At 44.6% G+C, this 70,589-nt stretch overlaps 3 protein-coding genes and 2 long non-coding RNA genes across 10 annotated transcripts in view; 2 read left to right on the top strand and 3 right to left on the bottom strand.

Annotated features, from left to right (window-relative positions):
- SUFU (SUFU negative regulator of hedgehog signaling) overlaps nucleotides 1–9,901 on the bottom strand; it is a 78,003-nt gene extending 68,102 nt beyond the window's left edge. For both annotated transcript variants that reach the window (XM_083441569.1, XM_083441570.1), the window contains exons 1-2: nucleotides 9,526–9,901; nucleotides 2,714–2,848 (exon numbers count right to left, since the gene is read on the bottom strand). In XM_083441569.1, coding sequence (XP_083297695.1) covers nucleotides 2,714–2,848; nucleotides 9,526–9,794 — 404 coding nt within the window. In that variant the 5' untranslated portion in view covers nucleotides 9,795–9,901. The remainder of the gene's footprint in view (nucleotides 1–2,713; nucleotides 2,849–9,525) is intronic.
- Nucleotides 9,902–17,600: 7,699 nt separating this feature from the next.
- Nucleotides 17,601–32,598, top strand: ACTR1A (actin related protein 1A). The gene is made up of 11 exons (XM_083441571.1): nucleotides 17,601–17,769; nucleotides 20,381–20,445; nucleotides 20,903–20,978; nucleotides 22,111–22,236; nucleotides 22,950–23,074; nucleotides 23,867–24,083; nucleotides 24,856–24,948; nucleotides 26,141–26,315; nucleotides 27,033–27,094; nucleotides 27,697–27,737; nucleotides 28,523–32,598. The coding sequence occupies exons 1-11, from the start codon at nucleotides 17,722–17,724 to the stop codon at nucleotides 28,623–28,625; spliced, it is 1,131 nt and encodes a 376-aa protein (XP_083297697.1). The 5' UTR covers nucleotides 17,601–17,721; the 3' UTR covers nucleotides 28,626–32,598.
- A 597-nt stretch (nucleotides 32,599–33,195) lies between these two features.
- On the bottom strand, nucleotides 33,196–49,222 carry MFSD13A (major facilitator superfamily domain containing 13A). 5 transcript variants are annotated; one of them, XM_083441566.1, is made up of 10 exons: nucleotides 48,348–49,222; nucleotides 47,172–47,266; nucleotides 44,953–45,224; nucleotides 44,381–44,460; nucleotides 42,769–43,218; nucleotides 41,356–41,473; nucleotides 40,399–40,495; nucleotides 39,736–39,907; nucleotides 38,757–38,950; nucleotides 33,196–37,334 (listed from the first exon to the last, which is right to left on the bottom strand). In XM_083441566.1, the coding sequence occupies exons 3-10, from the start codon at nucleotides 45,115–45,117 to the stop codon at nucleotides 37,081–37,083; spliced, it is 1,530 nt and encodes a 509-aa protein (XP_083297692.1). In that variant the 5' UTR covers nucleotides 45,118–45,224; nucleotides 47,172–47,266; nucleotides 48,348–49,222; the 3' UTR covers nucleotides 33,196–37,080. The 5 variants fall into 5 exon arrangements, with proteins under 5 accessions (XP_083297692.1, XP_083297689.1, XP_083297690.1 ...); XM_083441563.1 differs by having other exon boundaries at nucleotides 48,755–49,222; XM_083441564.1 differs by having other exon boundaries at nucleotides 48,778–49,222.
- A 4-nt stretch (nucleotides 49,223–49,226) lies between these two features.
- LOC310678184 lies at nucleotides 49,227–55,469 on the bottom strand. The gene is made up of 3 exons (XR_014511678.1): nucleotides 54,767–55,469; nucleotides 54,242–54,577; nucleotides 49,227–49,323 (listed from the first exon to the last, which is right to left on the bottom strand). It is a non-coding gene; the product is annotated as an uncharacterized lncRNA (long non-coding RNA).
- A 7,135-nt stretch (nucleotides 55,470–62,604) lies between these two features.
- On the top strand, nucleotides 62,605–65,701 carry LOC310678179. The gene is made up of 2 exons (XR_014511670.1): nucleotides 62,605–62,738; nucleotides 64,231–65,701. It is a non-coding gene; the product is annotated as an uncharacterized lncRNA (long non-coding RNA).
- Nucleotides 65,702–70,589: the final 4,888 nt, after the last annotated feature.

Below are 70,589 nucleotides of genomic sequence, written 5' to 3'. Positions count from 1 at the left end.
ATGCTGTGAATGAGGGAGGAAGGATACTATTTGAGGTGTGTGGCTGAATGTTTCAAGATTTATAAAATTGCCCTAAGCAAATGTGTATGAAATGGGGACATTCATTTTCTTCCTTTTCAAAGAAAAGTAAATTACTATGGGTAAAATAGTTTGGATAACAAGTAGAGTTGTAATATTTTCTTGATTTTATTGTTTTATCTTTTTGTAAACCACAAGGGGTGGGTCTTTTTTTTTTTTTTTACAATCAAGCAGCGTATAAAATTTATGAAATAAAAGAATAAAATAAGATAAAGGGGTATTCCGGGTATCCTACATGAAAAAGGGAAGGTTGTTGTCCTTAGTCCCAAACTGAATCAGGACTAAAGATATTGCCTCTTTCATACTTAAGAATCCAATTTCAACAATATTAATTCCACAGTTGCAAACTCCATCCTGACAAATGTACTGACTGAAGATGTTGACGTTTAAAGCTGGTGTCATGTTTGCCATTACAACATAAAGTTCTTTTGCCTAGTATTTTTGAATGCAAATGACATCTAAAAATCAGGAATAATTCATGTCACTACAGTGCTTTTAAATAAATTTATTTATTTAGATTTAAACAACCAGTATTTAAGCAGAATATGAAAACCACACCCTTCTAACTAGAAGTAAGTCTGTCAACAAGGAGGCATGGGTGGGCTACATTTCAGCCTTTGCAGGATCATTAAAATATAAAATTAAAGTGAACATTCACACCTCACTTGCTACATCTGTTTGCAATTCCATTATTAATAGTGGCCTCAATTCAAGCTAGACATTCTTATTTCAAAATACAGTACTGGGAGCCTGTGTTGCCCTGATTAGTGGGCATGGCCCTTTCCTTTCCACAGAAACTGAGCATCAAGGAGCTGATTCTAATGGCATTATGCTGCTAGCAACAGGGTAACGAATTAAATTAGAGTTGATTAACTGAAAATATTACTAACCCAAACCAGCGGCTTCAAGTTACAAAAAAGGAGATTTAGACTAAACACCAGGAAGAACTTTCTAATGGTAAGAGCTATTCAACAGTGGAACAGACTCCCTTGGAAAGTGATGGATTCTCCTTCACTGGAGGTTTTTAAGCAGAGGTTGGATGGCCCTCTGTCATAGGTGCTTTAGTTGAATCAGGTTCCCCTTCCAACTCTATTATTCTGTGACTACCTCGAAGCCTAGTTAAGTGCCATATGGGAAGAGGCACTACCTCAGAGCTATGGAGTCCAGCATCCTGTTCTCACAACAGCCAACCAGATTCCTGTGGGACTGTGTCCTAGAGGCTTGCAGGGTGCTGGATGGGCTGAAATGCAGTTTACTCCAGATCAAATAACTTGTGCCACCACTGCACTGATTGCTAAAACCAGGCCTCTCGGTGGCTAGTCTATCTGACACTTTTCTGTCAGTGTGGAATCTGTCAGTGTGACATAAAGTTAGCCCAGCACCCATTCATCTGAATCCCCTATTGTCACAGGGCCAAAATGAAACATAGTACACTATATCCTAACCAACTACATAGTTAAATAAAATGTTAACAGATATGAAGCTACAGTTTAAAAGGTTGTATGTAAGCAACCCATATTCAGTGCAGACCAATTTAAGTTGTATTCAAAACAGACCCACTGAAATCAATGTACTTATTTCATGTTAGGTTCACACTTCATAAAGTAGTATACAGTCCATGAGCACCACAGGCACGCTGCGTGAACTGATTTTAATGGGTCTACTTCGAGTATGACCAATAACATTGCCCTGGCAGTCTATGCTGCAGAAAATAGAGGAAGTCTTCAGGATTGGGTCTCACTAGCAACACAGGGTTCAGGGTAGCTAGTTGTAAATGTTAGTGTGTGTACGCTTTAGAAAAGTTGTCCTTAAATGGCTGTAGTTGCTGTTTTAAAAGTATTAAATAGGGGAAACACATGTTTACATTTAAAATACAAGTCATAGAATACTTTTATACAAACATAATTCACCCTGAAACAGCACAGGATCAAATTATGCTCATTCTGTAAATGGGGAAAAAGCAAGAACAGACAAGTATAGACAATTTCTTAGCAAAAACTAACGTACATCTTCACCCAGAAACTATCTGCATGTTGTTCTGCCATGTTTTAACAATTACATACGGTATGAACTTGAGAAGGGCAGCTCTGATAGTCTGTTGCAATGCAAAAAACAAAAGCATGCCTTTGGTGCTCATGGACTGTATACTACTTTATGACATGTGAACCTAACGTGATAGACACAGAGGTGTAAATGGCAGAGAATTGTAAACAGCAATGCCAAAGGCCATAAAGTGTTACAGGAACTTTAACATTTCCATGGAAAAGTAAGCAAAGTGACTATTCACAATAGCAGTAATTGGCAATCATATAATTATTCCTATCCTTGCTATGATAAATTAACACCTACAGTGGGAGTTTTTCTCTTAAACCCTGAACAAATAAAATAAAATTTGGTGATAAAATTTTAGTTTAGCAATTTCATATTGAATTCCAGTAGCTATTTTTTTAAACTTTTGCTGAAATCTGGTACTTGCAGGCCAGCAACAATGCCCTGGGAAAAGACAGTCCCATTCTATCTTTGTCACATAAACCTACTTTTTGTATGTATGTGTGCATGCATGCTGCTTCTATCACATTTCCGTCCACTACAGAAAGCCACAATCCACAGTAAATGGGAATTATTGAAAACTTACTCATGTACTCTGTTATCACCATACAAGTCACTCAATCCAAAGCTTACATAGTGCCAGTGCTCAGGAACATTCTGGGATGGACTCCCCAAATTCCTGTACATACTGACGTAGTCCAGAGGATCAGGTCCACCTAACCTATTTGAAAAAAGGACAAGAGTAAGCTGCAGGTCAGTCTTGGAGATGGGGGTGGTTTTCAGAAAAATGCATTTATCAACGCTCAATATCATTAAACCCACTTCCTTCTGAAAAAACTCATGGCACACAGGCAAGAACTTTGCCCCGCTGTTGTTGTCCTAGATCTATGTTGTTGCCATGCCTTCAAAGCATCTCATATATTTTGTTTTATTACCAAATAACATTTTAGTATTTTTGTTTACTAAATTAATGGCAAGTCTGAAAATATACTGCATGTCTCACAAGACAAAATGCTTCTTTTTCAAAAGGAGCAGTAAGAATGAAAATTCGTATACAAGAGCCAGTCCCTTCCAATACAAGATAGAAAGGTCAGAAAGTTTTTTAAAAAAACATTTACTATATATTTAAAGTGTTTCTCCAAAGTAAGTCATTTGTCTCAATTAATGTTCACAAAACAGAACCACAGAAAATATTACTTTTTAAAAAAAGAAACATCATAATGCAAGCCCTAATTGTCTTCAGAAATGAATAACATAATTTCCCACCTAAGCTTTCTGCTCTGAAGGAAATAATGTGGAATATTCAGCTCTACAAAATGTTATTAGGACCATCATCTGATTACCTATATTTACACATAGGTAAAACCAACAGTTATAAAGCAAAAGGCATTGCTACTTTGTTTCTAAGAAAATGCAGAAATAGCAATTAAAAATAAAGTTGCCTAACTGAGGACATCTTATAATAATCAATTAAGCTGTTTTAAATCAAACAATTAAACACTGAATCGCTACTATTCATGCTCATGAAAGCAGTTAGAATCAGTAGTGTTGCCAGGCATACCATCTTCTTAAAATCTGCAAGAAAATGTGTGTCAGACTATTGGTGCATCTACTGCAAGAAGGTGGGGGCAGGATGCGGGGGACCCAATCCACACAGAGTTCACCATCTTGGAAATCTAGTTGGCATCCCTGTCTGTATTCACCATTCCTCAACTAGCTAGGGCAGAAACTGGGTGGTGTAGTTATGTAGGCCTCCCCACCCAGGCCCATGCAAAGGCAGGAGGGTACCCTTGCCCCAGGGCTCAGAGGACTAAGCTGGTTGCCCCCCCCCCCCCCCCGAGACTAGCTGCTTTTTTGAGTTTATAACTTTATCTAACAAGACTCCCACCCCAGGCCTCAGACAAGCTCTGCACAGGCCTGCTGCCCCCCCCCCCCCAACTTCTGAATAACATCTTTCTTGATGAAGAGGAGTTCTGGAGAATGAGAAGGCTTGCTACCATTTTGTGAAATTTTGGTTGGTTGTAATAAAGGTATTGCCCAACTGTGGATTTTGGAGAATATTTCTGATGCACAAACACACCTACTTTTGTTTTTTATGTACTGTAAAAAATTATTTTCAGCTACATGCTGTGTCTAACCACTATTTCCCCCCCCCCCATGAATCCCAATTATAAGCAAGATAACTGTTCAGAATTCTCTTTGGAACAGTCACAAAGGTTAACACAGGATGTGAGGCTTCTAAACTCCCTCCACCAAAGGATTCATTTGGAAGAAAGAACATTAGCCTCAGGGACAAAGGCCATATTTGCAAGCAGCACAATGTAGCTTCAATGTGTTAAAAACATTGGGAAAGTGCTTAATCAGCATTGTTTTTGAGAGTGTGAAACTAAAGCAGAGTATGCTGATCAGACCATTCTCACTAATGAAAAATAACCCTTGCACACACTTTAGGAGACTATTCCATAAAAGCACTGAAGTTTAAGTCATGAATTGCTGTGTTCCACTTTGAGAAACAAAAAGCTGAGAAGAGAGCCCTTTAAAAAAGAAAACCTGTCCTCAGTTTGTTCAATCAACCCAAACCTGAGTGCAATCTCCTTAGTGCTTAAGTATTAGATTATATGCTATAAAATATTCAGATGGCATCTCCATTTGAAAGGGAACAGATGAGGGGAAACTAGCATCTATTACTGGTAATAGATTGAAGTAATTTTAATTTGCTTTAGTATTTTAATTCTTCTATGTTTTTAAGTATGGTTGTACATTTTTCTTGATTATATTGTTTTATCTTTTTGTAAACCACTGTGAGGCTTTTTAAAATCAAGTGGTATATAAATGTTATAAATTAAAGAAATAATAAAGCTATGCTTGATTCCACTGGTAACAGCAAAAACTGGTAGGAACATAATTATTATTTTGTTGATAATTCTACTCTACTGTCTAAAGTAATGGGAATGTTATTTGAGCATTCACCAGCTCCTGTTCCTGAAAATATTTTCATTTTGCTTTTGCTTTCTAAGAAAAATGCTATAATACAATGTTTAGTATACTCTCTACAGTCTTTCCCAGCTTCTGCTGGTTCACCAGCTCAGACTAGACCCCTCCTCCTTCACAAAGACCATTAGAACAGACTGCCTTGCATGCAGAAGAAGGGGCAGCATGTGAGGTAGACTGTCCTCACCACCTTCTCTACCAGCAAGGGCTGCAGGCTCTCAATATCACAGCATGCTATGTTTTGCTGCGACACCTATTTATACATGCATATTATATCCCACCCTACTTCCCCAAAGAGCCCAGAGGTACTTAAACTAGAAATGTGGGAAGTGCTACACATGGATCAGGTAAGACTTGCAAGTTTGGCTGGAAGGAACTGAGGTAACTGTTGCCAGATGGACCAGCCAAACGAAAAATGCATAGAGGCAGCAGTTACCTTGCCTGGCTTATCATTTGGCTGCCTCAATTGTCACAGAGGAAGGAAAAATAGGCAAACTATAGTCCATGAAAACTGGTGCCATAAAAAAATGTGTTAGGCTGCAATCCTAACCCCACTTACCCGTGATAAGTCCCTCTGAATACAACAGGACTTGCTTCTGAGTAGGTATTGTCAGGATTGAAATCTTAGCTTTTAAGGTGCCACATATTCTTTTAGTTCTTTCTCCCTTTAAGTAACTGATAACCTTAGGAGTCCACAGGCAGCATGTTTATAGTATGTGTGAGTGGACATAGATGCACGGTTCTTCATGACCACCAACTGAGTCATTCAAATTTCTTCTCCAGTTCTTTTTTAAAAGGTTTCTCAATATTTGACAAATTCAGGCATGGACTATGGCTCAAATGATGACTTGTTTCATGAGCTTCTTTGTAAAAGATAAATGAGCCTAACACAGAGATCGCCTAAACATTATCCCTGTGTTCTGGGCGTTAGCATCCCATCTGAACATCACAGAATTGTAAAGTTGGAAGGGACCATGAGCGTTATCAACCCTAAACACTGCAATGCACAAGTCTTTCACCCAATATGGGGCTCAAACCCACAACCCTGAGATTAAGAGTCTTATGCTCTACTGACAGAGCTATAAAGATGCTTCATATGCAACCTTCATCTAGAGCAGTGGTTCTCAACCTGTGGGTCCCCAGATGTTGTTGGACTACAACTCCCATCATCCCTGAGCTCTGGCCTTGCTAGCTAGTGATGGTGGGAGTTGTAGTCCAACAACATCTGGGTACCCACAAATTGGGAACCGATAATCTAGAGCAAGGTGGTACAATCTGTGGCCTGACGGCTGTATACATTTGACAACACACACACACAGCCCTTGTGCTGCCTTCCCAAAGCCGGGTAAGTGAGGCACTGTGCTTTGGGACGAGGTGTGAGGGCTCTAGGACCCTACCAGAGCCTCATGCCTCCTCCTCAACTTAGCCTTTGGAAAGGCAGCATGAGAGCTTGATGGGGGTGTCCCTTCAAATTTTGGCCTCACTTCCCTCCCCCTCCCCCACTGGTGCATGACAAGGCAGTGTGCAGCCTGCAGGCTCTGTGTCAAAGTACTCTTGTGGCTCGCTTGGCATTAAAAGTTGGGCCACCCTGATCTAGATAATTACAGTTAATGGCTGGCATACAGAGTTTCCCCATCCATCCATTTAGTTGAGATTCCTGCAATGAAGGGGGTTGAACTAGATTACCCTTGGAGTCCCTTCTAATCCCATACAATTCTATGATCTGTTCCCACCCTCTGTAGACATGATTGGGAGCAGCAAGCAAATTATGGCTTCTCAGCAGACATACATCAACTGAAAGTGCTTTCTGCATAGGAATTTTCCAACAAGTGAAGTGACACAAGAAGATACATACAACCTGCAGGCTTCATTCCTTTTTGAAACTTATTTCTTTAAAGATGCACGTTGAGAAAGAACAGCCAAAGCAACTTCAATGCCGGTACTTGCAGTGTGACACAAAGCTACAACTCCCACCCCAAACCAAAGCATAAGCTAATTTCCAACTGGAAGATAGGGGCAGAGGGCATACAGCATGCCCATGACACCAGCTGTTTCAGCATTTTCAATTTCTATATAGGCACAGAAAGTGGTTGTTATGAAGAGGAGAGACAACTTTACAGAAGAGCTTCTCAGACACACAAAATAACAAATTAGCTCTGTGCAAGCATCCAAAGAGATGTGCCATTGGGAGGCTAAAGAAGATGAGCATTCCAAATAAGTTTTGAACAGCATTGTCTGGGCCAGATGCTTGTCTCACAACTATTCTTTGGTAAACAGACATTTCAGACTACCTCCTAGTGCTTGCTATTTCTCACTGAGGAAGAGCAGTTCTGAGCTATGTAGGGTTACTGAAGGAGATAAATATACCACTCCAAATCAAAGTAGCTAAGGCAACACTACTTGAAATAGGTGGAGTTTGTTTTTTAATCTACATATGGCTCTGCTACAAGCAGAATTATCCTGACTCTCACCAACATAAGGTTATTGCAGTCCCTAGTTTGCATTTTATTTTGTGGAAACACAGTGAAATCCTATATATGCCTATGCATATTTTATTTTTTTTAGCTTATTGCAAAGTCCAACAGATTTGTCACACCCAATCTATGGAACTCATTGCCACATCAGATGCCAACAGCCTGCGGTAAAACTGCATCCAGTAAGAATTAGCCAGATTCATAGAAAGTAGTTAAAGACATCACAGCACAAAATATTCTGGTGTCACTAAACATAAATGGCCAGAAAATTTTATTGGAAAAGGTAATTCACACATTACTATATTAAACCAGTTTAAGCTAACTACTGTCTAACTAGGTTTCCTGTCCTGAATATGGGTATGATGGGTATGATATTTGCGAATATGGGTATGATGGGTATGATATTTGCGAATCGGTCCTCCCATTATAAAAAGAGTATAGCTGCATAATGTTCTCCCAATAGCATATTTTTGACTCAACAAAGCCTAGAATCGCAATAACGACAAAACGGAGAACAGACAGTTCCAGCTGGGACATTCAAACTACAACCAATAATCCCAGCAACCCTTAACTACTGTGCCCAGAATTCCATGAGAGAAATGTGCTTTGAATGTGCTTTAAAGGCATAGCATGTAAGTGTATAAGAGATGTATATAAATGTGCACAGGAGATGGACATGCAGCATTGGGCCACACTAACAAATGAACATGTACACATTAAGTATCAGCACAGGTGAAGCAATTCATGTAAATTGAACAGAGTCCTTGTGTAAACAGTTGCATGCAATCATTCAGGGAATGCACAATAGGTCTTTGCCCATCTGAAGATCAAAGAGAGCACGTGCATATATTTAACTATAGAGGCACACAAAATTAGAGAGAAGGAAAGATGAAGGAAGGTAGAGAGAAAAAAAGAGGGAAAGGAACACACTTCTGCAAAAAGTATTGCACAAGAATGTCACAAAGCAGTTTTAATAACAAGTGCAATATAGAGAGGCTTCCTTAAGTCTATGCACCCACTTTTGCAAAACTTGCAAGCAGCAAGTGGAACACCACTCAGTACTTTATTCTACCTCAATAAGAGGAAAGTACCTTCAGCTACCGTAAGTCCTCCAGCTAGTGTATTACTCATGGTGGAGAGGTATTTCACCATCCTTGATAAGGGGACTACTTATACCAAAGTTTAAGAATGGCTGCTCTCTCAACCCACCTCTCACACAGATCAAGGTTTCACTGTGGCTATGGGTCCCTACACAGCTCTGCCTGCTCTCCAGCAAAACCCACCTCTCATATCAACGCCGCCTCAACCCTCACCTCTTCACAACACTGTGCCCAGATCAATGAAGGAAGCTCTGCAAAGATCAGGGCCCCCTCTTAAAACTCCCTATTCCAACTGAGGCCTAAATCTGCACATCCTGTGAGGGTTAAGGACTCTGACCAAGAGGCTGACCCCCACCTCCTCGCTCAGAGAGATGCCGCCCTCCCTCCACCTCCGAGCTGCTGCTGCTGCTCACCTACCTACCTCCTCCCGCCTCAGCCCCTCACCTACCAACTCCCCGAACTAAAACCAGGCACCTCCGAGGCGAAAAGGCCCAGGGCACCCGGGAAACCCCAAACTCTCCCACCACAAAGCCCCTCCGGGCCTTCCCAGGGACTCTCCCCCCCAAAACCACTCGACCTCCGTCGCCAAGTCCTGCCTCAGATACCGCCCCCCCCCCGCCGTTTCAGGGAGCCTAGATACCTCCCGGGGCTTCTTCGCCCACCCGCTGCCCCTCATCCCCACAGCCAATGCCGACCCCGCAGCATACAAGCAGCTGCCTTTCCCGGAGAAACTGCCCCAGGCCCTGGACCTCCTTCAGGGACCCCCAGGGCCTCCCTCCCACCCTGGGAGCCCCTCGCCCCCCACAGCGGCTCCTTCCTTCCCCTCCACTCACCAGTACTTGATGATGGCGGTGACCTGCAGCGGGTTGGGCTGCTCCGGGTACAGGCGCCGGCACTCGCCGTAGATGCCGTGCAGCCCCGGGGGGAAGAGCGGAGGAAAGGGGGCCGCCGCCGCCGCCGTCGCGGGGCCGGGGGGAGCGGGGGCGGCGGTCTCCATGGAGGAGCCTGCAAAGCCGGGGGCAGGAAGAGAGGGCGCGCGGGAGCTGCGCACCCCGCGGGGCACCGGAAGGGCCGAGCGAAGGACGGCAGCCCTGCCCCGCATGCACAGCCCAAATGGTCGCTCCCAACTCCCTTCGCGACCCCGGCCCCGAGCGGCGGCGTCCCGCCTCCTCCCGCCTTGACGGGCAGGCGACTTCGCCAATCCCCCGCGCCGTGAAGCCAAAGGGCCGACGCCGCGTTAACCCCTTCCTGAGGCACAACCCTGACACCTAGCGACGCCCAGCTGCCATTGCAAGACGCCTTTCTGCCCAGGGGAAGAGGGAGGGCGCGGGGGGGGGGGCAGGAAGAGTCGCCCGAGCTTCAAGCTCAGTCAGGCTGTGGGAAAGCAGGGTTTTGTGGCAAAAATTGGGAGAAGGGTTTTGCGGTGTGGGCCCCTCTTGGTCTGAAGCCCCTTTGCTATCTGCTCGCTCTCTGCTATGGGGGTTGGCAGTTGCTCCCTTGCTATATGGGGGACTCCCCGCGACGCCAAAGTAGAGGCGACATGAGGTCATTTCAGGATAACAAGCATCAATGATCATGTTTTTCTTATTATTATTCCACCCTTCCTCCTTCATTACAGGATCAAAAGAACCTTCTGAGGTTGGTTAAGGCTAAAAGAGTGACAGGTCCAAATCCACCCCCAGGTATCATCCAGAATGAGTGGGATTTGAATCCAGGTGTGTTTTTTTATCATTCTAGTATGACACAGTAACTTTAGAATCAAGCCATCTGTCTCTTAAAAATGATTTAAATTAATTGATCCTTCAAATACATGCTTCTTTATTTTATTTATTTCACGTGTTTGTATACTGCTTCATTGTCAGAATTTCTAAGCAGAGTACATAAAATTAGGATGAATAAGAACAATTAAAATTCATCATAGAAACCAAAAGAAGAAAACACAACACATGCTTGGGACAGCAACACTCAATGAAACAGGACTTACAAGATATGCTCTGTGATTGGGCTGGGATATAAGGGATCTTGTGGTCTTTAAGATATCATGGACCAAAGTTGCTAAGGGACTTGTAAATACATCAACCTTGAACCTGACCCAGTAATATATGAGCAGCCAGGGCAAGCTTTTAAGCACCAGTATTATGTCCTGAAGTTAGTCTGTCCCCATCAAAAGTCTAGCCACAGAATTTTACACCAGCTGGAGCTTTTGGACCAGGCACAAGGATAATTCCACATGCAGTGTACTCCTGTAATCAAGTCCTCAATTACCAATTTCTGCAGTTAGGAATGGCTGTAGTTGACACAAAGATGGATCCAGGAGCACCCCACAAAGCTTTTTCTTTCTGCGGCACAATAACCCAATCCAGAAAAGGCAAAGGTCCAATATCCCGGACACAGAAACCACCTACCCACAGTGTCTCCCTCTTCTCAAGGTTGAAGCTCAGTTTATTAGTCTTCATCCATTCCACAACTTCATCCAGGCAACTGTTCTGGACTATATTCAGCCTCTCCCAACTCAGAGAAACAGAACAGCCATGTATCTTCAACTTCAACCAGCATCTATATAATTCTCTGTAAAATCTAGTCACATTATACATCTTTGATTGTACTCCTGCAAAAGACAGTGTAAATGAGGCCCCAGTGCTTCCAGATAGCAAGCTTTTAGCATTATTTTATAGATTCTCTTAGTCTGTGAGCTGCATGTGAAATTGCAAATGATTTTCCGTATTTCATTGAGAATAGCACTTTCTAAACATATATGTTGTGTTATGTTTCAGCCACACTGAGAAGCATAGTATAGCCATATTGGTGGAAGAGTAACAAGGTACCTAAGCATGGCATTTTAGCGTCAATTTTTAAAATATGCAACCAAATGCTTTTTTAAAAAGTTTCATTGCATGAATTTGTTTTACAAATTAGAAAAAGAGGTGAAGAAGTATTTTTGTATGCATGTAAAAACAGATTTTTACAAACCCACACTGCTAAAATGGCACTAACGGGAAACGCATGCCAAAGTGAAGAGGTATGGTGGTAGATCTCAGTCGCCTGACATATCATTGTAATGTCTCTTTTGAAAAGGAAAAGGATAACACTAAGGCAGAGGTGAAGAACTTCACATCTGGGGCCAATTGTGCTCCTTCAGGCTTCTCTATCAGACCCTTGGAACTTTCCTCTGGCAACATCCTCTCCCCAGACCACACCCCTCACAGGCTCTGTTTTGCACTGTGTTTTTGCCCGGCTGGAATGTGTTTTGAACATTGATGATGCTTCTTGCCAGCCCACTGTACAAAGGTAACATTTGCATTTGTTGCCCCCCCCCCCCTTTTGCTTCTGGCCCTGCCCCACACTGGCATGTGTAACCACTCCACCCCAGGGAATGTGGTGCGTCACTGAAAAGATTTCTCCAATGTGTCCATTGGAAAGTTCCTTAATAAAGAGCTGCAGCTGATTTGGAAGCACCCCCAATCCTGTGCATGTTTGCTCTGAATAAAGTCCTGCTGAGGCCAATGGGACTTACCTACCTATAACTGTGCACAGCATTGCAGCATGAGAGCTCAATACAATGTGTGTCTAGTGATGAGTCAGTTCAAAAGTGCTTATTCCTAGTGCTCATTGCACAGCTCTTGCAGTGCAATTCTATGCATGTCTACTCAAAATGTAAATTCAACTGAATACAATAAGGGATTTTTTAAAAAACGTGTTTTTACCCTGCTCTTCAGCCAAACAAAGCTCCAAGGGCAACATTGAGCAATAAAAAATAAGACAATCCCCACCCTCGGGCTTACAATCTAAAAGAAGTCACAGCACAAAAATGAAAGAGATTGGCAGGGAAGAGGGAAAAGGCAACACAACTACAAACTTCTCATGGGCTCTTGCTGGCAGGGAGCAGGGAAAGCAAATCTCTAGAATTGGTCTTTCTTTAGCTGATAGATGAGGTATTACTCCCTGGAAGGTATGCATAGCATTATAGTCTAAGTGTGCATAGGATTACAGCCTTAGTTACTGGGTTTCTGATCATTGTTTCCACCCCCCAGGCAATGTACACATCACCTTTCAAGCATGCAAGCAAACCCTTAGCAAATAAATAGCAGGGCAGTTAGAAACCAGTATATTTATACCTCTCAAATAGACAACAGTACTGCCCCTGTCTTTTTGGTAACACACCTAGGTTATGACACACGTGCATTCATATGAGAGAGTTTTGCACTCATTTTGTGCACAAAATGCAGTGATGAACCTCCTGGGATCAGCGACCTCCTGGGATATTTTTTGTAGTGTCCTGCATGTTTCTGTTCTGCATGTTATCTGTCTCCCACTCCCTGCACCCTACTGCTCAGTATCTGTCGTAGGGGGCAGACAAACCTGGCATGTTTGAAGCACACTAAGGACCATGTAGCTTAGCCTCACCACAGCCACAAATTAGAAAACTATGGGAAGGAGCTCTACATGTGTTTAGAGGTCCTCCACATAAGGCGATAGCCTAATTGGCTAGCTCATAGTCCCACTACCTTCATACCATGCATGTATTTAACACATGAGAGGGTTTGTGTGAACCTTTCTTATATAAGGTCAGTAGACAGAAGGATTTCAGTGACATCAGTATGCTGATAACCAGCTATTATCCTTTTTCTCTGAATCAGATTCTGCGGTCTCAGTAATTACACAGTGTGACTGCAGTTGAGGACTGAAAACAAGCAAACTAATTCAAGATATATCCATCCAAAGACATAATGATGAACATAGGAGAGGGGAGCAGTTGGGTTTCCATCACTATCAGTGGAGTTTAGCCTTTCCCACCTTCCATCATCTATAAAGGTAAAGGTAAAGGGGCCTCGACTGTTAGGTCCAGTCACGGATGACTCTGGGGTTGTGGCCCTCATCTCGCTTTACTAGCAGAGGGAGCTGACATTTGTCCGCAGACAGTTTTTCCAGGTCATGTGGCCAGCATGACTGAGCCGCTTCTGGCGAACTAGAGCAGCGCACGGAAATGCTGTTTACCTTCCCACCGGAGCGGTACCTATTTATCTACTTGCACTTTGACATGCTTTTGAACTGCTAGGTTGGTAGGAGCAGGGACCGAGCAACGGGAGCTCACCCCGTCATGGGGATTCAAACCGCCAACCTTCTGATCGACAAGCCCTAGGCTTTGTGGTTTACCCCACAGCACCACCCACGTCCCATCCCATTGTCCCCATCGTATATAGATGATGGCTTTATGACCTATTCTGAATAGGATTTCCATAATTGGTGGGGGGGCAATTTTATCAAGCAGTTTCCCTGAAATGCTTCTGGATCTATAGCTGAGCTGCAGGAACAGAAGAGGAGCAAAATCACTTCTTCCCAGAAACAAAATATTATAGTCTTGAGTGCTTGGGAAGTATAGCATTCCCACAACAAAAGTGCAACCTAGAGCAGTGGTTCCCAATTAGCTAATTACTGAGGAACCCCTATTTTTCGAAAGCCATGCCACAGACCCCCTACTTTTGAAAATTTTTATAATTCTATGGTAGTTACCTCCGCAAAGCATTTTTTTAAACAAAATGTGGGGTAGCCCCTAATAAGCAAAGGATTTTAGGAATACTAAAAAAACCAGACCATACAATTTGTGATATTACTATGCAAAAATGACAAAAAACTAGTTGAGGGTGAGGCAAGGGATGGAGCCACAAACCCCCTGGGTGCATTCCGTGGACCCCTAATTGGGAACCACTGACCCAGGGGAAAGGCACTAATATCTCAGCCAGCAAATGAGTAACAGCCATGCAATTGTAAAACATTGCTTGGAGAGGTCGCCACCATACCAATGCTGTGTAGCATTTATGGAACCATCTCTGTTTCTTAGCAGCAGCCTTATAGCCCCAGAGTAGGGACAATGTGAGTCCTGAAGGATGAGGAGCAAATTTCTAGCATTCATTGTTCCAGTGTGGAGGGATCTGAATGAGCTCCTCATCTTTCAGTAGAAATCATCAGATAATTTATCTTTCTTCTCCAATCTAGTGCCCTCCAAAAATTTTGGAATACAATTCCCATCACCCCTGACCATGTTCCAAGCTGGTTGGGGATGATGGGAGCTGTAATCCACAACATATGGAGGGCAGCAGGTTGGAGAAGGGTACTATAGTTTCAGTAGGATGAGTGGCCGCTTTGCCAGGGCTAATGAAGTCATAAGTAAGACACCAGCCAACTCACAATGAGAGCTGAAAGATCCCACGATGTCATTCTATCCATTTTCTCCAAATACAACACCAAGCCAGCAGCTGAAAAAGGCCATGGTGCCTTCCTTTGCAAAAGCTTCCATGGGTGGAGGTTTGTTTGGAGAAGGCAATAGGCTTCCCATGAGAATGGCTTTACTCCTGTTGTCGGGATAATAGCTAATAAAACTGCACATTACATGTTTATATTATTGGCTTCCTGAGGGAAAGCATTTTGCTGGGGATAGGGATGAAGTTGATCACATGCACAAATAAGAACAATTAATTTAACAGCAGGCAGGCAGCACAGCAGGAAATGGCAAGGCAATTCGACACACAAGACAGTGGTTCAAGTCCCACCCTGGGTAATTGGGGGGGGGGGGTGTCACCTGCAGGGGCGCAGGAATATTTTACTGAGCCCAGTATGCTTTGAATATAAATCCTCCTTCAGGGGTACTATACAATATATAGAATACAAAACTATACTGTATCATAATCTAGGTTTGATCTTTGCCTATGATCTGACAGGAAAAAAGACTGGGAAAAGGACAAATGTGCATACTTGGTGTTTTCTTAGGCTAAAGTCCTAAAGACACTCACCCCTAGAACTTGAACACAAAGGGACTTACATAAACATACAAAGGAAGGTATTGTAAGAGGTGGAAGACCTGGACTGAAATGTGTGTATATGATTTTTGTTGATCTTGCTGATGTACAGAGCGATACTAAGCTTTTTTTACTGTGCTGTACTGTGTTCAGTGCAATTTAATCCCAAGAAAGTGTACATATAAGCCTGCAACCTTAAAAATGTTAATTTGATATCTTCAAAATACATATTCATACATCACACTAGTTGGATTGCATATTTGGAGTATTTTAATTTCAGTGTACACTAATTATTATGGCTATTGGTCTGTTAACAAATGTTTTGTGACATTAATTTGCACAAAAATCCATCTAAATTGGAAAGTCTATTGAATCACTGATTGTCAATGTAAGTTGGCAATCTTCCAAGAGGATTTCCATGAATCCAATATGCCTGGTATAGCCAGAGAATACTTTTCTTGGTTGTGATACTATCCGCCCCACAACAGTTTGAATCCAGTACAGTGGTACCTCGGGTTACATATGCTTCAGGTTACAGACTCTTCACAAATTAAGTGCTTAACCTGAGAACTTAATTCATTCTGGATGTCCGTTTTTAACCTGAAACTGTTCTTAACCTGAGGTACTACTTTAGCTAATGGGGTCTCCTGTTGCCGCTGCGCCACCGCCGCTCAATTTCTGTTCTCATCCTGAAGCAAAGTTCTTAACCCGAGGTACTATTTCTGGGTTAGCAGAGTCTGTAACCTTAAGCGTCTGTAACCTGAAGCGTCTGTAACCCGAGGTACCACTGTATTCCAAATTGCTGGTTCTTCCTGAATGCTTTCCCCTCTATTAATTTAAAGTCACATATTTCTAATGGTTTTATTTTCCTCATATCATCCAGCTTCTCACATTTTGTAGAGAAGCAGATGGGTTTCAAAACTGGCATTCCCCCACTCACCCAACAGAAAAGTATTGCCATACATATGAGCTGTAGCGGGAGAATCCATTATGCCCCTTCCAAAATTGGGTGGGGTGATTGTGGGGAGAAAGACTACAGTACATGGTTGCTTTGGGAGGGCAGGATGTTCAAAACGTCGAGATTGTCATAATAGAATTTTATTATTCAAAATGTTACAGACCTAGAATTTGAGATTATGAAAAATATATTTGACAGCGTGTTCAGGGAGGTGAGAGATAGGCTAGAAATCAAACATATTCAATACTAGAAATTGTCACAGTCCAAGTTTATAAATGTCAGCCAAGCAACGCAGAATAAAGGAGCACGGCAACGATCCGTGCATTGGGTCGATTGCACAAAGAACTCACGCTGTAAGGCTCTCACACAATGGAACTACAGTTCCCACAATCCACCGCGAAGAAAAGCCTTCCGGTCCAGTGCAAGTACACTTTCGGAAGAGTAACAGAAACATCACGTTAGGGATATAAAATGATTAGCAAACGGATCCCTTCAACTTCCGGGTTCGAATCACACTTTGTTAAATGATGAAAACTAAGATTTTACTTTGTGACTCAGGCTACCTCCAACTTGGGATAACAATACTGGGTGTAACATGAAATGAGGTTATATGCTATCTTGCAATATTCTGAATTCGCAGTTAGACAGACAGACATATAATACAACTCTTCCCTTGTCTCCCGAGACAGACGAATGGCCAACCAACCTAACGGGGCTATAAAGAATTATCCGCTGTAGCCGGACTCTAACCTTGCCGTGTTTAGAAAGATCTTCATTGCACGGATGTTGAAAGCCAAGCTCTCCTATTCGCACCTCTGCAGTGTATCTAATGCACTACATTTTCATTGGAATTTGAATCGTCAGGACTATATTTTTAACAAGGTAGAACAATATTTAAAAGCACAACTTTTTTTTTTAAGAATGAACTCCTCTCTTGACTGCCCTGTTCTGTTTGGGAGTGGACGCGCCAAGGCACAGTCGCGTAGCTACCTTAAAGCTTTGATTTCTCACTTCCACCCCAAGGCCATATATTTGATTTCTTATCGGAAACACGAAACGACACGTTCAAGCAACGCGATCGTCTCCTCTACCCTTTCTATCTCTCACTGAAACCCCGGGCGAGCCAACTGGAGGAGGGCTTTCCTTTCCCCCGCCAAGAAACTCGGTTTCCCAGCATGCTTCGCTTCGCGTCCCGAGCATGCGCTTTGCCGCCTGCGCTGTCGCTTTGCTTTGGCATTGACTGAGGCGGCGGCGGCGGCGGCGCGCGGGCGCTCGCCATGGAGTCCTACGATGTGATCGCGAACCAGCCGGTGGTGATTGATAACGTGAGTCCGGGCCTGACTGGGCCCCTCTGTGCTGTGGCCCCCTGAGGAGGTGGGGGCGGGGGAGTTCTGCCGCGATCCCTGCGGGCTGCCGGGGCCTCGGACTCCCCCCCTAGAAGCCCTTCGGCCCCCCCTCCTCTTCCCAGGAGGCTCCCCCTTCCTTTTCACCCGGTCCTTGGTGCACCATCACCTGCTTCCCGAAGCTGGTCCTTCTTGTCTCCCTTTCGATGACCCAGCCCGGGTTCCCATTGGCTGCTTCCTCTGCCAGTCAGTCGCTGGGCGGTGCATTGCGAAGAACAACAGAGCCTTAATTAAGGAGTAGTTCACGCCCTTTGGGCTTCTTCGTCCTCTGATTGGCTCCTTATGTTGCTATTCGCTTGGGTTTATCCACTCAAGCCTTCAGGACCCCAAGCTTGTCCCGCCTTTTTGAAGTTTATTGGCTATTATTGGAGATTAGACTGTGCTAGTTGGTATTCTTGACCCTTAAATTTCGCCTGGTTTGTTATGATTGGTTAGTGGTGGAGAAATGAGTACTGTATGTGGCCTGGTGATGTTCTTAAGAGTGTAGCCTCCACTGTAGCCTGGGCTGTGGGTCCTGCTTTCCTCTGGAGGCCAGTGTCCATTCTCCCAGCAGGCATTTCTGCAGGTGGAAACCAGAGTTAGGTGCTGCCTGTAGTTCCAACATGATGTGTTCTGTATTAAGAACAGTGCTTCCCAAAATGCCTTGAAAAACCACCAGTTACATATTCCTTCCACACCTTTCTCATGGGCCTTTATTCAAACAATAAATCTAAAGGTCTGGCAGGGGTGATAAAACAGGCTGACTCTTCAGCAAAGGGTTGGGGTTTTTTTACTGTCAAGTGGTGGGTAAATTTTATGAAATAATAAAATACCAAAATGAGTAATATTCCCTTTATTCTCCTTAATCACGCTGCCTCCGCTGACCTTTACGCTTCTCATTTAGAAGCATGAGTTTGTATCACCCACCCACACACCCAGAGAGGCTTCAGTGCTTTTTCTTCATTCTGTTTGGCCTTGGGCAGTACAGTGAATTTTTCTGCACTTTCATTGCCTCTTTGCTAGTATGAGGGCTTAATCTGCCAATTTAAATATGTATATAAAGCTTCCTCTGAAATCTCTGGAAATGGAATCCTTTCTTACTAATGTTCTGCATTAATGGACTTTGTAGAGGTGCCTGCTAGGTAGCTTGTTAAAACTGACATTATTTCTCTCCTGTATCCAGTGTCTCCTGTCTCCTAAATATTTAAATAGCTAATAGATGAGAGCATCATCAGAAGGCAGATGACACAGCAACCTTGCTGAAGCTAAGCACGTGTTGTCTTAGTCAGTGCCTGGATGGAGATTTTTGGGGTACTTAACACATACCACCTCAGGGGCAGAGAGTGTGATATATTCAATAAAATATCATTTGGCTTGTAAGCTTAGTATTTTCCCCAGATCGCCCCCCCCCCCAAAAAAAACACCACCACCATGCTGAGGAATCTCTTAAGGATACTGTGCTGCTAATGCTATTGAGGGACAGAAGAGCAGTAAATTAAAACTGTTCAGAAATCAGGAAATTTAATCTATGGTTTAGGGATGGAAGAGGAATTTTGTTCACTCCACCAAAACCTTCCCACCCATTTGATGGATCATGATCATAACATAGACATGTGGATTAGTTTGCAAGGATAATTTACTCCAATTTAACTTAAAAACAACAATAGGATGGTCCAAGGGCTTCTCTGGCTCTTTTCTTTTTTAACCATTAGAGCAAGTAGAAATGGTTTTTTAAAAGTAAATAAGCAAGGGATACCTTCAGACTACCTTGTAACTGCCCCATATTTTTTTTTAAAAAAATTGAAAGGTGTGCAGATTTATTTAGGATTTTGCCTTAAAAACTGAATGGATCTATGACAGAACGGATGTACTGGTCTACTTGCATGCAAGAAACATGAACTGAATTAAGACCGTTCTGTACATTTCCATCTAGACTCTAGATTCTAGAGTGAGGAATCTCTGGTCTTCCCACTGTTCCTAGACTCCAACTCCTATCAGTCCCAGCCAGCATATCCAGTGGTTAGGGAGGATGGGAGTTGTAACTGGGCAACATCTGGAAAGCCACTGGTTCTGCATCTCTGATCTACATTTTCTGAAGTGCTTTGCATGCTGTTTTTCCAAGGGGCTTGCAAAAGCAGATGTTGCCCAGATACGTGCAATAATTGTGTATTCTGTTAAGTTACTAGGACATAGGATCTTTGGCTTCAGTGTGTAAGTCATACATCTGGTTTTATCCGCTGCATTATTTCTGTTTCTTGAATGCACTCTGCAACTTGACTGGACTGGATGAGAAGAGTGGAAGTAGGATTTGCTCCCTCTGGTGGTCACTTACAACATGGAGATTCCAAACACATTTACAGTACTGTCATGGAATTTCTGGGGTGTTTTGCCATTGTTTGCACAGATTGGGATGGTTACAGATAAATCACTTGTGCTACATTTAGGCTGATGTACTGTTCAGTTTATTTTTACCAGAAATATTACAGGAACTGAAGCACATTACAATAATGGTCTGTTTTTCCATAATTGTCTTCAATTCTTTTCTGCTCCACAGGGCTCTGGCATGATTAAAGCTGGCTTTGCAGGTGATCAGATACCCAAGTACTGCTTTCCAAACTAGTAAGTAGCTTGGTGCACAATTCTGGATTATATTATTGAGGCTCCATGAATTCCGTATCAAGTGCAGTGCCTATTGTGGAGAAGAGTAGGTCTTGGGTTCAGCACGGGCTCTGGGACTTGAAACCACAAGCTTCTCGGATCTGCCCTGACTGGCCTAATACAGGGGTGTGGTGGAGCAGAATTCCTTAATACTAAGGGCTATGAGATTCTCTGTAATAGCTGCTTGTGGTTTTTGTATCCTTGGATATTCTTTTCAACTACAAACCGACCCTAAGTCCTCAACTCATTACTATATTATTTCTGTACTGAGATTTGCATATGACACATCACCCAAGGCTGTTCATGTACTACTTATTATTGGTTCTAGGATGCTCTCTCAGCAGTAAACTGAGGAATAAATTGTACTATTCAATCTATTCCTTGTGTTGTGAGATTATTTTTCCACTATGTCTTACAGCGTGGGCAGACCAAAGCATGTTCGGGTTATGGCTGGAGCTTTGGAAGGTGACATTTTCATTGGACCAAAAGCAGAGGTAAGGCAGCTGTATTGTGCTCTTCTGTCCTTGGGTAAGGCACCTGAAAGGGAAAACCTGTCCCCTCTCTTTGGTTCAAGCCTTTGCCTTACCATCACTTGCCAGTCATATGGTTCTTCTGATAACAAGTTCAGGATTGGGACATTTTGCCCAGAATACCAGGTCACATTAGAAATATATTGGAGTCTGAAGACCTTCAGTATATCTGAATGCCTTGTTTATGCATAACAGAGCTTGCATAACATGTGCACATGTTTGTTAAGCAATAGGGCACCTCTGATGTGTATCATGCATCATTTCTGTTGCCAGTATAATTTACAATTCAGGTCCAGTAGCTGCTGTGGACTGGGGAACCTGTGCCCTCTGGATGTTGTTTGACTACAACTCCAGCCATCCCTGACCCTGACTGAATATCTCTGCTTGCCAAAGTCCAGACCTGATCAAATCAGTGAAAAGTGAATGCACTAATGGAGAAGAGCTGATTTCAGGACAAAGTTCCTGATCAATCTAACATGTGACCTATTGCCACCTGACTCTTCCATGGTCCCTGAATTTGAACCATGAACATTCAGACTGAAGGAAGGACAGTGGCTACAGTAGCCATCTTCATATTTGTCTCCTTGTTTCTAAATAGAAGAATAGAGATTCTCATTAACATTGCTTCCATACTGTCAATAACATACAGTGGTACCTCTGGATGCGAATGGGATCCGTTCCGGAGCCTGGTTCACATCCAGAAGCGAATGCAACCTGCATGTGTGCGGGTCGCGATTCACTGCTTCCGCGCATGCGTGTGACGTCATTTTGAGCGTCTGCGCATGCACAAGCGGTGAAACCTGGAAGTAACGTGCTCCGTTACTTCTGGGTCGCCGCAGCGCGCAACCCGAAAATACTTATCCCAAAGCTACTTCAACCCGAGGTATGACTGTATTCCCTCCTGCACCAGAGGAATGCAATTATTATTATTATTATTATTATTATTTAAATGGTGCTGCTCAGTGGGGTTCCTGGAAAGTAGCTTTATTAAGAAATGAGCTGCAAAGTCTCTGTGATTGACACAGAGGGTGATTCCTCTGACCTTCCTCTGATTGACTAAGTGCCTTGTTTTGTTTTTTGCTTTTGCTTTGCCCAGGAGCACAGAGGCCTTCTTTCCATCCGCTACCCTATGGAGCATGGCATAGTGAAGGACTGGAATGACATGGAGCGCATTTGGCAATATGTGTACTCAAAAGACCAGCTCCAGACCTTCTCTGAAGAGGTGAGCTAACTCTGTATCCACAAGCCCCTAGTGGCCAAACAAAGAAAGCCTCCCATATCTGGTTTGATAGTAGTGCTTTGCACCCTTACTGCTTTCTGTACTTGGATTTTCCATTCTTTATCATCTATCCACATCATAACTATCCTGCATACAGCTCCCTGTACTCACTAACTCAAGTATTTAAATATATATATATTGGGGGTGTCAAGTTTACAGGGTTTTAAGGTATGTTTAATGTAATGTGATTTCACTGAATTCTTAGAAATAGCTTTGTAAGCTATTGGATGTTGGATGAATGGGTAGTAAATAACCACAGAAAAGAATTAAAATGAAATAAGGCAAAGTTCATTGAATCAAAACTTAATGGAGAAGAGCATTTGCCTGGCCATTTGCTTCAGCTTGGGTTGTTTTTCCTAGTGCCCGCTCTGCATTTCAAACGTTTTTGCTTGACTGTTAGTCCCCTTTCACACGAAGCATTCTGGAGCATGTTACAAGGGGTGGGGCAAACACCTCTAGAATGACAACTTCTTCAAGATCATTGTGAAGCTGGCTAAATTTCCCTTCTTTCAACCTATTGCAACTGGTGACAAATTCTTCCACTGCCGTATAAAGTCTTAGGGTTGCCTTTTCATTGCTTTGGGAGACCTGGAAACATCCATATGATCACTGGCGGAGCCCTACCCAGCCAAATCTTTTGTGTCCCCAACCACCAGCATCCCGTACTCCTGACAGAGGCTCCCCTGAACCCACGCAAGAACCGTGAAAGAGCAGCTGAAGTTTTCTTTGAAACCTTTAATGTGCCAGCCCTGTTCATCTCCATGCAAGCTGTGCTTAGCCTGTAAGTACTTTCCCCCCACCCCTTTTGCTTTCTTGGAACTCTCTCTCATGGAAGAGAGGGCTATTAATGGCTACTAGCCAGGATGGCTATGCTCCACCTCTTTTGTTCATGCTCTGTTCCCTGGTTTCCCACAGGAATCTGGTTGGCCACTGCGATTATAGGATGCTGGATGGGCCATTGGCCTGATCCAGAAGGCTATTCTTACGTTCTTTGGAGGAGAAACAAATTTTTTTGCAATGCAAAACAAGGCTTTGCATGGGGTCTGTTTTCCCTTAAGAAAGCGGGCTGGCCGGGGTGACTAGCTTGTGTAATTGTGTGCATTTTTACACAGCAGTGGGCCATACTGTGTTCAGAAGGGCTTACTCTCAGCTAAGTGTGCACAGGGTTGCATCCTGGATCTTGTCAATTATTACGTCTTGAGAAATGCTGGCTTCTTGACTAAATGAATGCTCAGGTGTCTATCTGTGTTAGAATTTATCACCATTGTTTGTAGAGTTTCTTCCAGTTATTTATGTGTCAATTCTAGTTTTATTCTCCAGCCTACCACTTTTTCAGAGCGTAGCTGTATAGTATAAACTTTCTCCCTTTGTTGTCTGAGCCAATGAAGTATCACCGTCAGTGTGGTTTTGTTTTGAAAGATAGCTCCTTAGTTCTAGAAAAGTCAGAATAAATTAAGTTGTCCTGGAGTAACAATTACCTTAGGAAATGGTGTTGGGGAGCCCCATTATTTAATGTTGCATTCCGTAAATTCTGTTTTGTGTGTGTGTTCTGAAACATATTTTCTTTCTGCAGTTATGCGACAGGGCGAACTACGGGAGTGGTGTTGGACTCCGGGGATGGGGTCACCCACGCGGTTCCTATTTATGAAGGCTTTGCCATGCCCCATTCCATTATGCGGGTTGACATAGCCGGCCGTGATGTCTCTCGTTTCCTTCGCCTTTATCTCCGGAAGGAAGGCTACGACTTCCACACGTCATCTGAATTTGAAATCGTCAAAACCATCAAAGAGGTGACTGGGTGCCCTTAGTCTTCTGTGGGAACTGAGCGCTGTAGAATGGGATGGGGTGCCACACCTGGTGTAGCTCACCATATCTGGCAGGGTCTGTGTCGAGATTTCAGGAAGGCTTGGGAAGAGAGGGCTGCTGCAGCTGCAGCTGCAGGTGCCTCCTAAAGCTGAACGTTGAGCTCCAGTGCAGAACTGCATTTTCCCTGCTCTTCAACGGCACCTTCCCTTAGCACTAGGTCCATCTCTCAGGCAGAAAGGGAAAACCAATATGTGTTCAGAAAAATGGCATGATACATCCCTTCTGGGGCTGTCTCTCTTCAGAACATAGGTGTGAGATAACAAGTCCGAACACTCCTTCATGCCAGAAACTTTCTACAAACTAGCACATCCAAAAACATGAACATAATCCTTCTTGCTAGCTTTCGATGGTCAGAGAAGTCTTTTTAAAACCTACAAAAAGGGGGGGGGGAAGCTTTCAAACATGACTTCTCCCCGCCACCACTTTCTGAAGTGGTAGTTTTAGGAAGACTTCCAAACATGCCCATGTGCTGACACATACATAGTGCAAACCCTTTCATAGTAGATGTCATTGAGAACAGTGTGTCCTATGCTTGGCATATTGTGGGAGACTACTGGTTAGCAATCTCATGTATAGAGTGCTATTGTGTCTGGGCCAAGAGTAATGTGAGTATTCTCACCAGTGTTTGTGTCTAGAGTGTCTTTTAAAAGAATGTGCTTGACTGACCACCACATTCTGCTTGTCTTTCTTCCACAGCGGGCCTGTTACCTGTCAATAAACCCACAGAAGGATGAGACATTAGAAACCGAGAAAGCTCAGTACTACCTTCCAGATGGAAGCACTATTGAGGTTTGTGCAGAGGCGGCCCTGCTGGAAGTCAGATGTTGCTAAATAAGCCTCAGTTATTATTCTACAGATCAACAGACTGGTTAGGAATTGTGGCTGTTGTCTCCCTTTAGGCCTGTGGTGTTCAACACAGGAAGTAAGTCTTCCTGCGAAAATTTCTAGAGGAAGAAAAAGCTCCAGCCCAAGTGTTTCAAGTGTTATAATTGGACCCTGAGGCAGAGTATATTGACGTGTCCCTCCCTACCCAGCATTCTAGTTTTCTTGCCTTTGGTGGCTTTGTTCCTCCTCATTTGCTGTGTCAGCGGACACTGGTGAGGCTTAATGAATCCCCCTGGCTAATTGCAGAGAAGTTCCTTCTGTGGCACAATGGCTCAGTGCATCTGACTGTTAACCAGAAGGTTGGTGGTTCAAGCCCACCCAGGGACAGCTGTGGGTGGGCAGGATTCCTAGGTGACCCTCAAAGTCCCTTCCAGCTCTATGATTCTATGATTGTTAACATGGAGTTCAGGTGTGGTCTATTCTAAAACTCAACAAAGGTGTCTATATATAGTCTGTTAACTTTCCTTCTTGTTGTTTTCCTAGGCATCATATCTGAAAGAATCTACTTTCCTAGCTGGGTCACTGTTATTTTTGATTAAACTTGGAAAAAAGCTTGTTTCTTAACTTTATGGAATCTAATATGACAATGTTTGAGACTTGGCTTTGATAAAACAGACTCTTCCTCCAATATATTTGTTTTTTAAAGTTGATAGACCAGCCCTGCAAACAAGCTACTAGTCAGTAACAATTTACCAGCTCTCTTCCCTACAAATATGTAATTGGTGGTGCCATCTTGATAGGAATGTTTTCTTCACTGGGAGAGCTTCCTTGAGTTTGTCTGCTCAAAAAGGCTGAGGTATATGACCTTTGGCTCTGAGCTTCTACATGTGTATCACTTCAGGCAGAGGGCCTTCTCCGTAGTGGCGCCCGCCTATCTGACTTTTAGAAGACATCTGAAGGCAGTTTTTAATGTTTAATGTTTCGTTGCTTTATTATGATTATTAATATTCTGTTGGGAGCCGCCCGGAGTGGGAGGGGAAACCCAGCCAGATGGGCGGGGTATAAATTATTATTATTATTATTCCTCACTATCAGCACATAAAGACTGCTTATATAGGAAGAAGAAGGCCCACTCTCTCTTTTGTGCTGTTTGCAGATTGGCCCTGCCCGATTCCGAGCCCCTGAGTTGTTGTTCCGGCCAGATCTGATTGGGGAGGAGTGCGAGGGGCTGCACGAAGTCCTGGTTTTTGCCATTCAGAAGTCAGATATGGACTTGAGGCGGACACTCTTCTCCAACATTGTCCTCTCTGGAGGCTCAACACTCTTCAAAGGTTCTTTCTGTTGGTTCTTTGCCTTTGGGGACATGCTCGGTGTTCTGAGCTTAACTTGAGACTCCTTTCTATCCCTTCTTCCTTGAAGCTAGCAAGGTTTACATTAGCTTCCCAGGAGTGAGGATGGGCAGAAGGAACTCCTTATGGTTCCTTTCCCTGGGGAAAGGAGAGTTCCAGAAAGATGCTGGTTTCAGCCCAGTTGGAGGAGAAGGGGCTTTATATGCTGGATATCTGAGGAAATAGTGTCAATGGCTTCTCCTCATGTCTTCTATATAATACCAAAGGGACATCATTATTCTGCCCTGCTTGGATGGTTTCCTTCCTTCCATTGCATCATTTACCTGAGATTTGTGGATTGACAACACCTTGCCATATAGTACGCAATCCCCCACTTTCTGGTTCTCTTTCCAGGTCAGTGTTTCTGTAGACCTGGAAGCCTGAAGTATGCCTCAACTTGTTAAATATTTTCTTTAGTGAGGAGTATGGGCAAGAGATGGAGCACAGCGCCATCCATAGTGGAGGCTGCAGGCTCCTTGTCATTACCAACTGGGTGGGAGGCAGGGAGAGAAGTGAAAAGAGGGGGAGATTCCTCCACCACTACCAAGTCCCTAAATCAAGCCCTTTGGGGGTGCAGGGCCTCCATCGATTGAGGGGGAAAGAAGCCAGAATCTTAATCAGCTGCCTTGAAACTGAAGTTGACTTTTGTCTTTGGTTCAGGTTTTGGCGATCGGCTTCTGAGCGAAGTGAAGAAACTGGCCCCCAAGGATGTCAAAATCAGGGTAGGAGTTTTCTCTAGGCTTTTGCCACTCTGAGGGTAACCCATGGTATTCTCAGCAGAACTGGGTCTCTGTGGAAGATGGGATTTGATCATCTCTATCTAGTGGGTGCATGAGTTGTTCAGTGTGAGCAGTTCCTCTGTTAATGGCCGTCTGCAGGGTCCTCTTCTCACGCTTGTCTTTCCGCACAGCCCATTTGCAGCAATGTGAGCAGTGGTATGGAGAGAACATTGGAATCACTTCTCTGTGCTTTTAACTCAAAGATAGCCAGACACTTCCAAAAGCACTCATTCCAGAGGTTTAGCTGTCCATTGCAACAAAACTGGCAGTCGCGTGATACCTGAAAGACCAGCGTATTTATTGTGGCAAGCTTTTGGGAGCCAAAGTCCCTTTTGACATATGCAAAATATCATGGCTTCTGCAGTCAAAATGCAACCCAGAAAGGCTGCAGAGAGGCTCTCTACCCTAGACTGCAGACCAGTTGGATGGAGCATAGCTGGGACTGATGGGAAGTGATGGCAAGAATATGCTAGGGAGGAACGTGGTGAGCTTAGATTGTGGAGAATACTGGCTCCAACTAAATCCACCTTTCTTTTATTTCTCAGATATCTGCTCCTCAAGAGAGATTATATTCCACATGGATTGGGTACGTACAGCATCACTCCACTTGCTGCACTATGAAAGCTCTCACTAATTCAGGTGGAGGAAGAAGTGACTTGCAGCCAGTGCAAAGGGAGAATCTGGCCTGTAGTCATATCCAGTGTAGTGTGGATGATTACATTTTTAATATTTATTGGATGCCTTAACCCACCCTTCACCGTAAGGTCCCAGGGTGGGTTACCATAATAGAAAGAGACAAAATTAAAAGCAATTAAAAGTAATTTCCATTAGCTACAGCTAATTACTATCGTTGTAGAGTGATGTGGTGGCTGCTTTGGAGGAGGGTGAAACTGCACCACAACTTGAGGATGCTGCAGAGAAGAGGATAGATAGCCTAGCAGGGCAGTCTGTGTGTTCTCCTAACAGGGACTGGGCAGGCTGCTGTTGCTGCTGTAGCAGCACAGCATTCTTTATCGTGTCTGCCTTTGGGGAATCATTTCCAATTTCTTTGTCTTTTGATGAACTCCCACATATCTTCTGTAACAAGATTTTGGGGCATGTTGTGGGGTGGCGAGTTGATTCGCCCAGAGCCCAGGAATCCATGGTGGCCTCAAGAACTGAATGCCACCTGGAATGTCCCCTGCATGTGTGCATGATATGAAAAGATGTAGGAGGGCCACCTCTTCTGGCATTAGTGTTGAGAAACCTCCAAAAAAAAACCCTGTCAGTTCTCCAGAGGACAGTTTGAATACTACTAACTGTAGGAGAAAGGGAAAATAGCCACATGGCCAGCCGAGGCCTAGCTGACTTCCTTGTCTGGTCTTCCCACAGAGGCTCCATCTTGGCTTCACTGGACACATTTAAGAAAATGTGGGTTTCGAAAAAAGAATACGAGGAAGATAGTTCCCGGGCAATCCATCGAAAAACCTTCTAGCCTGGCAGCATTCTGGGGTCTCCTTGGAGCGTCGTTCCTGTTCTCGGCTCACTTTCCTGAGTCAGTGTCTGAGGAGCTCCCCCCTGGTGTGTATGTGTATGGGTAGATGAGTGCCAGCATGCCCTGGACTTTCCCGAGGGAAGGGAAGGCTGGGGTTTCGGCTTGACTTTTGATTGGTTTTGCAGGTGGCAAGTGAGAAATTGGAATGAACCTGTGGGCAAGCTCTGTTCCCTTTTCAGCTGGCCCACAGACTTTGTTTTGGGGGTGGGGAGGGGAGTACATTTGTGCCGCAGAAGATGGCAAGTATGGCTGTGGAACTGAGCAACTTGGCAGGATGAAAATGAGAGTGCGGCAAAGCGGTCAGTGCATAGGGCTCCCAATGACTGGTGGGCCACGTTGAAGGTCCGTCATGGAACTCTGAGCACAGCAACTGACTACGATCCCGTTCCTCTCAGTTGCTCAGCAGTCGTTTTTTAGATGGCCAATTCATCGCCTGCCCCCTCTACTTTTAGAATTCTCTTGCACACAAGGGAGGATAAGCACATTCCAAGCTGTTACAAACCCATTTACGGCGGTCTGTGTGTGTGTGTGTGTGTGTGTGAGAGAGAGAGAGAGAGAATCTGTAGTATGGTGTGTGAGAATCTGGACCACAACAGGATGGTTGGAGCAGTTAATTTTAGGAACTAGTTTGTAATGCATGGTGTAGAGCAGAAACACCCTTCCCTTTTTACGCTAGACAGTCCTTGCATTGGCATCTGGTGATGAGACAGTCGTCTGTCATGCAGCCAAGTGCCCAGGGCCACTCTGCAATGTGGCCTCGTTCTCTTTTCCTTCTGCCAAGCCCCTCCCCTGCCTCATGTGTGTTCTCACGGTTTACAGTGTTCATTCTTTCCGAAAGGCCGAGGCTTTATGCCCACGTCACAATCCCCGCACAAAGGGGCTATTCAGCCACGCTTGCTGGGAAGCCCCGTAATTGCTCTTAGAATTTATTTATTGAAAGCTTTTGGTGGTAACTGATCTACTAACTGGGCCCAAAGTTAGTTTCCCCCATTTTTATCTGTCCTACTATCTACTACACGTCTTGTTTTAACATGTGCACCGGCACTGGGAATACCATACTTGCTTAGTAGCGTTGGGTCAGTCCTGCAACTCTCCCCGCTCCTTAGAGTACCCTGTTACTTTTGGAGTGGCTGTTTCCATGAATGCACCGCAGGATGAAACAACAAACTCTGATAGAACACTAGGAGTTGAGTAAGAGGCCTCCAGAGGGAGGCTGTCATCCCAGAGTTAATTGTTAAGTCCTTTGACTGCTTCAGTACTGCTACAGAAATGGAATGGAAAAATCATCTGCTTTGAATCGAACTTTTTATTCTTTTTTAAAATATACACATTTGGTGCTTCTTATTGTAAAGGGTTATTTTTGTTGTTTTAATGCTGCTGCTGAAAACCAAATATTTCACATTCTTGGCCACTTAAGTGTTAGAAGATGAGACAGCAGGAAACAAACACTTTGTCTCTCTGTAGGCAACTGTTGGAAGAGAAACTTCAATAGGAAGCGAGAGTGCAGGGACTCAAGAAATCCAAGGTGGAGGCAAAGTATTGTCCTGTTTGTTACCACTGATTTAGTTTGAATGTGGACCCCTTGTGCTTTGGCTGCAAACTTCAGCTCTGCCCTTCAACTCATCAGCTTTCTCAGAAAATGTCATGAGGATTAGAATAGGCCATTTAGTTTGTTAGGAGCAGCCTGAGTCCCTTAAGGGCTCAAAGCTGCCGTTGTTGTCTGGCCTAAGGGATGGGGACATCTCATAACCTCTCCTACACAACAGATAGGTAGTTAAAATGCAGTGCAAATTTTGTGTATTATGCAACACATACACACCCAGTGTTAAAAAAACTTGCAAATAAAAATGTGAGGTGATAACAGTGACAGTATAAGCTTTCCTAGTCCTTCAGTCCCTTCCTAATTTTAAAAGCAGGTGCGCCCTTAGGAAGAGTAGCTGCATTGGAAATCTTAGGCTTCTCTATTAGGATAACAGGCTTACACTTGGCAAGAAAGTGGATGTATATCTGAGCTAAGCAAGAGCTGAGCCACATCTACCTTTCCTCCATTCTTTACAGGACACCCTTCTTTTTGCACCAGTGCTTTCCCTGGGAAAACCTGCTCTTTAGCAACCTGAGTTTGTTTGCTCCGATTGAGCACTAAAAGAGCAGTTTTCTGCAGGGAAAGCTACAGGGCAAAAACCCAAACAGCCAGACACAGAGCTTTTTAAGTGCAGACCTGTGCCTGGAAAGAGTGGGGCAAAAGGCAAGTGTGGATAATCCCCAAGAGAAGTTGTAGCTGGTGTTTCAAAGCCAGACATATGCTACTTAAGGGCATTTCCCCTCCTGCACCTGCAAAGAGGATGTGCTTGGGCAGAGCAGTGCCATTGCTGGGTCCTGATTAGGATCTCAGCAGTATTCTCTTCTCTTTAGTTCCAAGTAACATGGCCCATAAGTGATGTATCATGAAGCTTCCCCAAGCAGGAGTGGACAAGACTGCCCAGGCAGCAAATGCTGGGACAATGTAGACATTTTTGCAGCGCGTGAGGACATAGCCACTGAAAGCTAGCACAGAGCCATATTACAATATTACAGTGAGTGATCTACTATAGGTTTTATCATCTCAGATGTCCCTCTTAAGACACATGCATGGCCAGGAGACCCCTCTCTCCCCTACTTCTTAAGGCCAGGGCTGGGCACCTGTGGCCTTCCAGATGTTGCTGACCTTCCATCAGGCCCAGCCACTACGGCCAAGGATTAAGGATAACGAGAGCTGTCCAGTAACATCTGGAGGGCCAAAGGTTCTCCTTCCCTGCTTCAGACAGTAGCAGTTGTATTAATACATCTTCATTGAACCAAGCCCTGTAGGTTTTTCAACTGGAGTAAAATGACATTTCTCCTAGAATGAGCCTAGCAGCTAATGGTTTTGAATGGAGTCCAGATCCTGTTTTAATAAGCTACACCCAAATGTAAAGGTTTGTTGCATCCCTGAATGAGGCCTTGAAACTGGTCTTCTCTGGCAGTTCCTATTCAACTGCTTGGGTTTTCAGCCTGGGTTCAAGCAAACATGCTTTTGCAATCGGGGAGATGAAGCTTGAGAAGCAAGTAGATCTGAATGTGATTGCTAACAGATTCTTTGCTTTGACACTTCATGCTCACTTGGTGGCAGCTGCATAAATCTTGTTGGGGTGTTTTGACCAACACAGAGAGGAGGTCTTAGTGGTGATTTCAGTGGAACAGATACCAAAGGGGCCGTCCTGACTATTAGCATCTCCACTGGCAAGATGTACATCCAATAGGGTAGCCCGAGATCTTTATGGGAGGGTCTACAAAACTTATGATCTTTTGCCATAGGTAAAAGAGAAGGGCCCATATTTCTTGCCTTATACTAGAAGAATGTCATTGTGTTTGACCTGCCCGATGTCTAAAATACCTGCATACTCAGTTCTGGCTCTTCTATAAAGGCCTTGATTCTCACAGTTTCCACCAGGAGTAGAGCTTTTACACCCCCCCCCCCAATAACTGTTTGAAAACATGTTTTGTGTTAATGAAATGTCTAATTTCAAATCTAGGGAAACAGTAAAAATGACAGCCAGTGCATGTCAGCTTCTACTGGTAGACATGACAGAGCAACTCCTAGGTTAGTGTCATAGTCTGTTTCAGGCAATACATAGGGGAGGAGAGAGAATCCTAGAACTGTAGAGTTGGAAGGAACCCTGTGGGTCATTAGCCCCCTCCTCTCTGGTCCTTTGTGTTTTTTCCTTGTTTTTCCGCATCAGTTATCTGAAGCAGCAATGTTACACAATGAACAAACTGACAGGTGCTTCCTACAATCTAGCATTGGTTCTATCAGGCTGACACTGTACTTTGCACAGATGTGTGAACCACTGCTGGGTGCTGCCCAATGTACTTAAATAAAGTTGTTAATATACAATGTGTAGTCTGTTTAATGGGGTCGTAAAAGATCTGGAATATGAGCAAGTGCCATTCTCCTTACAGCTATGAGTGCTAGTTCAAACAGCAAACGCAAGGAATAAGCCAACAAGTTTCCCTCTAGTAATTCTCCATTCTAACATGGATTTTGTACTTGTGCAGAGAACAGACCTGTCTGTAACATCCCATCTTCTCTGCACACTTGGTCACCATCTGCCTGGGATGGAGAATCTTTTTTTCAGCTCAAAGGTTCTATTATCTCAGGGTCAGGTTTCAAGAGGCCACATGTCAGAGCAATTGGTGTGATTCTCTTTTGTATAGCAAGGGGCATTCCAGCCATGAAAATGGCTCTCCAACCAAACGAGGCATTCTTGGAGGTGGGATAGAAACACAATAAATAAATAAAAAGCAGGTGCTTGCAGGAACAAGGATGCTCTACAAGCTGGTAAGGACATCCTACAAGCTGTGCTCAGTGGTATAGTTGAAGGCATGAGAATTTCTGGCTTGGCAAGGGGATAAACTCTTGTCACACCAGCTCTTTAAAAGTGCCCTCTATCTTGATTACCGTGTACATTCCCAAAACACCACACTACAAAAATAGCTTTAAAAAGAAAGACACTTTAATGAAATAAGTTTTGACGCACTTGGCTTGTTAAATTAGAGAAATAAATTAGAATGTAGCCATCGAGTGATACAAAAGTGATACTGTAAACATTTTCTCATCATCATTGCTCTCACAAATTGAGAGAGGAAATGGCAATTACAGTGGCTGGCTGAGCTACTGCCTGTAGAAACTTGAAAACACTTCCCCACCCCCTCCAAGTGCCACCTGCTTCGGCACACAAAGAGAAGGATGCAATTTGGTCCCAAGGAGATCTGGATTCTTCCGTTTTCTACAACGGCGGCCAAAAGGGTCTCAGACCAAGAGCAGAGGGATATTCCAGTGAAGGCAGCTATTGAACTCGGGGGTCACAGGCCTTGAACCCTGATTCACACAGCCAGCTGCCTTCCTCCTTCACTGCTTGATGAAGGCAGGATGTGATTCTCAATCCCTCAGAGACCCAAGAAGATTCAGCTCTGGAATAACTTCAGGGAAGCCTGGCATTCCCCTAGCTTCCCTCAGAGGTGAGTCATCAGAAAAAGAGAGTTGTGGAAAAAGCAGAACAGTCCTGAGGAAATTCTGCTTGCCCTTCCTAGGTTGTAGAGGCAATATGAGGAGTGAGGTACTTGCTACCTCTAGGAGCCTGAGGGAATAACTCAGGAAGTCTCTCCTCCCTGTCTTGGCCGTAATCTACAGTCTAGTAAATCTTTTTGTCATTAGGTGATGGGCCACTTCCTGTGACTGATACTCTGCAGCCAAGCTTGGTTTTGCAACTGTCAACTCTCCTCCAGGGCAGGACATTTCTTCAGAAAAGGCATCATCCCCGCCCCCCCCAGCCACGTGCATAGTACCACTCTCCAAGGTCTTGTCCACTTAAGTCAATTCTGTAGGGACTAGCGTAACTCAAAATTGCTTTGCTCATGAGGAGGAAAGGGACGACAATGACTAGTACCTGAAGTATAAGCCTCAAGTTGCCCTTGGAGATTCTTGTGCTGGTAAGTATAATAGCTACAATCTTAAAAAATATCTGGTCCCACAGAAAAACTAGGATGAGTGTCTCCTGACAAAGGAGGCTGGTCTTTCAACCAAGCGAAGGGATGGGGAAATTGTGTCCTGCACCAGATGATGCTTGACCACAGCTCCCATCATCCCTGACCACAGGCCATGCTGACCAGGGGGACAGGACTTGGGGAAATTTTAGAAGTTCATTCTAAAACAGCTTGGAACAGCTTCATTCAAGGTTGAGCCCATTGTGACGTCAAAACTTGGTGGCCAGGTATACCTCCAAGCTTCTGGTGACACAGCTCTGCATCCACCTCACAGACCCCCCCCCTTTCAGCACAAATCCTGCCATGGCTGCAATAGTGTAAGAACAGGCATACTTGTTTTCTTGAAAAGGATAAATTCCGAGAAGGAAGAGTGCTGTTTCCCCACAGAGTGAGCATGTACTATAAGTGGAGTACCCAGATGTCTTCTGGAAGGAATCAAGTCACATTTTGAAGAGATTCTGGCTTTCACAGTTAAACTATGCCCTGATACGATGGGTGCAGGGAGCGAGGTATGCCAAACTATCAAATCCAGTGCAGAGGGGAAGGATGAAAGGATCAACCCTACTATCTAGCACCCAAATCAGAGCCAAGGCTCAATGTATGCAGTTCCCAAGAGGTTAGGATACAAGTACCAGGATACTCCTAGTTTACTCAATGTTTCTCCATCAACTTGTTAGTAATATACATCATCTTTACCTGACTACTTAGCTTCCCAGTGACTTCCTCTGGAATGAATAAAAATAAACATGATCAGCAAGTCAATATTAAGAATTTTCTTTTTTCTTTTTTAAGGCAAGGTGATGACTTTTTCTGGACCAACTTTGGCTGAAGATAGCAGATGCAAGCTTTTAACACTCTCATGACCTCTTTAAGGTGGATCCTACACAGTCCTGCCTTGGGGGCGTGGGACACTCCAGGAGGTGCCATATTTTTCGCTCCATAAGACACACTTTTTTCTCCTAAAAAGTAAGGGGAAATGTCTGTGCATCTTATGGAGCGAATGCGTGGTCCCTGGAGCCGAATTGCCCAGGGGTGAAAAGCAGATTGTGTTGAAAAGTGTTGAAAGGGGGTGTTGAAAGGAAGCCGCTGAGCAGTTGATCGGCAAGCGATCGGGAGGGAGATAGGGTACAGGTAAAGGGAGGAGGTAAAGACAGCGAACTTGCAAGGAGAGGAGACAGGAATACTAAAACAAGCAATGAGGAGAGAAATTAGAAGAAAAGGAGGAGCAAAAAACTGCTCCAGCTAAGGAAAAGACACTAAGGCAAATAAGAGGGAAGGGGGTGTTGAAACGAAGCTGCTGAGCAACTGATCGGCAAGCGATCAGGAGGGAGATAAGGGACGCTAGCGATAAAGGAGGCTGCTTGGAAGGGGGGAGGTAAAAGCATGGATCCTCAGGATTTTTGCATTGGGTCACCCCAAATTCACCATCAAATCACATAGCATGTCCATGGCTATAGCCTGCACCAAAAAAATCATGCATCCACTGTTTCGTGGGGCCGCAATGGCACAAAAATGTGGTTGCAAAGCACGGATCCACAAGGATCCTCAGGATTTTTGCACTGGGTCACACCAAATTCACCATCAGATCACATATCATGTCTGTGGCCATGGCATGAACCACAAAAATCATACATCCACTGTTTCGTTCAGAATATTTTTTTCTTGTTTTCCTCCTCTAAAAACTAGGTGCGTCTTATGGTCAGGTGCGTCTTATGGAGCAAAAAATACGGCTTATTACGAAGCATTGGTCAAAAAGGACTATCAGCCATACAGGCTGAAAGACTATGGAAGTGCTTTAGCTGCAAACCAGAAACTTTGCTGGACTTGGTTACTGCCTATGATACTGTGTTTTAAAATTTAGAACAATTACAGCAAAATAAGAGAATCAGAGTTGTCAACGACAAAGGATCCTGTGGGACGGCAGCTGCGGCAGCCCCTAAGTCAGCTGCTGCTCCTGCTGGTGCTGGCGGGGGTGAGAAGAAGCGGGCCTCCAGGGACCCTAAGGCCCAAGTACAAAATTATAAGGAGCAGAACCAGTGCCTAACTATTGAAAAGGAGCAACAAAACATAGACAGACAGGAGGGGGAGGAGCTGAAGCTGCTGAAGGACAAGGACAAGGCCTTGGCCCAGGAGCTCCAAGAGAAGGAGAACAAGATGGAGGGAGTCAACAATAAGCTGAGTGAGCAGATGCGGACCTGGCCAGCCACAAGAGGGAGGACAACCTAGACGAGGAGCTAAAGAATGTCAGGGCCCTCAACTGGCAGCTGCGTGAGGAGGCCAAGACCTCGGCCCAGAAGCTCCAAGAGAGCCATGAGAGGGAGAAGCAGCTGGTGGAGCAGTTGTAGCTGCTGCAAGAGACCAGCAAGAGCCAAAGCCAGAGAATATTGGAGCTGCAAGCCAAGGAAGATTTGGGAGATCAGATAGGGCAACATCTGTATCTGCTGCCGTGTGCCGGAGAAAGAGGCATGGACCTGCCAAACGCAAGGAAGAGTGTTTAACTTTTGTATATTTATATAAAGAAAATTGAGCAAGCAAAAAAAGAAGAACCAAACCATTAGTAACTAGAAACCAAACCATATCAATACTGCCTGTGACCTTCATCAATTACATGTGGCCTTGCTGAATCAATTTCCTCCAAAAGTTTGCGTAAGGAGGTGCATTTTTAAGTGACGCTGAAAACCAGGTAACGGCAGCGCCAACTCAAAAGCTTCCACTCACCAACTTTAACCAAGAAGAGTATCAGTTGCCCTTTTTCTTCTACCCACGCCTTGTTGAGTTGATTCCGCAGAAGTCCAGAACGATCAGTGACATTTTCTGCTGATACACGGGAAAATTAAATGGTCTTGATTTCTTGGGACTGACTTTCCGTGAAAGTCTGGCGCTGAGCTTTCACTCTCTGGAGGTGCCTCCCATGCAGGGTGAATTGTGACCAGCTGAGGAGCTGCAGCAATGCACATGTGATGGGGACAAAAACAAGGAGGTAGAAGCAGCCCTGGCGCAGCGTCGGTTCCCAGGCTGTGTTGGAAGCCAACTTGGGCTGGGCACTCACGATATTGCTCAGGGCATCCCGCTGGAAAATGTCGTAACCTGGAACATAAATTGCTGAGTAAGCTGAATGTGGACTTGTTGACATTATGAGTGTTGAGAGCGTCCAGTTTCAATCTAGCTGTTGATCATGCAAAAGAGACACTGTGATTTCTACTTGAAACCTCTTCTTCATTTCTTCCCTCTATTAGCCGCAAATCCAGGCGCCTCCTTTCCATTCACTGGAAGCAGCAATCTTTGTGAACTTTCCTTGTTAAAGGGAGAAGGCAGCACCTTTCCCCAAGAACGACGTTTTCTTGGCTGCTTAGGAGAGCTTGCTTGGAGGGAGGGCTCCATCTTTGAAACATGAGGTGGAAATCGCATCCCATCCCATCCCACCACACCATCCTTTCCCTTGAAACTGTAGTCAAAAGGCACCTAGAAAAGGTTCCGAAAAAGGCAGCCAACCATCAGGGGAATGGGGCAACTCCCCTATGAGGAAAAGTTGCAATGTTTGTGGCTTTTTAATTTAGAGAAAAGGGAGTAAGAGGGGACATGATAGAGGTGCCTGCAGAGTAAGAGGGGACATGGTAGAGGTAGAGCATGAGACTCTGAACCTGAGGGTCATGGTTCGCGCTCCACGTTGGGCAAATGATTCCCGCACTGAAGGGTTGGACTAGATGACTTTTGTGGTGCCTTCCAACTCTTGTAGAGTTGGAATTCTATGATTCTGTGAAAAGGAGGCATGGTGTGGAGAAAGTGGACACAGAAAGGTTTTTCTCCCACCTGTTACTTGAACTCTGGGCCGTCCCAATGGAGCTAAATATTGGAAGATTCAGGACAGACAAGGAAATACCTCTTCACAGTCAAAATGTAGGATTTGCTCCCGCAGGAGACAATGATGGCCACCAACTTCAATGGCTTTAAAAGAGAATTAGATCAATAGCTGCTAGCCATGATGGTTATGTTCGAGTGAGTGCCAGATGCTGGGAATCAGAACCGGGAAGAGCACTGTTGTGCTCAGGTCCTGCTTGCAGGCTTCCCACGGGCATCTGGCTGGCCACTGAGAGAGCAGAAAGCTGGACTGGATGGGCCTTTGGCTCTTTATATGTACTGAGGAACTAGGATCTGTGCACAACTAAGCACCCTAGCCTGCAGCTTCAAGTAGCAAGCTCACTAGGCGCTCCCCTGGAGACAGAGCAAATACTGAACATTCCACTGTGGAGAGACAGTCTTCCTTAATGGTAAGTTCATGTTCCAGCAACTGAACCCTTGAACAGTGTGTCCTGAGCAGGGACATAACATGTCAGGATGGGGTACAGATTGTACAAGCTACACCCAAGAAATATCCTGCGAGGGTAGGGAGTCCCAAATGAACATCCTCCCTTAATAATTATCCTCCACTCTGAAGTCAGAGAAACCATCAATTGTTGTCGTCTCAATTCCCATTCCACTGCTCAGCCATGTGCCCAGCCTATCACCTACCTGTATAAGCACACAGGAGCCAGGTGCCAATCAAGGGGGCAAAGGTCTGGCCTGGTTTGGTTACCAAGGCAACCATGCCAAACAAGAGGGCCGAGGCAGCCTGCTGCCTTCGATTCAGCACCAAGTCTTCATCTACCAGGTCGGTGACCACCAAGTTCAGCAGCTTACAGGTCCCTTCCGTGAACACGCGGTTGCTGGGGAGAAGAGAAGAACAGGAAGGTTAACAGCAGACACGGGCACTGTGGACCCTGAAAGGGTTGCAGATAAAATATATACAGAAGAACCAGAAAAATTTACTATTTACATACTTGGGGGTATGACCTACAAGGAGGTAGTACAAAACAAATGGAAAAAGGTCCTGTCTTGGATCACATGGGTTTTCACCACAAGCAACCCTTTTTGAAAAGTCCATCCCCTAAAATCACGAAAGCTGGATTTTTATTTAAAAACCAACAAACATTGAGTTTTTAAGGATCTTAATTCCCATGTGCCCATGCATATAACTAACACCTCACCCCGTCTGAAGATAAAGGACTCACCTGTTGCCTCTCTGGATGATCCTGAGAATAGACATATTCTCAGCAGATATAAACAGCTGAGCACACGGCCAAGAACTTACAGTTCAGCAGGAGCAGCGAATGTGAAACCCAGCCCTAGATGTTGATGGGCTATAAATTTTTTTAATCTTTATTTAGATAGTTTCATAGTAGAAAGCTATTAAGGTGGAGTACAGAACACACAAAAGCATGTTCCAAAAATGACAATTCTCACCATCCCTGACCGTTGGGCCTTTATGGTTGGGTCTGATGGGAGATGTGGACCAAGAACATCTGGAGGGTATTGGCTACTCCTGTCTAGAGTCTAGCTTTGGCTCTGTGACTCATAATACATGCTTAATCAACGACCCCAATGCCATGGACATGGCCTGTTGTTCATACCCAGGCCAGTTCCCCAGGGCCTTAGCAGGAGGGTGGGGTACCTGGCTATGAAGAAGCAGAGCAGGTAGATCCAATCTGGTCCAGCAAGGAGCATAATCACACCGAGCAACAGCTTCAGGAAGAAGAGCCCTCGCACCACTGCATATACCCCCCACCTCTGGCAGAGAGACAGGAAGTAGAGGTTGTTGAGATGAGGAGCCACGTAGGAAACTCCTAAGGAGAAAAACCAAATGGGTTCAAAGAAAGCAAGCATTCAGCTATGGCTCATTATTGTCACAAGGAACAAACGAAGTATCAATGCAGGCAACCAGCAATAAACAAACTTGCATTCTGTTGGAAACAATAAAATTTCATTTGAGACCATCTGTCTAGCCCAGCCTTCAAAAACTTTGTGCCCTTATTCTTTGGACTGCAACTCCCAGCTGTAGTTCAAAACATCTGGAGAGCACCAGGTTAGCCAAGGCTGATCTAGTCTCACACAAGGAGTAAAATAATCCTGGTTAGCATTGCTTAAGATTTCTCTAACCAACACACTAGAGGCAGATCCAGCAACAAGTTTTCATCCTTCTTTCACAGAAGCTGAATTTATCTGAATTTGGATAAATCCTCCCCATCCAAATCCCCACCCGTTTCTAGGCAGATCTCTCTAGTCCATTTCTAGAAATCAAGCCTCCATTCCCTCCTATGCCCAACCTTGGACTCACCAAGCAGAAATGATCCCATGGAGAGTGAGATACGATCAGACAGCAGGTGCTCCAGGAAGAGGGGAAAGAAGTTGCTGTTAAAGTGGCAGTGAAAAACCTGCAAAAGACGACATTTGTGAGACCTCTAAAAATGGGAATTAGAAGAGTACATAATGTATCAAACCATAAAATAGGAATCTTCATTCCAACCACACCAAACATGCCATGTGGGGAGGTAAATGGAGGTGTTGTGCCAAGACGCTCAGAGTGCACAACAATCTCTAGGAGGAGCACAGGAAGAGAATAACTATGACACAGGGAGGCAGTGGGGGGGGGGGGGAAGGAATGGGAATGCTCTCTCGTGGGCTCTGCTTTGACATCACACTCTCTCAAAATTACCCTGAAAGGCTGGGCTCCAATCATTTAAGGTGCAGAAGCAGCTGATTTCCCCTCATCCCATTTGTGCCACACCATAGGATGGCTGTATCTATATCAGCATCTGCCTGGAGGCAAGAGGAGGGCTGATGCCAATAGCCTTCTGGACTGTCCTCATGCAACCAAGCGCCAGTGATGAGGGGTGAAGAGAGAGCCTTTGTTTGCCCCTGTGCTATAGGCATTGAAAGGCTGGCTCCAGCTCTGTTCCTCAAACAGAAGGCCTTGATCTGCTGTGGGAAAGGGAAGGACTTTCCTGAGAACACAGATTCTTATCACAAACATGCATCATGCAAGCCCTTCTTTGAGCCTGTGCAGGAAATCAAAGGCTATTTTGATAAAGCTTCATGTCCTGTGCATAAGCTGCAGACTGACCTGTGAAATTCATTCTACAAAAATCCAAATCAGTGTCACATTCTAATCCACACCTTGCCAAATATTTATCGGCTACAATAGGCAGGAAGTTGGCCTCAGGAGCAAGACAGATTTATTCTATCATGCGGGAGGCCACCTGGACTCTGATAGGCGAGCCCCTGCTACACCTACCTGGATCAGGTTCATAGAGACAAACCAGAGAAAGTTGCGGTGTCGGGAGAGCTGCTTGAGGTACTCAGCCAGAGTGATTCTCTTCTCTTGTTGCACAGATGGATGGTCAATATACAGTCTGGAGGAACAAATGGGCACATTTCAGTCAGTATCAAGTGATGGGTAAGGTGCCAAGTTCAAATCTGTATTCAGTCACAGACTTCACCTGGTTGAGCATGTCACTTTTGCAGTCTTACAGAGCTTTTGAAAAGATTATATAGGATAGTCCCAAGGCAGTCACAAATGAGCTTCTTGAAAGGGCAGAATGCAAACGACTCAATATGTTATTGCGCAGCCAATTTAGATTCTGTAAAAATAACAACCATCACACTGTGTTCTTAATGTTCTTACCAGAGAAGTCTGCCTTTTGTCATTTTCATAGAATATGTTTTGAACTAGTTTACAAAATCAAAAGGCAATAAAAATACAATTTATGCTTGATTAAAAATTGATTAGGATAAAACTACTAGGGGTTAACTAGTATCACTGAATTAACTCCAGCACAGAAGGCCAGAACCATATTTTTTTTTACAGAGAAACATTTGGAAAATCATTTCGACAGACTGTTCAATACAGCATTTTGCCCCAGTTTTTTGCTACCAGCATTGGACATTCAGTGGTGAGATCTATACACACTGTGGATACTAATATCTTCTTTCATCCTTCTGCATCTCAGAATACTGAAGCTAACACTTTCATAGAAAGGGAGGCAGAGCAAGGGCAAAGACTGGCACTCAGCTATCACTAAATATATTTAATCATATGAGATACTGTAGACCACCTGGGCCTTAGCATCTATTGAATTATATGCAGTGCTTTTTTTCCTTCACCTTGCAAAATACACACAGAGGGAGAGAGATTTTAAAAGCACAATTTTTAAAAAGACAACAAGACCACGGCTAGTACTAAGTAGGCACTGCTCCTAACCTTGATAGCAGAAAGGAACAAGAAGCAAGGTAACTCCAGAAGAGAGGCCTGTGCACCCACTTGCCGGCAAGACCCTACTGCTTATGCCAGCTAGTCACATCCAGAGAGTCGAGTGTAAAATCCCATTAGCCCAGGTTCTGAAGCCATGGTCACATGTAGGTAGCTAATTCAATGTGTAAAAGCTTTCCGTCACACTAGGAAGGCATGGCTTCCTTGCCCTCTCATCAACCATGAATCAAAGAAGCCCAAATGCATGCTTCGTTTTTTAACCAAACTGCACACATATTACTTACAAATCACTCTCCCTGAACTTGGGAATGTTTGTGCCTGCTGTTTCAAAGAACCTTGCAGCGTGTTAAAGTGTCCGCTGTTGGCCTACAAGCAATACACTATGCTCATTGGACAGCATATTTAAAAGGAGTTATTATACAACCCGGCGCCACTCACTCTTTCAAAGCTGCGTTTTCATCCCACTTCACGTGTCCCTCAGTCTGAAACCTCTGCCTCAGGAGCCATGTGGCCAGGGTAAAACCAACTGCCGAGCCGAAAGCCAGCACCACGCAAAATATCCGGAAGGAGAAGAAGTCCTCCTTGTTCCACACAGCATAGGACATGAAGACAGAGAGAGAGCCAATGGCACTGAAGAGTGAGGAGTAGAAATTGAGGCCGGTCCTGTCCTTTGCGGACACAGCGAGGTCAGCGAGCAAAGCGTTCTGGTTGAGATCCACCATGGTGAGGAAGCTGTCATACAGGCAGAGGCAGATGAGGAACTGCAGGCCTGGGGTGGCCCAGGCAATCCAGAAAGCCAGGAATGACATAGCAAAGAGGGGGCCATTGCGGCTCAGGGCCTTGAGTCTCTTCAAAACCACTTCCGGAGTGGAAATCGCCACTCCAGACCTACAAGAAAAGAAACACATTGCCCATGAAAATTGGTTGGGCCTCGTCCCACAACTATAAAATTACATAGTGGTTCTCCTCCTCTTCAATCTTTTGTGTTATCTGTTCACCTCGCCTTTCTGCTACCCTCTTTCATCACTGTTTAGCACTCTGCTTCCTGCTTTGTTTCGATTGCCTAAAAGTTTGTACCCCATTAAACCAGTGTGTGTGTGTGTATAGTTTTCTCAAAACCATTCTAGCAAGACAATTTGCTTTGTCACTCTGGACACTGGTCCACCTTCCCTCCATTGTCATCACACATGCATATATACCACAAACTCATTCTTCAAGTGTGGACCTTCATATAGCAACAGTACCATCTACCCACAAGAATGAGGCATCAGCAGGCTTGGAAGAATCCAAAATTTTGCAAAAGTGAAAAACAACTTAAGGGGATGAGGACACAAAACAGCTCAATATGGACTGAACATGATCAAGGGCCACAGTGTACTGTCTGTCTGCTGTAGAAAACCAGAAAACGGGAGAGGAGGGGAGAGAAACGGCAGTTCCTTAAAAAGAGCGTGACTGGCTGGAAGCTTAGACTCCACTGCAGTGTACTGTTGTAGGTCCCACTTTTGTTGTTTATAATGCTCACGCTGTGCCACTGTGCACACAGGAAACGGCCTTAAACTGACTCATACCATTGGTCTACTCAACTCAGTGCTATCTACACTGACTGGAAGGGCTCTCCAGGGTTTCTGACCAGGGGCTCTCCCAGTTCTTCCTAGAGATGCCAGGGATTGAAAATGGAACCTTCGGAATGCTGGCCCTTCCTCAAAGAAGCTAAACCTGGATAATTCACCACCACAGTGTGCAAATTCATCATTCAGCGAAATAAAAACAAGTATCCACCATTTCCAAGAAGAGGAAAAGGATATAAGTCATTATTGGTACCAGACAAGGGGTGGGGGGATGAGATGAAAGGCAACCGGACTGCTAGTCAAAACGAGGCCCACATGTACAACTGAATGGGTTAAAAGCTGTGAGAGTTGCCTCCAGAGAAATATGCTTGTTAAAAGAAACTAATCATTTAAACATGTTCTTTCAGTGGTCTCCTTGACCCTTCACAGCAATCCAGCACTCTTTAATATTCAATGCAGGACATAAATAAAGCTCTGCTTACTGTTGCGTGCTAAGGAAAGCCCGATCACTCAGCCAGCCAAAAAGAGGATCGTTGAGGCTGTTCCAAATCAGAAACACAGTCTGGAGGAAAAGCACAGAATACCCAGTGAGACAGCCTGTGGTTAAAACCACTTCAACATCCAATCCTCCTGCTGCAGACATAATTATTATTTTAGTAGTTAACAATGTCCGGCTTAAAGACTTCTGCAACCAATAACGGAAGTGGTCACCAATACGCAACAGCTTTTCTATGCCAGTGCTCTCCAGATCAAACACCGCCCTTAAGAATGGTCACTTTGTTGATTTTAAGTTTGACGCAAAATCGCCGCCACACACCGTACTTTTTGCACTTCGTTGCGATTTAATCTCGCTATTTACCACTGTTTCAGATAGAGATAACTACCAACTGAGAATGAACAGTTTAGGAACCTTATTCACAAAAGCTGTGCCATAAAATATACAGTATTATTAGCCTTTAAGATGCCACGAGCCTCTTTGTTGTTTCAGAACCCAGTTATCTAGCTCTGACAAAGCAGGGAGGAAATGTAAGTTGTTAAAAAGTTCAAAACTCACCTCTCCAACCCAGAAGGAGAGTTTATCAATCTTATATACAGAGACAAAGGTGTCCACGTAGTAGAGGAGGAAGACGTTGTGCAAAATGGAAATGAAGAGGGACAGAGACCCGTAGACCACCGCAACAGGCAGGTTGAAGAGGCAAGCCAACAGCCTGAACCCCATGGTGGCTCACTCAGAGTCCTTGGGCTGCCCACATCACCTCCAGTTCCAATAGGGTCTCTCCCTCCAGCACCTACTAGTTCTTGGATGGAGCCGAACCATCATTACCCCTGTCAGAGAGAAAACATAATTGTGCAGTTCAGTTTCTTAGATTCAGTGCATTTCCTCTTCCTGACCCACCTACCATCACCAAAAGAACCAGGTCCATTTAGCTTGGGGCCAATAAATAAATAAATAAATAAATAAATAAATAGCTGCAGGCAGTTTTTGCTCTCTGGTTCAAAAGGAGATTTCTAATAGGATTTAAAGGCTAAGGCTGTCTTACAGTAGCAAAGAAGGTTTACTAAGCCAGGGCATCAGCTGGCTGCAGCCTTCAGAGCCAAGGAAGACAGAGGAGGGCCTACTGTGCTTTTATATGCTGCCTATAATGCTCTTCATTGTCTGCTTGAGACCCAGATTAGCTTGTATCCATAGCTTCAGGTGAGAGTGTAGAGGTGAGGAATAGCTAGCAGACCTGCATGGAGACACCAGCTGCAGAAAACGGAGCTGTCTCCTAGTTTCCATGAACAGCTCAAAAACAAGGCCATCACCAATGCCAAAAGTAGCCCTTCAGCTGCCTACATTTACAGCTTTAGTGCGCAGAAGATAAGTCTCACCTGTGTGCCTTCCATTATAGTAGAGTTAAAAACAGCTGTTATGTGTCAAAAGCAATGGGAGGAGGAGAGCAAAGGGCAGGGAACAAATCTAAGGGTTGAAGTGACCAATATCCAACAATAATCATACTGAGAGTAAATTCAATGAAATCAATTTACTTAGGTCCATTATTTCAGTGGGCCTACTCTAATTAACAATGAACTCTTAATTTGGGTCCATCTCACTCTGTGTTTTGCTTCCAATAGCATCCACAATAGTGTTCTGTTGACTGAATAATAGCAAGTACTGTATCAAATTTCATGAGCAAGGTATGATGGCAGCAGTGACCCTTTGCCATTCCTTCCCTCTACATCCGAACACTGTGGTTCTGTTTAACCATCCTATCTAACAGCTGCAGAAAGACTTGCTCAAAAGTAACATATCTATAGCATGCATATCTCTATAGACCAGCCCCATCACTACTGTGTTTTCTGTTGTAATCCCACATTTTAAAGCCACAATGTTTGAGGTGCTAAGTTGTTTAGTGCATCCAGTGGATTGCACTTGAATCAACAGCTCTCACACCCCATTTGTTCTCGGAGCACAACTGGTTTCATCTGCCCAGCTGAGGGCTACCCCATCTGTTCCGTTTGAGGATAGCCACCAATCCATCATGGTTAATGGAATCACACATGGGCTCCTGTAGCCCACTCCCAAAACACAGCGTGGGAGTAAAACCACACCATTATTTGAAACTGATCATAATACAAGAACTTGGGGCCACATTCAAGGAAGCTGAAGTTTGAAAGGCTCAGGATAAATGGAAGTACTTCTTCACAGTGCACACAGTTAAACTTAAGAAATTTTCTACCACAAGATGTAAAAAAAGATAAATTCATGGAGAATAAGGCTATCAATGGATACTATCCCATGATGGCTGTACAGTCATACCTTGGAAGTCAAATGGAATTCGTTCCAGAAGTCTGTTCGACTTCCAAAACATTCGGAAACCAAAGCACAACTCCTGCAGCCAAAAAAAGTTTGAAAACCGGAACACTCACTTCCGGGTTTCGATCGTTCGGGAGCTGAAATGTATGAGTACCAAGGCGTGCGACAACCAAGGTACGACTGTATATTATTTCCTGTATTGGCTGCGATGCACCTCTGAATACCAGTTTTTCAGAATCACAACTGCGGAGAGTGTTGCACAGGCATCTGCCTGCCTATGTAATAACAGGAAGGGAATGGGGAAGAGGAGCAATCCATGCACTGCTTATTGAATTGCAAGGCAACAATGCGTACAGGTTTATATTGCCCTGGACACTGTTTTAACTTGCCCCAGATGAGTGGTTATCGTCAAGTCCTCTTTCAGCAACACATCACTACTTAAAATGAATTAAAAATAAATAATAGCACTACAATACCTTGCAGAGATGACACAAGCAGGGATGAACTCTTGCAGCAGTGGCACATTGGTTCAGTCACTGCCTTAACTTGAAGGCATTAGTAGGTAACATCACTAAAAATGAAACACATACATCCTTGCACTGAGTGGCACGTTGGGTATTCAGAAGTGGGCTCAGTTAATCTTAGAAACATTTACTCAGATTTATATTTTAGCAATGTGGCTTGAACAAGATGATTTAAATTAGTTCAAATTAGTTCAAAATTAGTTCAAATTAGTTCAAAAATTAATTAAATTCAGAGTTAGGGCCCAATACGTTATTAATGTAAAATAAGGGAAATAACTATCAGGGTATCTTTCTAGAGCTAGTTAGCCTGAAAATGAAACTAGGAAGTTTCACTTCTTTTTCAGCCACATCAGCTGACGTGTTTCAGCAACATGCAGCCACGTCCTCATACAAGAAAGTAGAGTCATAGCTTTGACTAATATTGTAGGCAGCCTTTTCTGTCTATGCACCCATTAGTCAAAATGTTGCCGAGATATTACTGAGAATCAAACTATGCTTCCCCACATCTAAAACGGCAGATGCTTAGCAGCTTGAGCTAGAAAACTAAACTGTGCTGCCAGAGATTTGTGGACCTTGTGCTCGAAGAAAGCACATAACACAGTTTGAACACTTAAAAATCAAGCCTCTGCTGGAAACTGAATGGGGTGGAAAGCATTTCCAAGCCAAGATCAGACTGACGTACCTAAGTTTTACTGATAGTTGATTTTTCTCATTGTCTGTTCTAGACTGTTTTAAGTTCCTTGGGGGCAGGGAAATGTCTATTTTTACATCTATAACTCTCTAAGGCACCATGAGCAATGATGGCACCTCATCAATCAAAATACCTTGGCTATGTTCTCAGCCAGGGTCCCTATATTGGGTCTAGTTGGGAGGGGGTGGGCTGTAAAACACAGAAATAGCAAAACGAAAGATTCAGTTGCATTTGCAAGGAATTTTAGACCGAGGCAGAAAATAGCCGGAAAAGATAACATGGGTTTCGCCACAATGCCTCTTTCAACATGCTGGAAATTGCACCTCGAGTTGCCAGGTGAGAAGAGCTTTTTGGGGAGAAGGTTAAAGTCGTTCAATGCAACCAAGCCCCAGCCCCTCTCCCACATCCAGGAGCATAAAGGGGACATCTACACACACCTTGCAAGCGGACTGCTGAATAAGCTCATCATGGGCTTTGTAAATCCACTTCCAGCCTTCATCTGGGTTACAAAGGGGGAGTGGGAAAGGCATGATTCAACCGAAAGGCAGCTGGGCAAGAGGCCAGGGAGGGGAGCGCACGCCTTCCTCGCAGGGTCGGTGCAGAAACTCCTGTAAGCGCAGGAGATCCTGGCCAGCTCATCACCCACCTAACTAACCGCCCACCGGGAGGTAAATCGTGCTTACGCGTCAACCCCAACGTAGCTCTATGGAGCAGGCAATTAAGGCAGAATGAATGGGGAGACACCATTCTGCAGTCGGGCGGGGGGTGGGTGGGAAGAGGAGAATCCTGACAAAGCTCTTTCGCAGGCAGATCATTACAAACAGGAAAATAATCGAGAGCCCACCTTCTTCTACCCTCCGACTGTACCTGTACCTCCGGCCCAGATTCGCCCTCTTCCTTATCAAACTTGCGCAGTCGTACTTCATTTCCCACTAACCCGCCCTCTTTTACACGGCGTCAAGCGACTCCTGCGCGGCGGCCATTTTTGACACTGAAGGAATGCTCCTTTGGACGCCATCTTTGATGCGGGCGCGACGGACAACGGCCGTTCAGCCAGGGGCCAAACGCAGGGAGGTGGTGTTTTGCCGCTCCAGTGGGCGGGGAGAGAGAGGCTCCTGATTCTGCGAAGAGTGGCTCCTAGATTTGGGTAGAAGTCCTGAGATTTATACTTTCCCCAGTTTAAAAAAATTAAATCTTAAAACCCATTTTTAAATTAAAATCCATTATTTCCTTTTAAAATTTTACCGTACATTTTGTTATTCAGTTTATAGTCTCATCGACATAGTTCTTCAAAACAATAGGTTTTTTTATCAACTTTTTTTAAAAAGGTGAGGGCATTATTACATTATATATATATATATACACACACGCACACATATTTAATTACAGGCTTTAATGCAGCAAAAGGTATTTCTATGTAGTTGTTGTGACGTGGGGTTTGTGATTTCAGCTCTCTTGACATAATCTGCTGGAGACAGTTCTCTAGTAACACTTCTTTATTACAGCAAACAAGACTGAAGACTGAGGAGGGGAAAGCTACATTTATAGGGACAGGGGACTAGCTAGAAAGGATACATTTTGGAGGGAACAATATCAGGCAATCACAGTCCTGCCTTTTGGAGGAAACCAATAAGACAGAGGATCCAAATACAGCAGTTTAAATGAACCAATAGTAGCTGTACCCCCTGAAACCAAAAGGCAGTTACTTTACCCTAATGCAAATATAGACAATAATAATACAGATATAAAATCCTTTGACTCAATACACAACACCCCTCCCCCCCTAGTGAGCACAGCAGACGTAATCTCTCAGGTACTGTGGGGTCCTACAACTTCTACTTGATCTCCTGACAACAGGCGTTGCCGGTTCTGGATTGGGTGTTACCTGTGGTAGAGGGGCTGCTATAGGGGTTTCCTCAGGAACAGATGGAGTCCCAGACATCTCAGGGTTCCCTACCTGTACCTCGTCATCATGAGGACTAGCAGACCCTGGTTCATTTGCTGAAGCCCCTGGTGACTGCACCTCTGGGCCATTTTCACTCTGGTCTTGCAGCTCTGCGTCGTTAGCCAGGGATGAATTATCTGACTCCTCCCTGCTGAGCGCCCGGCGCCTCAGCTGATCTATATGTCTCTTCCAAACTTGCCCATTTTCCAAGGTTACATAATAGGACACAGGTCCACTAGCCCGGGTGACCACACCAGCCACCCACCGCGAACCTCGTGAATAGTTCCTCACCCAGACCAGATCTTCAGGGGCGAGATACCTTGTTGTGTCAGTCTCAGCCTGGGGGGTTGCTCTTGAATTATGGTTTGGCATTTTATCCGGGTGGACATAATCCAGCACCGTTACCAGTCTTCTACCCAAGAGCAGCTCAGCTGGCGACTTGCCCGTCGCAGTACACGGCGTCGCATGCTGCAAAAATAACATTCGCGCGATGCGAGCTGACCAGTTACCCTCCATTAAGCGCGCAATGGATTCTTTGGCTGTTCTTACCATGCGCTCAGCCTGCCCATTGGAGGATGGGTGAAAGGGCGCGGATGTGACCCCTCTTATGAAGTTATCAGCCAAGAATGCCCTGAATTCTTGGGATACAAAAGCTGCCCCATTATCTGATACAATGGTCTCAGGTAACCCGTGGGTTGCAAACAGCTGCCTCAACACCTTGATTACGGCAGCTGATGCCATGCTAGGGACCATCGCCACTTCTAACCATTTGGAATATGCATCGACGACAACCAAAAAGACCTTCCCCTGGAATGGCCCAGCAAAATCTAAGTGCAGCCGGCTCCAGGGAGATCTGGACTGCTCCCACCAGTGAACTGGTGCTCTGGCCACTTCTGGCCGCACGTCTTGGCATGCCTTACATGTTCGTACCCATTGTTCTATGTTCTGGTCCATTCCAGGCCACCACACATAACATCGGGCTAGCGACTTCATCCTGACCATTCCCGGGTGTCCCATGTGAAGCGTCTCAAGCACCCTGTTTCTCAGTGGTGCTGGGATGATCACCCTATCTCCCCACAGGAGACAACCCTTATGCATGGACAACTCGTGCTGCCTTGTCGCATAAGGCCTGAATTTGTCTTCATGCGGACCACCTGGCCACCCCCTCCCCACCCAAGTGAGCACACGGGAGAGAACAGCATCTTTCCTCGTTTTCTCAGCTATATCAGTAGCCGTTACAGGAGCCCCCGGAAGTGTTTCCAGCATCATTATGTGCTCCGCTGGAGCGGGATCCTCATTGCTCCCGCCAGGAAGGGGCAATCGACTCAGCGCATCAGCGTGGCACAACCGTTTCCCCGGCACATGGGTCAAGGTGTACTGGAACCCGTTCAGGAATATAGACCAACGCAACATTCTGGGGGAGAGAATTTGTGGCGTTTGTTTGTTCGGGTTGAACAACCCTAACAGTGGTTTGTGGTCCGTTTCAATGGAGAAATGGCGACCGTACACATAATCATGGAACTTTTTGATTCCTGCCACAATTGCAAGCGCCTCTTTGTCAATTTGAGCATAGTTGCGCTCCGTGGGCGACAACGTACGGGAATAGAAAGAGATGGGCTTTTCCGACCCATCCAGTTCCCTATGACTCAGCACCGCCCCCAGGCCGTATTGAGAGGCATCACATGCCAGGACCAGCGGCTTTGACTCATCATAATGAGCAAGGACGCTCCCGCTACTCAGCATTCTTCGCAAGGAGTCAAAAGCCTTCTGCTGCCCCTGCCCCCATCGCCACACATTCTTTTTCTGCAACAGTCTATGTAATGGTTCAGCTACCGAAGCTTTATGGGGTAAGAACGAATGATAAAAGTTAATAAGTCCCAGGAATGACTGCAACTCCGTCTTGTTCTGTGGTCGTGGTGCCTCGATGATGGCCTTAATCTTAGCATCTGTGGGGTGGATGCCTGATGCATCAATTTTAAACCCCAAGAAATCCACAGCTGGCACCCCAAAACTGCATTTTTCCTTTTTCAGTTGCAACCCCACCTCCTTGAACTTGAGCAACACTGCACGGACACGCGCAACCAGTTCCTGTGGGTCTTTTCCAGCAATCAAAACGTCATCAAAAAATGGCAAGACCCCCGGCAGACCTCTTAACAGGCGTTCCATGAGCCCTTGAAAAATCCCTGGGGCCACACAAACTCCAAATTGTAATCTGTTAACTCTGAACGCCCCTTTATGTGTGACAATAGTCTGTGCTTCCGCTGATTGTGGGGTTACTGGCAGCTGTTGGTAGGCTTGTGCCAGGTCAATTTTGGCAAACACCTTGCCCCCGGCCAGTTTAGCCAACAGATGTGATACGACTGGAATGGGGTATGAGTTTCCCCTGAGTGCCTTATTGATAGTACATTTGTAATCTGCACAGATCCTGACTTCCCCATTTGCTTTAAGGGGCGTGACGATTGGAGTCTCCCACTTAGCAGAGTCCACGGGTGAGAGAACTCCCTGCTTGACCAATTTATCCAGCTCTGCTTCGATCTTGGGTTGCAGTGCAAATGGCACTCGCCTTGGTTTGAGTCGGATTGGGGCCACCCCAGGGTCCAACTCGAAGTCAACTGGGGGCCCTTTATAACAACCCAGTTTTCCATTAAAGAGACCAGCAAACTCTTTGCATAATGCCTCGCTCATCTCAGGGCAGGTTTGGATTGAATTAAGCCCTGATATACTCAGTCCCAGGGCGGGGAACCAGTCAGTGCCCAGGAGACTGGGGCGACTGCCCTTCGCAATCACCAGTTTGAGTACAGCCTGTTTGTCCCGGAACTGAACTCTCACGGCACACATTCCCATAACATGGATGCGGCCCGCTGAGTATGACTGCAAGGTTGCCGGGAAGGGCTCCAGAGGGGGCAACTTACCCCTGGGGAAGAATGTCCTCGCGGTCTGGTCCGACACGATAGTGAATCCAGATCCGGAGTCCACCTCCATGTCGCACTGCTGACCCTCAATCTTCACCTTGACGTGTGCCTTGCCTTGCGCTGGGAACTGCACGACCCTCCCGTTGATCTCCGTTACATAGTGGCAGTCCTTTAGAAAATGGGTTGCTGTGGGCGGTCTGCGATGCTCCAGTCTAGGTGTTCCTGTCGCTCCCAACGCCGCCGATCTACAGACCCTGGCGATGTGACCTGTCTTTCCGCACGTCCGGCACATAGCATCCCGGAAACGACAACTCTTCCGCTCATGGTTTCCGCCACAACCTGGACACCTGCCTCGGTGATCTTTGTGCACTGTGCAGGCCTGACGCACTGACTCGACCCCACGGACTGGGCTCTGGCTCGGAGTAGCCTCTAGCTCGTCCATGGCATGCGCAACTTCTATCTGTGGCTTAGGGGCCTTGCGACTGGCATCAAGCTCCTCTCTTTCATAATTCTCCGTGGCGGTGGCCTCCTTCAAGGCTGAAGCAAGGGTAACCTCTTCTTTAGCCACGATGCGTCTTCTGGCTTTCTTGCTGCTCAGACCACCGATAAACCGATCCAGGAGAGTCTCTTCCAGATTTTGGAAGTCGCAGTGCTGAGCGAGCTTCCGCAGTTCAGCTAGAAATGCAGATACAGACTCCCCAGCACGCTGCTGCCTCTCATGAAACTCCATCCGCCGGGCCATCTTGGTCTCAGTAGGCGCCAAATGGCTTGTTAGGCAGGCAAGAATATCTTTGAGAGATGTCTCACTTAGCTTCGCTGGAGCAAGCAATGCCTTGGCCAGCTTGAAGGTCTCAGGCCCACAGTAGCTCAGGAATGTGGCCCTTCTTTTGCTGGCATCGGTGATCCCTTGAGCCACTGCGAAGAACTCGAAGCGTTCGACGTAGTCTTCCCACGTGTGGGGCTCTGATGGCTGGAAGGGCTCCAATACCCTTGGACTCTCCATTGTCCTGTGGCAGGGTCGTCTTCTCAGCTGGCCAGTGAGTCTTGTTCTTAGCTGCAATCCGGACTCTGAGGCAGGGCTGCGTTTAACCGCTCCTCAGCATTCCGGATCCCACCTTCGTCGCCAGTTGTTGTGACGTGGGGTTTGTGATTTCAGCTCTCTTGACATAATCTGCTGGAGACAGTTCTCTAGTAACACTTCTTTATTACAGCAAACAAGACTGAAGACTGAGGAGGGGAAAGCTACATTTATAGGGACAGGGGACTAGCTAGAAAGGATACATTTTGGAGGGAACAATATCAGGCAATCACAGTCCTGCCTTTTGGAGGAAACCAATAAGACAGAGGATCCAAATACAGCAGTTTAAATGAACCAATAGTAGCTGTACCCCCTGAAACCAAAAGGCAGTTACTTTACCCTAATGCAAATATAGACAATAATAATACAGATATAAAATCCTTTGACTCAATACACAACAGTAGTAAAACAAGTGCATACTATGATTTGACAAAATATGTTACTTTTCTCCAGACTATAGTGATTTGTCTCCAAAAAGACTCCGAAAAAGTACTGAGGGAGAAATGTCCATTTAAAACATTTTCAAAACTTATAAAATCGCAATAAATTCAACAAACTCCAACTTCAGCTATATATTATTACCAACATTTTGATGTTTTCAATGGCATTAGGACTGCTCTTTCTGTTTTTGAGTTCTACTGGCTCCTCCTGGTTTGATTTATTCATTCTGGCTGCTGTGATGTTTATTATGATTATGTTTTCTTGTAGCTAGCTGTTAACTGTCTTGAAACACTGTAAAAAGGTAGGAAACAAATCTATAAATAAAACATTCAAGCCTTAATGAGCTTGTTGAATGTTGCCTGTAATATTTTTCACAAATAAAATGTGTTATCGAGGCAGAATTCAGAATTGTAATCTTGAACCACATGAGGATATGTGGAATTAAATGTTATTTAACGTTGCAAACCTAACTCCACTTACCTGGGAGTAAGTTCCATTGAATTCAGTTGGACTTAATTCTGAATAGACATGATTAGAGTGCACTGTAAAGCAGTGTGATTGTGTGCCTCAAAACCAAAATAGTCTGGAAAATATGGGAGACAATGGTAAAGGAAATAACAGTGGTCAAAAAATCATTTGGTATGTTTATTTGGTCTTCCTGAGAACTCAGAACCATGTATGAGTCAGAGGATGGTGGTTATTCACAGTTCCATGAATATTATTTTATTTTGTCTCCCCTATTGTTACTAATAAATGACTCACATGTTCCACTTGCCCAGGGAGGGCTATCATACAGCTATTTGTTTAGAACAGGGGTCAGCAAACTTTTTCAACAGGGAGCCGGTCCACTGTCCCTCAAACCTTGCGAGGGGGCCGGACTATATGTTTTTTGGTGGGTGGGGGGGAAATGAATGAATTCCTATGCCCCACAAATAACCCAGAGATGCATTTTAAATAAAAGCACACATTTTACTCATGTAAAAACACGCTGATTCCCAGACTGTCTGTGGGCCAGATTTAGAAGATGATTGGGCTGGATGCAACCCCCAGGCTTTAGTTTGCCTACCCATGGTTTAGAGGTAAGGAAGAAGGCAGAGCTGTTTAGTAGCTATCAGTGTATCTGAAATAGCACACACACAATGCAGTAACAGAGGGTCTGATAACTCTGCCAGAGTTTTCACCAACCTCAGCCTGATTTATTGACAGTCCTGCTGGACCCCTCTAGTCCAGCATCCTGTCCTCACAGTGACCAACCAGATGCCTATGGGACACACTGCCTATGGAGATCAGACAGGCTCCTTTACTGTACTCCTTTCAGCAGCTGCTAAAAACATTTTCATTTAGACAAGCCTACCAATATATTTAGAGTGTTGGTATGTTTTTAGTTTATTGCTTGTTTCAATTTGTTGAAAGTTTTACTTGTTTTTACCAAGAAGTACCGTATATTGTTTTATTCTTTTTGTAAACCACTTTGAGGTTTTCTACAATCAAGCAGTACATCCATCTTATGAAACAAACAAAACAAAAATAAATCCACAAGCAGGATGTGGGTGATACAGCACTCTCCCTACTTGTGATTTCCAAGCAAACAGTATTCAGAGATATATTGCCTCCAATACTACAGGTACTATACAGCCATCATGGCTTGCAGCCTTATCTTCCACTGACTTGTCTAAACTCCTCTTGTAATCATCCAAGCTGGTGGCCATTACTACATCTTGTGATGGCAAATTCCATTGTTTAACTATGTGTTGATTAAATATTTTATTTTGTCTACGGTACAATTCTAACTATGTCTACTCAGAAGTACACTTCATTGGATGGTGTGGAGTTCTAGTGTTGTGAGAGAGGCCTAGTCACTTTCTTCATACATAATTTTGCATACATGTTTCCCTTTACCTTTCTGCCAATCCCAAAAGGCCCAAATGTTGTAACTTTTCCTCATAGGGAAGTTGCTAAAGCTTCTTGATAATTTTGCCAGCCATTTTCTGAATATTTTCCAGCTCTACAATAACTTTTTTGAGGTGCACCAATTAGAAAAGTACATTCACATCATTATGTAAATAGCATTATGATACTGGCAGTTTGGTTTTCAATCTCTTTCTTAATTCTCCCTAACATGGTGTTCACCATTTTCACAGCTGCCATACTCTGGGTCACATTTTTATCAAGCTATCCACTTTACCCCCAAAGTCACTTTCCTGGTCAGTCACTGCCAGTTCAGGCCTAATCTGTTTATGTAAAATTAGGTGGTGCTTTTTTTTTTTTTACCCCATTGTGCATCACTTTTCACTTGCTGACACTGGATTGCATTTGCCATTTTAATGTCCATTCACCATGCTTGGAGAGGTCTTTTGGAGTGTCATACAATTCTTTGTTTTTACCACCCTGAACAATTAGGATTCATTAGCAAACTTGGCCACCTCATTGCTCCACATCATTTATGAACAAGCCAGTTGTAAAGCTGTAGGTGGACTTACCCTCATCCCTGGAATGTCTACTCGCATGATAATATGCTTGTTGATAATCTTCCCCCACCTGGAATGGGCATTTCTGAAAATATTAGTAATTTTAATCACTGTGTCATTCACCTGCTTTCAAGCCCAACCTGTGAGTAAGATCCATTGAATTCAACAGCACATACTTCTGAGTAGGCATAGATAATTGGAATGAACTAAAGAGTGTCACATGATCAGTGAAACATTTTACTGTTTACACCAGGTATCACAAACCTGAAAAAAATTACATTTTTGGCATTTGCTTTTCTTCACAGGATTACTGCAGTCTATATGCAGTCTTCCTTTGCAAGAAAGGAGTATTATTTATTTTTATCCATGTGAATGCTACAGGTTTGATCCACACTGCAAAGTCTAACAAATAATATTGAAGGATAATAAGAAACCTGCCATTAAAAGGTTGCATTAATCAGGTAATAGTCACAGGCTAATGAAATAACACCTTTTTCTGGAGCTTCATCTATATTGTTCATATGTTAATTGGTTCCTTCTTTGCATAATAACTGTAGATAGCTAAATTACCTCAGCTGCTTAATGTGGCTGATAAAATTAGCTAATGGCAGCTACTTAGCTAAAAGTAACAAGAAGACCTAGGTGATTACACTTACAAAGCTGTGCAGTTACAATGTTACAGCAAAAGGTGTATGTACTTGTTACTATTAGGTGGAAGAATAGCATGGTTAATGCTGGTTAATTGAAAATCTAGTGGAAAATCTCATTAAGTAATATTTTAGCAAATCAGAAAATAGTAGTTTTAGGTATTAATTTTAATACAAAGCTCTCTGATATACTTTGGTCTTACAATTATACAAGGTAGGTCTCAATTCTTATTTCATGACTACAGATATTAAAACGTTATAATTTTCTTACGGCTCCCCATTGAGTACATTGTTGAGCTGAACTTTGCAACCAGGACTCCCAAGTTCATAGCAATATAGTTAAGAAGAGCCTTTTTAGAAAAAAATAACTATCTTAGTCTTTTCTAGGAGGAATTGTTATGGCTCTCTTAACAGTTATGATCTACCCACATATTCAGCAGCAGATCTTCCCGACCTGTATATGTGGTGATGGAGAAAACTTCATATAGCTGCTAAAGGCGGCTAGAAAAAAGGAAGCAACAATAAGGTGAACCAGTAGTATTTTCTGGACTGTAATGGATAAAAAAATCAACTTGTGTTGATTTTGTTTCAAACTATGATGACTAGAGGCAAAGGGGTGGGGGAGATTTGTTGAGGGAGGGCCAGGGCCATCTTATCCATTAGGGTTAGTGGCGCCCTGCGCCACGGCGCCCACCCATCAGGGGAAGCCAGCAGCGGTAGTCTGGGACCAACCAGGAAGGGCTGCGAGGGCATGTTGGGCAGCGGCAGCAGCTCTTCCTATGGCCAGCCGTGCTCTCTCGCTTCCTGCCTGGGAGAGGAGGCAGCAGCAAGCGGCGCACAAAGCTACATTGCACCCTTCTCCCTCCTGCCCACCCTGCGGCAGTAGTGGGACTGCTGAGGAAGCCTGCGCGGCAAGCGAGCCTCAAGCTGCCCAGCTCAGGGGGAGGAGAGGACAGGGAGGGGGAGGGGTGCTGAGAACGTCTCCCCCCGCCCCTTCCTTCAAGGAAAAAGGTGGAGGGGGGATTCATTTGGGGCGGTGGAAGGGAAAAGCTGAAGGGGGGGCGCACTACCATTAGGACTCAGTTCGGAGGTAAGGATGGACTCGTGAGCATGCTCTCCATGCAGTTAGTGGTTAAAAACAAACAAACACCAACAAAAAGTCCTTCAAAGACAGGGGCGGGTTTTAAGGTCCTATTAGATTCAGCAGGGCTTACTCTCAGGTAAGTGCAGTTAGGGCTGCAGCCTTTGTGACCCAAATTTTGTGTCCTTTTTAGGTTCAGGATGTCACCCACCCACCCCCACCCCCACCCCCCACAATATTTGAAAACGTCAGCTTTGTACTTAAACACAGATTGGCTGGGAACTTCATTCTCTGTGTCGTTATCAATTTATTTAAAGAACAACAAACTGGTGATTGCTTTAGCTTTTTGATATGTGGTGATTTGAATCATGAGGATGAATTAGAAGAACTGCTAAGTCTTGAATGAGTCTTGCTTTGGAATTGCAGACTTCATTAGATTTTCTTCTGCCTCTTCATTTTATTTTGTTCTAAGGGCTTGTTAGAGATAATGAGATAATGTGTAAGTGTGGTGTCAGCTCCCTGGGAAACCTCTGGGGAACCTTCCTTTCCAAAAAAAGGTCAACAACTTTGCCCCCCCCCAAAAAAAAGGTCAACAACTTTGGGAAACGGGGGGGGGGGCAGAGGTATATTTGCACCACAGCATCGGATATGCTTAAGACAGCCCCGGGAAGGGCTATAGCTCAGTGGTAGAGCATTTGTCTCAGGTTCAATGCTTTGCGTCTCCAGGTAAGGTTGAAAGAGACTCCTATCTGAAATCCTGGAGAGCTGCTTGAGTCAGTAGACAAAATTGAGCTAGCTGGATCTATGCTTTTTACTTGGTATAATGCAGCTTCCTGTGTTCCTCAACATCTAAAAGTTGTGTAGAACAGCGGTCAGCAAACCTTTTCATCAGGGGGGCGGTCCACTGTCCCTCAGACCTTGTGGGGGGCCGGACTATATCTTGGGGGGGGGGGATGATGCAAGAGCACCACAAGCCCCGGTGGCTGCTTACCTGTGTCTTGTGAGCAGAAGGGGCTGGCGGCAGGGGGGATGATGAGTGGCGTGTGAAAGCGCTCCGGAGAGGGGCTGCTTAAAATGGCAGCCGCTCAAGTGCCGCTGCTGCTGGCACCAACAAAGCCCAGCCCCCTTCCTCCTCTAGACAGGGCGGGGAGAAGCCGGGAGGAGGGAGGGAGGAGGCGCCGCCGTGTGAGGGAGAGAGAGAGGGAAAGAACGCACGCGCTGGCAATCCACGTGGCGATTCCCAGATCCAGAAGGTAACTGGGCCTGATCCGGCCCGCAGAACTTAGTTTGCTGACCCATGGTGTAGAAGATGGCACTTTGACAGGTGTAGCTTATCATATAGGAATGAATCACACACACCCTCTATTTTTCTCCTAAAGATGGAGAAACCATGTTCTCCTTAACTATTGATCCTGTTTCCTGGATAGATCTTAGCAAGTGACATTAGCATATATCAGAAACATTCTAAATTGGCGTTTTATTGGTCAGTCACCTGTGTTTCATCTCCCACTATTGTGTGCAAGAAGTCTCAAAACTTTGTCACACACCTCACAAATATACTAGATCATTGTTCCCACAACAATACAGTCTCTAATTTGAGTGCTCTCTCCTGTTGTATTGCACCTGTGGCTGGGAAGCCTTGCTATCAACAGCACGCAGGAGGGAGAGGATGCATATATGAGGAAGCTGGCAGGAGTGGTGAGGGGAGGAGAGATAAGGGAAAAGTACTGTTGGTGGTTAGGATCTTTGAGGAAGGCAATAGGATTAAGAGGACGAGGCAAAACAGTGGTGCTAAAGGTTAAGATCTTAAGGGGCAGAAAGATGGGTGAACCCAGACAGTAGGAGAAAGAAGATGTTCCTTCTCCCCCTACCCAGTGGGTAGGGGATATTATGTGCACACATATCAACCAAAACCTTGGCTGCAGGCCTCTGGTCTTTGTTTATGTTGGGTTGTATTTATTTTATTTGGCCTGGTAGATGAGGCTTCTTGCATGCTACTAATGCTGTGACTTGTTTGTTCAGTCATTACTCTGATGAACTGCAGTTTGTAAGCTTGTTTCTGGAAACCATTCAGCTGTGTAACTTCATCCTTAACTCCTTGACTTGCCAAATGGTGCTGTGTTTTTCTTTCTATACTATCAGGTTTGGGGGAATATGTGTGTGACGCCAACACCCACAAATTTAAGAATTGCCCCAAATAACTTTAAAAACAAACAAACACCTGTTTAAAAAAGTCCACCACTGATAACTGCAAAGGAAAATGAAGACTGCCCTTCAGTTGATAGTAACTTCTGTCTCTACCTTTTTAATTTTCCAAAATTGCTACATATGAGACGCTGGCAACAGAAGGTTTGTGGGGGGATTTGGGGGGTGAGAACTACCAGGGGAGTCTTGGTCAATCAAGAAAGATGGTTAAATCTGCTCAGACTTAATGATGAACATACAGTCATGCAAGAGGGGGGAAAACTTTTTTAAAATGTGGTGTGTGAGCTGTGCATCAAGCCCAGACACAGAAAAGTGAAGAAGCAGTATGTGGCCATCTGTGTAATGAGATGCCTGTTTCTGGGTATCTACCGCATTTTTCGCTCTATAGGACGCACCAGACCATAAGACGCACCTAGTTTTTGGAGGAGGAAAACAAGAAAAAAAAAATATTCTGAATCTCAGAAGCCAGAACAGCAAGAGGTATCACTGTTCTGGCTTCTGGGATAGCTGCGCAGCCTGCATTCGCTCCATAAGACGCACACACATTTCCCCTTACTTTTTAGGAGGGAAAAAGTGAGTCTTATAGAGCAAAAAATATGGTATTCAAGAGACAAAAAGCAGAGTTGAGAAGCTTATGCCCTCTCCTCTTTGGGGAGGTCCAGCTTGTGCTCCAGCTGTGGCAGTGCTAAAATCATGGGAGAACACAACTCTCCTTGGCTTGGGCCAATCCCTTGCTGAATGATGAGGTAATAGACTGCAGGCAGGGGAATCATATTTTTAAAATATACTTCTCAACTTTAAAAAAATAAAATACACACCTTAATGCATTAAGAAAATACCGTAGAAGAGAGCCAGGGGTATCCTCAGACACTCAGGAAGCACAGACACTGGTTTATTGTTAACAGCATATATTGATAGGTATAACCAGGCACTGACCAGAGCCCCCTCAGTCTCTGGTGTATTGGTGTTTGAAGCTGTGTGTATATGCCAGGCATAGGCAAACTCTGGCCCTCCAGATGTTTGGGACTACAATTTCCACCATCCCTGAACACTGGACCCGTTATCTAGGGATGATGGGAATTGTAGTCCCAAACATCTGGAGGGCCGGAGTTTGCCGATGCCTGGTATATGCCATATATATCCTGTAGTTTCTTGAGAAATACTGCAGTTTGATGTGTTTTCCATCAAGCCAGCTGCCATCCAATTTGAAATTGTAAGCTATATTCACTGCACAGTTAAGCTGAGGTTTGGGATAGCTATTGTGGATGATAGTTTAATGGGGAGCAGTTCTGCAGCGTTGCAGGCATGGGGAAAACAAATACCGTAGGTAATGTGCATCTGGTGAAAACATCCCCACCCTCTCTGGTGGGTTCAGCAGTACTGTATGTCAATGTCACTTGAAATGCAGCAGGGAGAAGTGACCTGACTGCATTTTAAGCCACAAATGTATGCACAGCCATAGATAGGGGAGGAGGCTGACCCTATGCTTCTTACTTGAATTTATGCGTCATACCTGTGCCTGTTGCTGTCTGCCTAGAAACCATTCTTCCTTGGAACATGGCCTGAGTTGGTCTGTGCTAGGAGCCGTGGTTACTACAATAGAGCCTGCCTCTTCTTCGGAAGAGTTGTGCCTGAATCCCTGCAGCAAGGGACCAAGCTTCTGCTAAAAACAAAGCAAGCGGGGAGCAAAGTAAGTGGAGCCCTTGAGACTCTCCCAGCTGGGTTTTTCCCCCCTCATTCAAGTGTCTGCACCTGGTTGCTATCCATTTCTGTGTTCTTTTCTCCCAACAACAAAGCTTGAAATCTGAGCTTGAGGGGAGAGAACCGTTGAGGACTAAAGAGGCAGCTAATTATGTTTCCTTGCCTACCTCCCGGGCTGTGCCAGAGACACTAAATGTTCAGCAATTGCTGGTGTGCCACCCCAGGAGTTGCTAGCACTGTAACTGGCTTCAGCCTCATGGAATCCCTTCTTCCTACTCCTTCCTAGGAAACTTAAAGGGCACAGACCTCGAATACTTTGTAAATTTTGTAGACCAAAGTGGAATTATCAGGTAGGAGGGAGACGGCATGTGTGATAGGAGAGAGAGAGAAGAAATGGGAGCATGTTGTTGAGGGTTAGATTTGTAGGATCTTGGAGCAGGTGAAAAGTTGAGTAAACAATCGGGCAAAAGTATTGGCTTCAGGTCTTAGGTCTGTTCAAATATGTTTGGTTTTCATATTGGAAGTGACTGGATTTTGATATCTAATTAGTTGAAAAGGTGTCTTTTCTCCTTGATTTGAAATAACATTGTGGACAATGAGAGGGGCAGAAACGTTATAGCTGTCCTCATTTGGCTGTCGTAATCCAGAGGCAGATCTATGGCGGCAGCAGCAGCTCCTCAACTTCTGATGGTCATCCTTGTTAGTACCAGGAGATGGAGTTGGTTCTCATTTGCTACATCCAAATGGAGAAGCTATAAGGGTTCTCTTTGCAGGGTGATATATTATTGCAGTGACCTTGACATTATGGAAGTTCTCCCGAAAGAGACAAGGAATGGACAAATTCTTCAAATTTTTAAGTGGGCTATATTTTGGGCTGCTGCTGCTTCATCAAGACTGTTATTTTAGAAAACTGTTTGATAATAGAAAGTATTTATATTTTCTTGGAATGTATTTTGCTGATGATTTTGATTGACCTATGTTCTTAAATATTTTGCTATAAAAATTGTTTTCGAATTATAGTGTGTTTATGAGTGCTAAACTGGCCTTGGGTGGACTGTGTCCCTAAAGCAAGCATCCTCAACCTGCAGCCCTCCAGATGTTTTGGCCTACAACTCCCATGATCCCAACCGGACCAGTGGTCAGGGATGATGGGAATTGAAGTCCAAAACTTCAATTTTGGAGGGCCGAAGGTTGGGGGGGGATGCCTGCCCTAAAGGCAGCCTATAAATAAATCTAGAAATAAAACAGTTTTTAGTGGTAGTAGAACACTTTGGCAGACACCCAGATAATTACTTGTCTTGTCCTGGCTCAATTTATTAAGGCCTGGAAATACTTTTCAAATCACGTTCTCTGATGTGCATAAAATGAAGTATGTATTTGAATTGCCTTGCAGCAATCTCTGTATCCTGGCAAAGCAGGAGAGTGTAAATAGACAGCTTTATAAAACTCGGGGGGGGGGGAGGGGTGAAGCTTGCTAGTTTCTGCTTATCCGGCAAGACCATTATGGGTCGGCAAGGCTTGTCCCAACGGGTTCCAAAGCCACTTAAGTATTATAGTATATTGTTTAAGGCACATGCTATTGTGAAAGCTCTGTTTCTAAGAAGTGTGTGTTTGTCTTGTGTGGCCAGGCATGTGATAAATCCTGGTATGCATCACACTCTTAAAAGAACAGCAAGCCTCTCTCAGTTTGCCTTAGCTTCTGCAGGCCCATGAGGACAGATAACGAAAGTGTGTAGCTAAATATGTAGCTTTACCACAAGCGGTGGTAAACTTTTGTAATGAATCAGCTTGTGCACATTTGCCTTTGCCACAGTTCAGCACCTCTTATATTTGTCTCAACAGCTTGGCAGAAACCAGATGTGAGAAAGTGATGCTTGCTTGAGAAGAAATTGTATGCGCCTTCTCCCAGTATGGCTCTGTACTATCCAACTATGATGCAGACCTTGCCTTTTAACTATCTGCCTCTTGGGCCAAGTCGACCATCAGACACTGCACACGCCCCCATGATCCCTCCAGTCCAGATGCACAACTTCTACAACAGGCCTCTTGCTGTGATTATGGACAATAACAGTGGTTACAACATAAATCCAGCAAACCAAGTGGAGTACCATCACATCCATGGTGCAAATCCTTACTTCTATCCTTACCCTTTCTGGTACTACCCCCAAGTGAGCCCTCTTCCTCTGTACAACCCCTATGCTAGCTATCCTCCTTATGCAGCCTACCAAAGACCGGGCTGGGATGTGTGGCCTGAGGGATTCACTTTGAGAGGAGAGCTCCATTGGGGTAAGCTTGAGAGGATTGTGGGACCTAGGAGGGACTTGCCGGAATTCGTGAAAGACGATCTCAGAAGGGTCTATGGCACCTATCCAAGGACGGATGTTACCATAACATACCACAGTGGGGAATTTATTGTGAAAGGGGACCCTAGAGTTGGAGAACAAGAATACAGGGTAGAGAAGAGAATCATTCGAAACGAACCCACCCCAACTGCTAGTGAAGCTGAGGACAGCAGTGAAGACCGCAATAGGAAGAAGAAAAAGAAATCAAAGAGATAATGAAAGTGGTTCAAATAATACTGACTGAACATGTATCCCTCTGTTTAGACCTAAGATCTGGCGGCAATGATACCGAAAACTGAAAGAGATTTTTCTGTGACATTTTTATAGGTTCCAATAACTTTCTTAGTAGCTGTTGTATACTCACTAATGTGCACACATACTTTTCTCTTGTGCTAATAGGAAGATGTTGCTCATTTTGTCAACCCCTGCTCTTTTTTTGAGTGACTCCAAATGAATGCCAGTAGTGCAGCCTTTCAATTGGATCAACCAAAAATCTACTTATAAAAACTGACTATGGATTTCTGGCACATTATCTTCCTAGTTGTACATTACCATTTTGCACCATAAATTCTTCCTTCCCCCCTCATTGTTGGAGGGATCTCTTTTCTTTCTTTCCTTCCTCCACCCCTGGCCAAACATTGGCTACTTTAAGTAAATGTCCATAGAGTTCACTATGGAATTATTCAGAAACTGAACCCGAGGTCACAGTACAAGGTGATGGTATACTGAAAATCTGGTCACACTGTGACAATGGACACACAACATACATAAATAGGATCAGAGTACCTTTATTTTTAACATCAGCACAGACAAACCTATTGTGAATTCCACCTTCTGTAATATGTTCTAAGCCATTTGTGATTCTCTCCTAGTGAGATGAACAATTGCAAAGAGTTCTGCTTGGCCATCAGGTTGCACTTTGTATATATGCAAGACATAGAGCATTTTAAATAAAAGAAAACAAGCATGTTTTACTGTGTGAACATTTCTTTGTGATACCTTATTGTAAGTAGGGTAGAAATGACTGCTTGACATAAATAGTATTGTTTATTTGTGGGGTATCTGCATGTTTTAAAGAAGGAAATAATTCCTGTCTTATCACCAAACTGTGATGTGCAGATGTTGTAGTACAGCATAGCATAAGATTATCTCTTCTGCTAGTTTCAAGAAGTACACAGAGTTCAGGAATGAACAGGAGGACGGGTATAGTTGTAAAATACAAATAATAATACTATGACTTTGATCCTTGCACTAATCTTTTGAATTCCTCCCTAATGTGGCTATACATACTTATCTTAGAGCAGATGGGAAAGCTCTGTAAGAAGGATGGGTGCCTGATAACTGTTCATGAAAAGAGTAATGCCTAAAGACTGAATTTTACTAAATATACCCTGTTTGATTAAGCATATGGATCCATACATGGGACAATATTGGGGTGGCCAAGCTTTTCCTTCAGGCCATGTATAAGATTGAAGCCTTTTAAAGTGACAATTGTAAGGATCAAAGTTAAATTCAGTGGGACATGGGAATAAACATGTATAGGTTTGGGTTGCACATCTAAAGTATTGCCTTTTAACCTAACAATGCTAACTTTCTCAGCCATTGGTTTCAGACTAACTTGTATGCAGATAGTCACACTCATCTACTATTTTTACACAGAGATGCCACCCATGTTTTGGCAAATAATAATAATAATAATAAAAATTTTTAATTTATACCCCGCCCTTCCCGGTTCAAAAACCGGGCTCAGGGCGGCTAGCAACAAATTTAAAACACTTTAAAATACTTAATTATAAAAGCAGCATAAAATAAAGTATAAAAACATGAATAACAATATAATTCAAAAATCAATTAGATAATCCCTGGGACTAGCTGGCTGAATTGGTCCTACTTGGGCCAGTGAGGAGGCCAGGGGAGAATTAGCTGTGGGGTCTCAGAGCGGGTGATTTCATAAAAGGGGAGGGGGAGGGAAGAGAAGAGAAGGGAAATAAAAGATCAGGCTGAATTCCAATTAAAGGCCAGGCAGAATAGCTCTGTCTTACAGGCCCGACGGAAGGAGGTTAAATCCTGAAGGGCCCTAGTCTCATGGGACAAAGCATTCCACCAGGTCGGAGCCATCACTGAAAAGGCCCTGGCCCTGGTGGAGGATAGTCTGACTTCCTTAGGGCCCGGGACCTCTAAACTATGGTTATTCATAGACCTTAAGGTCCTCTGCAGGGCATACCAGGAGAGGCGGTCCTGTAGATACGAGGGCCCTAAGCGAGTACAGGCAACACACATTTTGTGTGTGTTCAAAGAATGCACGACTGTGACACGTGGGGTGTTTTGGACCCAGAAGAGGGCTTATACTGCATCATACTGTCACTTTTAAAAGGTAAAGGTACCCCTGCCCATACGGGCCAGTCGTGTCCGACTCTAGGGTTGTGCGCCCATCTCACTTAAGAGGCCGGGGGCCAGCGCTGTCTGGAGACAATTCCGGGTTACGTGGCCAGCGTGACGAAGCTGCTCTGGCGAGCCAGCACCAGCGCAGCACACGGAAATGCCGTTTACCTTCCCACTATAAAGCGGTCCCTATTTATCTACTTGCACTTAGGTGTGCTTTCGAACTGCTAGGTGGGCAGGAGGCCACTGTCACTTTTAGGCTGATGATACTTCTCTGTAGAAAGAGGAGGTGAGTGGATTATAAGATAATGTCAAAGTGCAGGTGTGGCAACATCACCTTAGCTCCACCCAGGTTAACTTGGGGTGTGCATGCATGCAGCTGCTTGAATAGCAGAGCCACTGAAAAAGGATAATCCAAGTAGATGGCAAACGTTCAGCTATATTGGCTTATGGTTATGTGTCTTGACGGATCCCCTTGATGACACACAAGATAACACACAAGAGTGAACTCGGCAGCTCCTGGAGTTTAGTTGCTGTCTAGCTGTAGAACTGAATCCACGGGGCGTTTCAATTGTTCCCAAAGCCTATGGAATTCAGTTCTCAGAGCTAGGCAGCCATGTGGGACTCCTGCTGGCTGAAGCGGCCATCTGTAGGAGAAAGCCAGATGCAATTATATTACTAGAGATGTCAAAACTCTTAATATGACAACATAGGTGAAAAACTAGTTTATCGGTAGCATTAAAAAGAGAGACCACCCAGTATCGACTGCTAGCCATGGTGGATTCTATGCTCTGTCTCCACAGTCAGAGGCAGTGATGCTTCTGAATACCAGTTTCTGGAAACCACAGGAGGGGACAGTGCTCTTCGGCTCAGGTTCTGCTTGTGTATTTCCCATAGACATCCGGCTGGCCACTGAGAACAGGATGCTGGACTTAAATGGGCCATTGGCCCAACCCAGCAGGCTCTTTTTATGTTTTTAGTACTTTTAAAAATAGGAAGTGTACAGGTTCCCCATCCCCTGCTACTGCAGAGGGTGAGAACCTTAAATCTTAGAATTTTTCTTTGTCCTCCCATATATTTTAATCATGTCAAATTCCTGGTCTGCTTTTGCCCTCCTTTTTACCCATCCCACTAACATCTTCATCAGTCTGGGTTTAAACCACTCAGCTTAATGGCAAGTCTGCCTGACTTCTGCCTCCTCTTAGGCCCTGGGTTTTTTTCTCCACTAGGACAGAAATGAAACCTGCTGATTAAAAATAAATTGTGAAATCCAGGATTTTTGTACAGCTGTGATTGGGCAGTCATGTTGTATCTCTTCCACTCCCACTAAAACGATGGCAACAAAAAAGTTGCTGTATTTTGTGTTCAATAGTAGGTTTGTTATCTCTCCAGATGAGTTACTCTTAAAAAACAAAAAACTCAACAACCCTGTGTACTCATTGGTGTACTCACTGACCTTCTGGAAGATCACATGGCTAGTTCTTGTTTGTTACTATTTCAGTTTATGAGTATACATACTTCTGAATACTTGGTGGTCTCTCAACCAAGTAGAAGCCCCTACCTTCTTATTTTTGGGTGGCTACATGTTGGTATACAAATACTGTTCTTGTACCTTGCTTTTGGTACAATGGTGATCATCTTATTGTCATATAAAACAGGGACTCCTCAGAATGTCTTAAGCCAGCAGAACCTCTAGTGCTGTAAATATTCCAGCATTAAGCATCCCCAAGGAGCTTAAAAAATACAGAGCAGGGAAGGGCCTGGTCTATAAGTTTTGAAAATGTAGTTGCTGGCTGAAAAAGTTTTCCCCAGCAGCAGAAATATTTACAGATTGGTGGGGGCCAGAAGGATAGGTTGCTTGATGAGATGGCTTCAGAAATCCCAGAATAACAGAAACCTGGTGATTTAGCCATTTTACTGTATGTATGCCTGAAGAACCTCTCTTCAGATGATGCTTCTTAGGCTTGCTAGGGCAATGCAGTAAGAAGATTCTCATCTAACATCAAGGATATTTTGGATCAAGTGAGATGCATGCAACTCTTCTTCACCATCATAAACTCTATGATAATCTGTGTGTACTGGCCTGGCCCAAGCGAGGCCATTTTGCAGCTGAAGGTAAAGGGCAAGATGCCCCGCTCCCCATTCTATGCACAGAAGCAAAATGTGGGTTGAATCTTACTTCAAAACTGGTTGATGGCAGAGTTTCCTTCACCACACCTGGAAGCAGCAGGCTAGGTAGCCTCCACAGCTTTGCCCACTGACAGAAGGGATTGGTCTGGGGACTGAGGAGGAACAGGGAGGAGGGGGGTCTACTGCCCCTCAGCATCTGTCTTCTGAGGCAGTCTCCTCATTCTGTCTAATGGTATGGTCAGCCCAATGTGTGTAGCAAGAACAAACCTTTGCCAGGATAACAAAAATGAGGGGCAAGTAAAAAAAGTTAAAAACAAGACAAGTGGTTTGGCCTTTGCAAGTTTAGAAGGGTTTATGTGTACAGGGCAATGGCTTGTGGATACAGCCCAAGAGCTCTCCTTCAGACATAGGCCCGGCCAAAGCCAACACCAGTCCGTCTTTCATTCTTGTGTTGTATGAGGGCGATTGGGATCCTCCCCTTCCAAACTAACACCACCAAACCTTTCATGTGGTGGTGCCACAGCTCTGGAATGTTCTCCCACTTGAAATTTAGGAACACAGGCAGCTGCATTAGATTGAGTCAGAGCATTGGTCTCTTCAGTTCAGTACTGTCTGCATTGGCTGGAAGTGGCTCTCCGCTACTTCAGACAGGGACTCTCTCCCAGCCCTACTTGGAGATACAGTGGTACCTCAGGTTAAGTACTTAATTCGTTCCGGAGGTCCGTACTTAACCTGAAACTGTTCTTAACCTGAAGCACCACTTTAGCTAATGGGGCCTCCTGCTCCTCCTCCGCACCGCCGGAGCCCGATTTCTGTTCTCATCCTGAAGCAAAGTTCTTAACCTGAAGCACTATTTCTGGGTTAGCAGAGTCTTTAACCTGAAGCGTATGTAACCTGAAGCGTATGTAACCTGAGGTACCACTGTACCAGGGATTGAACCTGGGACCTTCTGCATGCAAAGCAGGTGCTCTGCCACTGAGCTATGGCCCTTCCCTAATTTGTCAGGTGTCAGGCTCTGTCTTGAGGTGTCTTCCACCATAACTTGAAGGCACTTATCGACAATCTTTTTAATGTGTAGTAACTAATTCCATTTCTGTCAATTCTAATGTGATGCGTTTTTTACCCTTGTAGAGGCTAGATTAGCCTCCTAGTTTTTCCCCTCAAGCCAATTGTTGTGAGTGCAACAATGGGAAGTAGAAGCTGTGCTTTATTTTAGTTTTACACAATCATTTCAGTGTGCTTCTGGATGGGGGAGTATAGTGTCTCAGAACTGCTGGCACTCAGTGGGCCGACACCTATTTTCTTCCCTTGTACTGGGATCTCAGCTGACTTCAGCAGGGCTAGTAC

Source organism: Podarcis tiliguerta, assembly GCF_965153285.1.
Source record: "Podarcis tiliguerta genome assembly, chromosome: 5".
NCBI lineage: Eukaryota > Metazoa > Chordata > Lepidosauria > Squamata > Lacertidae > Podarcis > Podarcis tiliguerta.
This window is presented reverse-complemented; position numbering and strand designations above follow the sequence as displayed.

What these genes read in the sequence shown, in the direction of transcription:
- MFSD13A (XM_083441566.1), bottom strand. Translation starts at nt 45,117, where the DNA reads ATGGGGTTCAGGCTGTTGGCTTGCCTCTTCAACCTGCCTGTTGCGGTG. An exon ending in CTCTGCTTCTTCATAGCCAG is followed by an intron (nt 38,951 to 39,735) that starts GTACCCCACCCT and finishes TCTTCTCCCCAG; the next exon opens with CAACCGCGTGTTCACGGAAG. An exon ending in GCTCCTGTGTGCTTATACAG is followed by an intron (nt 37,335 to 38,756) that starts GTAGGTGATAGG and finishes TTTATGTTCCAG; the next exon opens with GTTACGACATTTTCCAGCGG.
- ACTR1A (XM_083441571.1), top strand. Translation starts at nt 17,722, where the DNA reads ATGGAGTCCTACGATGTGATCGCGAACCAGCCGGTGGTGATTGATAAC. An exon ending in TCATTGGACCAAAAGCAGAG is followed by an intron (nt 20,979 to 22,110) that starts GTAAGGCAGCTG and finishes TGCTTTGCCCAG; the next exon opens with GAGCACAGAGGCCTTCTTTC. An exon ending in TCCAGACCTTCTCTGAAGAG is followed by an intron (nt 22,237 to 22,949) that starts GTGAGCTAACTC and finishes CCCAACCACCAG; the next exon opens with CATCCCGTACTCCTGACAGA.